General features: G+C 41.6%; 1 protein-coding gene and 1 long non-coding RNA gene across 2 annotated transcripts in view; one reads left to right on the plus strand and one right to left on the minus strand.

Moving 5' to 3' along the window:
* kirrel3a (kirre like nephrin family adhesion molecule 3a) overlaps positions 1 to 2,126 on the minus strand; it is a 275,985-nt gene extending 273,859 nt beyond the window's left edge. Inside the window, exon 1 of the mRNA XM_021617614.3 lies at positions 1,582 to 2,126. Within this exon, the coding sequence (XP_021473289.3) occupies positions 1,582 to 1,627 (46 nt within the window). The 5' untranslated portion in view covers positions 1,628 to 2,126. The remainder of the gene's footprint in view (positions 1 to 1,581) is intronic.
* Positions 2,127 to 27,389: 25,263 nt separating this feature from the next.
* Positions 27,390 to 28,669, plus strand: LOC118966710 (uncharacterized). The gene is made up of 3 exons (XR_016484042.1): positions 27,390 to 27,928; positions 28,033 to 28,134; positions 28,257 to 28,669. It is a non-coding gene; the product is annotated as an uncharacterized LOC118966710 (long non-coding RNA).
* The last annotated feature ends 43,420 nt before the right edge of the window (positions 28,670 to 72,089 follow it).

Here is a 72,089-nt window from a genome sequence, read left to right on the forward strand (position 1 = left end):
GGAAAAATCCTCTGTTAGCTTCCGACACTGGCACACATGCTCATATACTCATAAAACGAAGCAATAAAGCTGACACCCTCTTGAGGTTTGATGCACAATCCCTGAAAGAGTGCTGCTGACAGCAGTATTAAAAGCTTTATTACTAGTGTCAGATCAAATTAGTGGTGTGCCGCACACTCTGTATGTCCAAGGCGAAAAGCGGAGTATTTGTTCAATCATACATGACTGGTTCTGTACTCCCAACCTTAACATTAGGTCCAGCAATAACATTTGTGGAATTACCATTTAGACTAGCAGAGATGTATGGCTGAGCAAGTGGAATAGGTGTTCAACGGTGCAACAGAGGAATTGGGCGAATCTTGGCGAGTATATCAGGAATAGAGAAGAGGAAGATATTTCAGGGGAGGGGGAATGTATCGAAATGGAGGGACGTATTTTAAAATCAGCTGTTTCTAACACTCATTTACTGTCACAAGCCACAGCTTGGGAATTATTGTAAAACAAATAATGTGTATGTAAAAACACACACACACACACACACACACACACACAAATGTATTGCATGCACCTGTGTGACAGCATTGTAGAGTGAATAATGGATTTTCTAAATATTTGAGAAACAACAAAAATGACAATGTTAAAAATGTCTTACTGTCACACAACTATCCATGAAACATCAAGAGTTTTTGAGATAACTAATGTTACTTCATATTCAAAGTGCAGACATTCCCGTGTCTCTCAGAGTGCAACAGCCAACATCCAGTCTGGGTTCAAGGAGAAAAAAGGCTTTGTCTTTTTGCTTTCTGCAAAGTGTTTCTCTGACACATTGATGAGCGACGCGATGTTTAGATCAATGTAATGGCAGACAAGTACAAATTCAACTCCTCAAGCATGATTTCAACTCAAGCACAAGCACACCTGTTCATTCAAACTAAGAAGAAATCCCTTCTTGCAAGACGTGAGATGCAGCAATATATGAAGTCGGGACATTTCACAGTTTTAAAGGACAGAAAAGAATCAATATCGATACAAAACCACTGACATCACTATCAATCATTGAAGCGACTTATAGCTAGCTCTCTGACATTACACCACAGTCCCACAGTAGAGAATTTAAGTATCACTCAGCGCTACTGTGAAGGAGCTACAGTAAAGGCACATCAAACTGCAGCCAAACTCTGCTGACAGTAAAGCAGACCATCACAGACATAATATCAATTACACAGCTTTCCCCATCTATACAGATCAGTCAGAGCCACAGAACGTAGAGACAGAAGGGGAAAGAGTGAGAGATGAAGAGAGAAGAGAGAAAACACTTCTATACGGATCAGTCAGAGCCACAGAACGTAGAGACAGAGGGGGAAAGAGTGAGAGATGGAGAGAGAAGAGAGAAAACACTTCTATACGGATCAGTCAGAGCCACAGAACGTAGAGACAGAGGGGGAAAGAGTGAGAGATGAAGAGAGAAAACACTTCTATACAGATCAGTCAGAGCCACAGAAGGGAAAGAGAGAAAGACGGAAATAGAGCGAATGACAGAGAGAGATACAGAAAGAGAAAGAGATAGCACTTTTCACTTACCAGCTGCAGTCATCCAAGAGAGCAGGACCACCAAAGGGATCATCATCGTTGAAGAGACGTAACAGGGGGAGAAGTCTGCTCCTGTGTGCCTGCCGTCTGTCTGTGAGATGCTGCTGACACCGAGACAAAGTTAGCAGCAGAGGTTTACTTGATTCAGAGACTGTGGAGTTGCGTGAATGTCTGTGTGAGATGCTGGTGCTGTAGCTCCCTCCTTCAGCTGCTGCTCTCTCAGTCAGGGTGAAAGTGTGAGAGTGTGTGCGTCTTCTCTCCTCTCTTTTTCTATCTATCGTCTCCTGTTTGCCAGTGATCAAGTCTTCGTCTTCTCTGCTGCCTGTGGCACAGCTTCATTCCAGCTTTACGCACAGTTTCACTCCCTCTGTGTCTCTCTCTGTGTCTCTCTCTCTCTCTTTTTGCCTTTTACATTCTCGGTGAATCAGTGTCTTGCTCTACCATTCTGTTTCCCATGCTATCTCCCCTCTGTCATTCTCTCTCTCTCACACACTTGCGTTGTTGCTCGCTGGGTAGAGCAGACACACACAGTAAGTGGAGAGAGTGCTTAAGATATTTTGCTCCTCCCTCTCTCTGCCTGCTTCCCAGCCTTCCTCCCTGCCAGTCAGTCTAGCTCAGCCCCATTGCTGCTTTTCCTGAAGTGAAAAACTCTGGGGATGAGCAGGCTAGGAAGAAACAATATCATGAGGCAATGGTATAGTGGCTCTACTGTATAATATAAAAAGGGCATCAAAAAATCCCTCTATGAGATTGTCTTTGTTAAGCAATAACATTTACAATAATAGTATAATTGTTAAGACAAGTCAATATATTAAAGATACAGTCAGGGATCCTAAGCACAAAATAATAGTAACATATCTCGACTGTTCCCAAGTCTTCACAATGGCTAATATATATTTGTAGGATAGAACATAAAATAACATCTTCTTTGTTGATTGTATATGCCCTCGGAATACAGAAACACACTAGCTAGCTTCACAAAGCTCAAACCCCTGCAAGGTACAGTTGAACACAGTGTGTCTTCCTTAAGAGACTGATATGAATGCAGAGAGAGAGAGAGAGAGAGTCAGCAACATGCACTATGTGTGTTCACCTAAAAATAAGTGCCTTTTAGTTGTGCCTGCATTTTAACAAGCTAGCTTTGAAACATCAAAGGAGAGGAGCCCTAAGCTATTCCCTGATCACTTGGGCTGTTTGTTTTGACACAAGCAGCGAGAGAAAACATCTAAACAAGTAGAACGCTGACATGTATTAGCAGTTTTACTCTGCAAAAATAAATAATTGGGCATAGCATTGTAGCGGTATCATGTCATATTTTTAAGGCCATTTCTGACCCAACATAACTACCTGTAATGGCATAACCCTTCAAATGTAAATAGAAAAATGTTCAGCTGACTGAAGAACAATAGCATCACACGAACATCACAATATCAACGTACTGCAGTGGGCTAAATCAGGGTCACACAGAGTACTTCTTGCTAGTCTTATACAAATCTACTTTGAAACCAAATTATACACCTCACAAATGGTTATGGGCTTAACAAAAAGAAGATACCTGTACCATGTCAGATATAGAGTTGAAATGTATTCAATTTTAAGTTTGCATCCCAATATTACACATAAACATCAAGGAAGACTGAAATATAACAAAACTGTTTGACATAGAAACATTGAATTTTCACCATAAAAAAAATAAAAATAATTATACATTATGAAATTATGAGATATATTCCTAACATTCCACCCATGAGGCCAAAGGGGGTGCGTTTAGTCATTGACTGCAGGAAAGGGCTACAGGCCCAATGCAGCCATTTTATATTTGTATCAAATCATTTCTGGGTAACAATTAAGTACCTTACTGTAATGGTTTTCCATTAAAATGGTCAAAAGACAGAAACATTTATTTTTTAATTGACAAACAAAAAGATTCTCATGCAAGAATTTTGCTAGGACTGTCTGAGTGTGGTCTGAAACTGAAAACTAGCTGTTATTGAAAGAGAGGTTTGGAACTATTTGTCAAACTTAAGCCATGCAAAACCTGCCAAGTAGAAGGTATTGTGTAGATTTCATGTATTTTTTATTGTAAATAATTTTTCTACAGGACTTCACAAACAGCACACCACAAAAACAAAACACCCACTTATAGAAAACATTCTAATGTGATCACCATATGTTTTCCAAATTCTGTCAAATTATTTTGGTTTTTGTTTAATATTTACATTTCTTAATGTAATCATGGAGATGGATATAAATTCATAGACACAATGAAATGGTAGCACATACATTATCCCAAAATGGTGTCAGTTTATCACAGGACCACATCATACTGTATGCACTAGGGTTTCTTTGTGCTTATTGCATCTCCAACAGAGATGTGACATTTCTCGGTGCATTAGATGCATTCTGGCAGGAGTGTAGTAAGTCCTAAGAGTTATGTTGAAATGCAGTAGTTTATGTCTTAGGTAGAAGGAGCAGGTATGAACATTTTCACATCTCTGTGACCAATGGTTCTCTTCAATTTCTTCCTTTAGATCTGTTCCCCATGTTTTCCTTTTAGGTTCTGAACCACCAGGCAGAGTTTCAATCAACCCTTGATATAACTTGGTAATTAACTTCTTTGGCGTAGCAACTTCTTTCAGTATTTTTCATATGCTTGATCTTTAGGTTCATCCAGAGTTGTAGGAATTAAAACAAAATTGCCCTTGGATAATCTAAATCTTTATTGTAATTGATTGAATGACAGCAGAGATCCATCATTGTACACATGTTCAAAATTCATGATGCCACTTTGGAGCCAAGACTTAAAGGTGTTGCCATTAAACACTGGAGGTAGGGTTGGGTTATTCCAAATAGGGGTGCCTGAAGATATTGGTTCTTTCCACCTCATGAATTTATGTACATTTTCTTCAACACCTTAGACACGAAGACGTGAATATATTTTAGATAAGTTATTACATTTATGGCTTTGATACTCTTCCATGCACAAGGATTGTCTGCTGTCTATTGTTTAAGTGAATGCAGTTGTGCAGCCCAGTAATACATCTTCATCTGAGGTAGTCCAATATCTACAGATTTATAGGGTAAGTGTATATTGTACTGTATTTTCAACCAGCAACTATCATGAAATGACACAGATCAAAATGTCCCACTTTTATAGTGATAAGTTTCATCAGCTATTGTACAATATGATACAAAACACAGGGGGGAAAACACATTTTGACTGCACTGGGCCTTACAAGTTTTTCTCTAATGCAAATGAATGGAAGTTTTTTATAAATATTTATTGTTGTTGCATAGAGAAGACACCGTGTGAAAGACAGAAATAGAGTGTGTCAGATTCAAACTCACACTGTCACTGGCAAACATGTGTGCTGTAGGCTGCTGCACTGAACCCTAGACCACCCAGGCCACATGCATATAAATGCTATAGATTTACTCTAATACATGTTTATAATGCATTGGTATTCACCAAAATCACTGGACTATTTGTTTCTTTGCTCTTGTGCAAGTCTAAGCTGAGTTCAAAATAATCTCAAATGAATAAACCAATAAATGCAATATCTCTCATTCCATATACAGTGGGGCAAAAAAGTATTTAGTCAGCCACCAATTGTGCAAGTTCTCCCACTTAAAAAGATGAGAGAGGCCTGTCATTTTCATCATAGGTACACTTCAACTATGACAGACAAAATGAGAAAAAAAATCCAGAAAATCACATTGTAGGATTTTTAATGAATTTATGGTGGAAAATAAGTATTTGGTCAATAACAAAAGTTTATCTCAATACTTTGTTATATACCCTTTGTTGGAAATGACAGAGGTCAAACGTTTTCAAACGAATCTTCAAAGTAGCCGCCCTTTTCCTGTTTTGCACAGTATTGGCATTCTCTCAACCAGCTTCATGAATTAGTCACCTGGAATGCATTTTAATTAACAGGTGTGTCTTGTTAAAAGTTCATTTGTGGAATTTCTTTCCTTCTTAATGCATTTGAGCCAATCATTTGTTTTGTGACAAGGTAGGGGTGGTATACAGAAGATTTGGTAAAAAAACCAAGTCCATATTATGACAAGAATATCTCAAATAAACAAAGAGAAACAACAGACCAGCTTTACTTTAAGACATAAAGGTCAGTCAATTCAGAAAATGTTAAGAACTTTATTCAAGTGCAGTCGCAAAGACCATCAAGCGCTATGATAAAACTGGCTTTTATGAGGACCACCACAGGAAAGGAAGACCCAGAGTTACCTTTGCTGCAGAGGATAAGTTCATTAGAGTTATTAAATAAAATATATTTTATAATTGAGATTTTTCAAAGTAGCCACCCTTTGCCTTGAAGACCATCTCAATTGGGTTGAGGTTGGGTGATTGTGGAGACCAGGTCATCTGATGCAGCACTCCATCACTCTCCGTCGAATAGCCCTTACACAGCTTGGAGGTGTGTTGGGTCATTGTCCTGTTGAAAAACAAATGATAGTCCCACTAAGCACAAACCAGATGGGATGGCGTATTGCTGCAGAATGCTGTGGTAGCCATGCTGGTTAAACGTGCATTGAATTCTATATAAATAACTGACCGTGTCAACAGAAAAGCACCATCCCACCTCCTCCCCCATACTTCACGGTGGGAAGCACACATGTTGAGATCATCCGTTCACCTACTCTGCATCTCACAAAGACACGGCTATTGGAACTAAAAATCTCAAATTTGGACTCATCAGACCAAAGGCCAGACTTCCACAATTTTAATGTCCATTGCTCGTGTTTCTTTGCCCAAGCAAGTCTCTTCTTATGATTGGTGTCCTTTAGTAGTGGTTTCTTTGCTGCAATTCAACCAATCTGAGGTGCAGTTAATGCTTTGGTTACTATATGATTCCATATGTGTTGTTTCATAGTGTTGATGTCTTCACTATTATTCTACAATGAAGAAAATAGTAAGAATAAAGAAAAGGTGTGTAGGTGTGTCTTAACTTCTGACTGGTACTGTATATTCGGAAGGTGTTCAGACCCATTGATTTTTTCACATTTTGTTATGTTACAGGTGTATTCTAAAATTGATTCAATTATATTTTTTCCTCATCAAGCCACACACAATACCCTATAATGACGAAAAAAAATATGGAAATATCACATATGCATAGGTATTCAGACCCTTTACTCAGTACTTTGCTGAAGCATCTTTGGCAGTGATTACAGCCTAGAGTCTTTTTGGGTATGACACTACAAGCTTGGCACACCTGTATTTGGGGAATATCTTCAATTTTTCTCTGCACATCCTCTCAAGGATGGGGAGCGTCGCTGCACAGCTATTTTCAGGTCTCTCCAGAGATGTTAGATCGGGTTCAAGTCCAGGCTCTGGCTGGGGCACTCAAGAACATTCAGAGACTTGTCCCAAGGCCGCGACTGTGTTGTCTTGGCTGTGTACTTAGGGTTGTTGTCCTGTTGGAAGGTGATCCTTCGCCCCAGTCTGAGGTCCTGAGTGCTCTAGAGCAGGTTATCATCAAGGATCTCTCTGTACTTTGTTCAGTTCATCTTTTCCTCGATCCTGACAAGTCTCCCAGTCCCTGCCACTGAAAAACATCCTCACAGCATGATACTGCCACCACCATGATTCACCTTAGGGATGGTGCCAGGTTTCACAAATGGCAATTAGGCCAAGGAGTTTAATATTGTTTTCATCAGACAACAGAATCTTGTTTCTCATGGTCTGAGAGTCCTTTAGGTACCTGCAAACTTCTTATGTTTAAGAATGTTGGAGGCCACTGAGTTCTTGGTGACCTTCAATGCTACAGACATTTTTGTGTACCCTTCCCCAGATCTGTGCCTCAACACAATCTTGTCTCGGAGCTCTATGGACAACTCCTTCAACGTCATGACTTGGTTTTTGCTCTGACATGCACTGTCAAATGTGGGAACTTATATAGACAGGTGTGCGCCTTTTCAAATCATGTCCAATCAATTGCATTTATCACAGGTGGACTCCAATCAAGTTGTAGAAACATCTCAAGGATGATCAATGGAAACAGGATTGTTGCGTTGTTTCACAGCGCCTCTCGTTTTTCTAAAGATCTAATTTAACTTTACTGTATATAAATATGCATATGAAAAGTGAGAAATTTTGTTGTTGTCTCTTGGTGCCTTGACAATATTAGACTTTTTATTTTAATCTTAATGTAATAGTATCTTATATTGTTCTTGACTATAACTGTTCTGTACTTTGTCATGAATTTTATGTTTTATGTGGACCCCAGGAAGGGTAACTGCTGCATGTGCAACAGCTAATGGGGATCCTAATAAACTAAACTAAACCAAGCATATGACTGATTACATGCTGTGAAATATTTAAAAGATACTGTATATATACTATACCAGTCAAAAGTTAGTAAACACCTACTCATTAAAAGGGTTTTTAATGAGTAGGTGTTAGTGAATAGTGAAGACATCAACACTATGCATAACACAAATGGAATCATGTAGTAACCAAAAAAGTGTTTTTTGGCGCATAAACCGCTAGCGGGACAATCACGACAACATCCGGTGAAATTGCAGAGCACGAAATTCAAAATACAACAATCGTAATATTAAACACTTGAAAATACAAGTGTCATACATCATTTAAAAGCTTCACTTCTTGTTAATCCAACCGCGTTCTCAGATTTCAAAAAGGCTTTACCGCGAATGCATACCATGTGATTATCTGAGGACAGTGCCCCCCACACCAAAATACTTTTTCAACCAGCACAGGCATCACAAAATCACAAAAAGCGATTCAATGTATCACTTACTTTTGAAGATCTTCCTCTGCTTGCAATCCCACTGCACCAAGGCTAGGTAACACGGTCACCACTGATAAATCCATGATTATCGAAAAACTTCAACAAGCATTTCTTAACGGCTGGCCATACCTTCCTCCTGGCTACTCCAACCTCGGCCAACAGATCCCCCCCCCCCCCCCCCCCCGCAGCTACTCGCCCAAGCCTCTCCCCTCTCCCCTCCCCTCTGGACCCTATTTCTGAAACTATCCGCCGCCATTGTCGCAACCCCTATTACCAGCCTGTTCAACCTCTCTTTCATATCGTCTGAGATCCCCAAGGATTGGAAAGCTGCCGCAGTCATCCCCCTCTTCAAAGGGGGAGACACCCTGGACCCAAACTATTACAGACCTATATCCATCCTGCCCTGCCTAAGGTCTTCGAAAGCCAAGTCAACAAACAGGTCACTGACCATCTCGAATCCCACCGTACCTTCTCCGCTGTGAAATCTGGTTTCCGAGCCGGTCACGGGTGCACCTCAGCCACGCTCAAGGTACTAAACGATATCATAACCGCCATCGATAAAAGACAGTACTGTGCAGTCGTCTTCATCGACCTGGCCAAGGCTTTCGACTCTGTCAATCACCATATTCTTATCGGCAGACTCAGTAGCCTCAGTTTTTCTAATGACTGCCTTGCCTGGTTCACCAACTACTTTGCAGAGTTCAGTGTGTCAAATCGGAACGCATGATGTCCAGTCCTCTGGCAGTCTCTATGGGGGTGCCACAGGGTTCAATTATCGACTCTTTTCTCTGTATATATCAATGATGTTGCTCTTGCTGCGGGCGATTCCCTGATCCACCTCTACGCAGACGACACCATTCTGTATACTTCTGGCCCTTCCTTGGACACTGTGCTATCTAAACTCCAAACGAGCTTCAACGCCATTCTACACTCCTTCCGTGGCCTCCAACTGCTCTTAAACGCTAGTAAAACCAAATGCATGCTTTTCAACCATTCGCTGCCTGCACCCGCACGCCCAACTAGCATCACCACCCTGGATGGTTCCGACCTAGAATATGTGGACATCTATAAGTACCTAGGTGTCTGGCTAGACTGTAAACTCTCCTTCCAGACTCATATCAAACATCTCCAATCTAAAAATCAAATCTAGAGTCGGCTTTCTATTCCGCAACAAAGCCTCCTTCACTCACGCCGCCAAACTTACCCTAGTAAAACTGACTATCCTACCGATCCTCGACTTCGGCGATGTCATCTACAAAATAGCTTCCAATACTCTACTCAGCAAACTGGATGCAGTTTATCACAGTGCCATCCGTTTTGTTACTAAAGCACCTTATACCACCCACCACTGCGACCTGTATGCTCTAGTCGGCTGGCCCTCGCTACATATTAGTCACCAAACCCACTGGCTCCAGGTCATCTACAAGTCCATGCTAGGTAAAGCTCCGCCTTATCTCAGTTCACTGGTCACGATGGCAACACCCACCCTTAGCACGCGCTCCAGCAGGTGTATCTCACTGATCATCCCTAAAGCCAACACCTCATTTGGCCGCCTTTCGTTCCAGTTCTCTGCTGCCTGTGACTGGAACTAATTAATTCATCCTCAGGTACTCTAATATTTAAGACGGAGAATAGTATGTTCAATAGGGAAAATAAATAACAAAGAGCGCGCACCTCATTCACGCACCAAGAAGACCACTTTTCTAATGAGAGACACCTTGTAGTTCTTCCAACTACTTGTTCATTTTTCAAAAACAAGCCCAAACCCTTTCTGAAGACTTGACATCTAGTGGAAGCCAACGGAACTGCCATCTGGGTCCTATCTATCTGTATTTCCCATAGGCAAGCACTGAAATGGCCTGTGATCAACAAAAAAAAACAGTATGCTAATGAAGTTAACCTCTACGGGATCAGTGTCACCCCCACAGGACTGTTGAGCTAATGTGCGCTAATGTGATTAGCATGAGGTTGTAAGTAACAAGAGCATTTCCCAGGATATAGATATATCTGATATGGGCAGAAAGCTTACATTCTTGTTAATCTAACTGCACTGTCCATTTTAGAGTAGCTATTACAGTGAAATAATGCCATGCTATTGTTTGAGGAGAGTGCACAGTTATGAACTTGAAAAGGTATTAATAAACCAATTATGCACATTTTGAACAGAAATGCAATGTTTACTTTGTACATACACTGCTTCCATCTAGTGGCCAAAATCTAAAATGCACCTAAACTGGAATAATAAATTGTGTCCTTTTATCTTGCATTTAAAAAATGATGTGTTATATTCTCATACATTAATTTCACATTTCCACAAACTTCAAAGTGTTTCCTTTCATATGGTATCAATAATATGTGTGTTATTTTAGGTGTAAATTGAAAAAAACAGTCCAATCCTTAAGAGGTTTTAAATTTTAGATTTTTCAAAGTAGTCATCATTTGCCTTGATGACAGCTTTGCACAATCTTGGCTTTGGCTTTAATTGAAGTGTTACCCACATAGTTACCCACATGTCCCCCGAAACATGGCCGCCTTTGCCCCTGGAGAATGAATCATAAAGGTACAGTCAAACACTTTTAATGGAAATAAAAAAGGCAGCCTTGTGTTCTTCGGAAACCGGCTCAATAGACAGCTTCATAATTTCCAGCAGAAATGGTGGTGCCTTTCCTCTTGAGGATTTCAATTTAAGTAAATGTGAATGCCAGTGACCATTATTTAACCATGCAGAGTTAGTTTTGTATGGTGCCTTTGGCTACAGATGGCAGAGGGATGGATAAACACAATATGTGGGCAGACTTTTGTTATTCATCTCTAGCTTCTGTCTTTAAGGACCTATTTTCATGCAGGGAAAAACTGGACACAACGTTAATTTCTCCTGTGATGCCAGGAGAGACATGATCATATGCTTGCAGTTAACGCAATTCAATAACTCCCCAGACTATTTTCACAACCCTCATGGACATACCTGTGCTGCGATGGTTTTCGGAGATCTTTTTATGCTAGAACATTATGAATTTAATTTACGCAGGTTTATACAACAAAACAAACACAATAGCAACAGCGAGATTGTGTGAAATCACAAATTATGTTTTTCTCTATTCTATTTTAATTCATTTTGCTTTTCATGAATATGTATTGATGTTGTCCCAAGTTTATGCATGGAACACTATCAAACATCTCTTTCCACTGTATATCTTGTAACTCCAGAGTCATCCGCTGTGTTTTCTTTGAATCGGTGCAATCGATGAAGGAGTCAACTCTGAGGAGAGATCCGTTCGACAAGAAGTAAAGTTTTTCTTCGGGTCAAAGTGCTTGAGATGCCAAAGTCGTAACCGATTTCCATGTTAGTCATGTTTACAGATCAACTAAATTATGTAAACAGCTTGTAGGCTTTTACCTAACTGGAATAAATGACAACATAATTTATTGCATTTTTTTTCAGGGAGCTTTATCTCAAGCTGCTAAGAGTATATATAGATGTGTACAGAATCCAGGCAAAGTAGCCTAGACCCTTCTTTATGCAATCTCTGAAAGCAGAACAACGTACAGTACCAGCCAAAAGTTTGGCAACACCCACCCTTAGCACGCGCTCCAGCAGGTGTATCTCACTGATCATCCCTAAAGCCAACACCTCATTTGGCCGCCTTTCGTTCCAGTTCTCTGCTGCCTGTGACTGGAACGAATTGCAGAAATCGCTGAAGTTGGAGACTTTTATCTCCCTCACCAACTTCAAACATCTGCTATCTGAGCAGCTAACCGATCGCTGCAGCTGTACATAGTCCATCGGTAAATAGCTCACCCAATTTACCTACCTCATCCCCATATTTATTTACTTTTCTGCTCTTTTGCACACCAGTATCTCTACCTGTACATGACCATCTGATCATTTATCACTCCAGTGTTAATCTGCAAAAATTGTAATTAGTCGCCTACCTCCTCATGCCTTTTGCACACAATGTATATAGACTCTTTTTTTTATTTTTTTCTACTGTGTTATTGACTTGTTAATTGTTTACTCCATGTGTAACTCTGTGTTGTCTGTTCACACTGCTATGCTTTATCTTGGCCAGGTCGCAGTTGTAAATGAGAACTTGTTCTCAACTAGCCTACCTGGTTAAATAAAGGTGAAATAAAAAAAATAAAAAAATAAAAAGGTCCCAGCTACACAATGAATGGTCGTTTTGTTCGATAAAGTCCTGGCGCCAATGATCTCAGTAATCCACTCTTTCAAAATGCATACAATTGAATCCAAAAAGTTACCAGTAAAGTTCATCCAAACAAGTCAAACGATGTTTCTAATTCATCCTCAGGTACTCTAATATTTAAGACGGAGAATAGTATGTTCAATAGGGAAAATAAATAACAAAGAGCGCGCACCTCATTCACGCACCAAGAAGACCACTTTTCTAATGAGAGACACCTTGTAGTTCTTCCAACTACTTGTTCATTTTTCAAAAACAAGCCCAAACCCTTTCTGAAGACTTGACATCTAGTGGAAGCCAACGGAACTGCCATCTGGGTCCTATCTATCTGTATTTCCCATAGGCAAGCACTGAAATGGCCTGTGATCAACAAAAAAAAACAGTATGCTAATGAAGTTAACCTCTACGGGATCAGTGTCACCCCCACAGGACGGTTGAGCTAATGTGCGCTAATGTGATTAGCATGAGGTTGTAAGTAACAAGAGCATTTCCCAGGACATAGATATATCTGATATGGGCAGAAAGCTTACATTCTTGTTAATCTAACTGCACTGTCCATTTTAGAGTAGCTATTACAGTGAAATAATGCCATGCTATTGTTTGAGGAGAGTGCACAGTTATGAACTTGAAAAGGTATTAATAAACCAATTATGCACATTTTGAACAGAAATGCAATGTTTACTTTGTACATACACTGCTTCCATCTAGTGGCCAAAATCTAAAATGCACCTAAACTGGAATAATAAATTGTGTCCTTTTATCTTGCATTTAAAAAATGATGTGTTATATTCTCATACATTAATTTCACATTTCCACAAACTTCAAAGTGTTTCCTTTCATATGGTATCAATAATATGTGTGTTATTTTAGGCGTAAATTGAAAAAAACAGTCCAATCCTTAAGAGGTTTTAAATTTTAGATTTTAGATTCTTCAAAGTAGTCATCATTTGCCTTGATGACAGCTTTGCACAATCTTGGCTTTGGCTTTAATTGAAGTGTTACCCACATAGTTACCCACATGTCCCCCGAAACATGGCCGCCTTTGCCCCTGGAGAATGAATCATAAAGGTACAGTCAAACACTTTTAATGGAAATAAAAAAGGCAGCCTTGTGTTCTTCGGAAACCGGCTCAATAGACAGCTTCATAATTTCCAGCAGAAATGGTGGTGCCTTTCCTCTTGAGGATTTCAATTTAAGTAAATGTGAATGCCAGTGACCATTATTTAACCATGCAGAGTTAGTTTTGTATGGTGCCTTTGGCTACAGATGGCAGAGGGATGGATAAACACAATATGTGGGCAGACTTTTGTTATTCATCTCTAGCTTCTGTCTTTAAGGACCTATTTTCATGCAGGGAAAAACTGGACACAACGTTAATTTCTCCTGTGATGCCAGGAGAGACATGATCATATGCTTGCAGTTAACGCAATTCAATAACTCCCCAGACTATTTTCACAACCCTCATGGACATACCTGTGCTGCGATGGTTTTCGGAGATCTTTTTATGCTAGAACATTATGAATTTAATTTAAGCAGGTTTATACAACAAAACAAACACAATAGCAACAGCGAGATTGTGTGAAATCACAAATTATGTTTTTCTCTATTCTATTTTAATTAATTTTGCTTTTCATGAATATGTATTGATGTTGTCCCAAGTTTATGCATGGAACACTATCAAACATCTCTTTCCACTGTATATCTTGTAACTCCAGAGTCATCCGCTGTGTTTTCTTTGAATCGGTGCAATCGATGAAGGAGTCAACTCTGAAGAGAGATCCGTTCGACAAGAAGTAAAGTTTTTCTTCGGGTCAAAGTGCTTGAGATGCCAAAGTCGTAACCGATTTCCATGTTAGTCATGTTTACAGATCAACTAAATTATGTAAACAGCTTGTAGGCTTTTACCTAACTGGAATAAATGACAACATAATTTATTGCATTTTTTTTCAGGGAGCTTTATCTCAAGCTGCTAAGAGTATATATAGATGTGTACAGAATCCAGGCAAAGTAGCCTAGACCCTTCTTTATGCAATCTCTGAAAGCAGAACAACGTACAGTACCAGCCAAAAGTTTGGCAACACCCAGAAAACAGAAAAAGAAAATACAATATCACAAAGAGTTGATTCAACTATATTGAGAGACTGGCAGCACCCTTTTAAAACAGGCCCACAAGTGGAGCTGAGAAAACAAAGATAGAGAACTGGAGAGGTAGCTGTTGTTACACTTTACAGTATCCGTCTGGCATTCTTCTAATAACAAGTTTGGACATTCTAGAAAATAATCGGTCCAACCAGCATCCTCTAAACCAGGGGTCTCCAACAGGTCGATCGTAAGCAACCAGTACCACACAGCCCACCAATTAGTAGCTCGCCAAACAATTCTCACAAGCATCAGACACTGCAAGCTCCCGGCTACAATCACGCAACAATGACATTATCCCACCCCTGGTTAGCGACTATTGGGTTAAAAAGCCAAACCTAACACATTATCTGCCAATTAATTTCCAGCAATATTGCCCCTGTCTGTCTGTGTTGTGTGCACATTTGTCTATCACTCTGTGTGTAACCACTTGATGTGATAACCGTCTTGTGGGTTGACAGACATGCTTTTCCCAAAACCATCTCAATGAAATGTTAACTGCAAAGTAGGCTTGCCTGGCATAAGTATATCATGAGTAAGTATATCATTTGTATCTCTTATTTGTTATTTGCAAACACTGCCATGAAAGGAGCAGCAGCAGGACAGAACCATCGCTAAACCGGCACATTAGACGGCACATTCCTCAGTTGCTAGATGCATAATTAAAAGGTCCAGATGCGCAATTAAAGGGGAATTACACTCAATCTGTTTGTTTTCTTCCAGACCTAAAAAAATTGTCTTCTGAAGTGATTTAAGCATTGACATTGACTCAGAACATCAAATTTCATTGTTTCTCTATGAACAATTAGAATTTTGAAAATGAAAAACTCTAAAACCAGGAGAAATATAACTGATAAAACTGAATTTAGGGGAAGGAAGAAATCCCAGATTTTATAAGGCCCCCTAAGAGTGGCTTATTAACTATTATTTTACCAGGTGTATTGACAGAAAACATAGAGCACTACTTTCTGTTGTACGCTAAGGACCCGGGGAAGTGTTGCAGGGGAGAGGGCAAGAATGTGCCTATTTGAAATCTAGAAATAAATGTGTAGCTCGCGACATGTTACATTTTTTAATAGTAGCTCTCATACTAGTAAAGGTTAGAGACCCCTGCTCTAAACTAGGGCCACTTAAAGGGGCTAAAATGGGATCAATTCTAAAATGGCCGAACTCTCTAATACTATATATGGTGCTTATGTTCAGGTTGAGCATGAAAATCCACATAGCTAGTTTGGATTTGCCTAGTCTTCGGATTGGTTGAAGATTATATAAATCACTGACAGATTATTTTGGAATGATGCCCCTAATTACAGATGTAGCACAAACAGTTTCAAGTTGTGAAGTGAAATTTAACTGTTCATTTTGGATCCAGGCTAAAGGAGAGGCTCATATTTATTCATGCACTGTGGTGGGTAAACATTATTAGCAGATTGTTGGACTATGATTCAGCTCCCATGATGAGTAATGGTAGGCTGAATTATGATGCAACAAGCATTGTTTTGCACATGGATCATTCGAGCCATTGTATTGCTATGCATTTACAGTCAGGTCCAAAATTATTGGCACCATTGATAAAGATGCGCAAAAAAAGACTGTACAATGTAAATAATACAATACCGAGCTATAAAATATGCAAAAAAATTGTAAATTATATTATTTTATGCTAATACAATTGCTCAGAGAAAGAGATTTTGTTTAACAAGTAATACTAATACAAAAATGCCTCAAAAAGATAGAGGTCAAACTTATTTGCACCCCTGTTTTCAATGCCTTTCGATACCTCACCTTGCCAGAATAATGGCAATAAGCCTTTTTCTAAAATGTTTTATGAGATTGAGAGTGATCTTAGACCATTCCTTCATACAAAATCTTTCCAGATATTTGATATCCTTAGTGTTCGCTTATGGAATGCCCTCTTCAATTAAATCGCAGCTTTTCAATGGGTTTTAAGTCCGGCGACTGAGATGGCCATTGAAAAATATTGTATTTTTGTTCAACTAACCATTTCTTTGTGGATATTGATGTGTGCTTTGGGTTACTGTCTTGCTGGAAGATCCACTTGTAGCCAAATTTCAGCCTCCTGGCAGAGGCATCCAGGTTGTTGGCTAAAATATCTTGGTACTGGGTAAAGTTCAAAATACCGTTGGCGTGGCCAAAGATCTATATTTTCATGTCATCTGACCATAGAACAGGTTCAGATCCAAGTGCCCCTGGCATTTAGAGAACTCCAGGATTTTACATTTGTTAGACGACATGAAAATAGAGCTCTTTTGCCACACATCAGTGGTGGGTTTTGCGTCAAAATAAATATGCATATGCAGAAAATAACCCCATATCTATTGTGAAATATGGTCGTAGATATGATGTTATGGGGTATTTAGCTTACACTGGTCCTGGGGCCCTTGATAATGGTCCAATGCAGATGTTTTTATCTCAATATCAAATAATTCCTGGGTAACAATTAAGTACCTTACTGTGATTATTTTCAATTAAAATGGTCAAAAATAAACAAAAGTAGCTTCTTAGCACAGAGCAATTTCTCAAGCAAGAATTTTGCAAGGACTGTCTGCGAGTGGTCTGTGTGGGGAGGGGGAAACTGAAAACTAGCTGTTACTGCCAGAGAGGTTTGGAACTGTTTCTCATTGGACTATAAACTAATTTATCGCTTATGAGGTCACTAGGCAGGCCAAAACATACAATTATGAATATAATTGCTGTTCCCTGAAGGAGGGAATTAGGTACTGTACTATGGGGAGTCTATGGGGAGTCACAGACCAATCACATTCACCTGAAGAAAACAAAAAACATGCCCAACAGGCCAATGAATGAATGCAGAGCCCGACCTTGGAAGCCCCTCCATCCTGGCTATAACACTGAGGCTCCCATTAATTTCCTCAATTCAGTACCGCTCTTCAGCAAAGCCCAAACACCCTGATGGCGCGTGGCCAAATGTGTTATACCTTGTTCCCTCCTTCTGGGAACAATAGTTCCCTTTTAGGCGCTCACTCGGTTTAACATAGTCGTGGATAAACAGGTTATGGCAAGCCCTACATGTTTTTTTCAAAACTCTCATTGAATGTCGGCTTACATTGAGCACCACACATTGGCTGCTATTGTAAGCTAAATTAGAAAAGCTATTTCCATGTTAAAATGTTATGGGATGCACTTTTCTCCATTGTTTTTCATGGTAGGCCTACATTATGATCAAATAGCCACAGTAGCCTACTTGACCACTGTCTGGAACTGTAACATGTTTATTGTAACAGTGTTCACAGTAAACGCGAGCTGGAAGTTGCACAGAATTTTCACATATTCAAGCTTGCTCAGTAGATCTGCAATTTGCTTAGCGCTGAAAACCCCCTCAGATAAATGTGAAATCTGCTGTGTTGCCTAACACCCATACTGGACCCAGCAGTAAGAACACTACGAGTCATACTGGGAGCAGTTACTTCCAAGAGATAAAACTTCACAAAGGCATGTGGGGATTCCCAACTCATTGCAGCACAGATATCACCAATCATCATTCCCCTGAAGAATGCCCAATACGCAGCCACGCCCCTAGTCGAGTGAACATGCACTCCGCTAGACAACCCTTGTCCTTTGTCACATTCCAGGGAGATAGCCTCCACAATCCAATAAGAAAGACACTACTAAGAAAGCACCTTACCCCGAGCTGAATTAGTGAAACATACAAAAAGCTGGTCACAACATGGATGTCCTTGGTCCTCTCCATATAGAGTTGAAGTCGGAAGTTTACATTCACTTAGGTTGGATTCATTAAAACTCATTTTTCAACCACTCCACAAATTTCTTGTTCATATTTTTGGCAAGTCGGTTAGGAAATCTACTTCGTGCATAACACAAGTTATTTTTCCAACAATTGTTTACAGACAGATTATTTCACTTATAATTCACTGTATCACAATTCCAGTGGGTCAGAAGTTTACATACACTAAGTTGACTGTGCCTTTAAACAGCTTGGAAAATTACAGAAAATGTTGTCATGGCTTTAGAAGCTTCTGATCATTTGAGTCAATTGGAGGTGTACCTGTGGATGTATTTCTCTTTGCTTGACATCATGGGAAAATAAAAATAAATCAGCCAAGAACTCAGTCTGGTTCATCCTTGGGAGCAATTTCCAAATGCCTGAAGGTACCACATTCATCTGTACAAACAATAGTACGCAAGAATAAACACCATGGGACCACGCAGCCGTCATACCGCTCAGGAAGGAGACGCGTTCTCCTAGAGATGAACGTACTTTGGTGCGACAAGTGCAAATCAATCCCAGAGCAACAGCAAAGGACCTTGTGATGATGCTGGAGGAAACAGGTACAAAAGTATCTATTTCCACAGTAAAAACGAGTCCTATATCGACATAACCTGAAGGCCGCTCAGCAAGGAAGAAGCCACGGCTCCAAAACCGCCATAAAAAAGCCAGACTACGGTTTGCAACTGCACATGGGGACAAAGATCGTACTCTTTGGAGAAATGTCCTCTGGTCTGATGAAACAAAAATAGAACTGTTTGGCCATATTGACCATCGTTATGTTTGGAAGGAAAAAGGGGAGGCTTGCATGCCGAAGAACACCATCCCAACTATGAAGCACGGGGGTGGCAGCATCATGTTGTGGGGGTGCTCTGCTGCAGGAGGGACTGGTGCACTTCACAAAATAGATGGCATCATGAGGAGAGAAAATTATGTTGATATATTGAAGCAACATCTCACGACATCAGTCAGGAAGTTAAAGCTTGGTCACAAATTGGTCTTCCAAATGGACAATGACCCCAAGCATACTTCCGAAGTTTTGGCAAAATGGCTTAACTTTCCTCTCAAAGCACTCCATGATGGCAGAAGTGAGTGCCACTGGGTGATAATCATTTAGTTCAGTTACATTTGCTTTCTTGGGTACAGGAACAATAGTGGACATCTTGAAGCAAGTGGGGACAGTAAATAGGGAGAGATTGAATATGTACGTAAACACTCCAACCAGCTGGTCTGAGCATGGTCTGAGGACATCTGCTTATGAGCTAAAAGAATCAACAACAGACCCTACTGACGGAACCTCTCCAAGATGGCCTGAATCAGGTCCTTCGGATGAAAAGTATAAAGCCGAGCTCGAGGGCACTGATGCGCCGAAAGCATTTGTCCCAACAGCGTGTCCAGATCCCTCATTGAGAAGAACAGGCAACAATGCACGTTCTCGCGATGCATGAAGATCTATGTTGGCAGAACCAATCCCATATCTGGGCAACCACAGAGGGATGAAGTCTCTACTCCACTGAGAGAGAACCCCCCCCCCCCCCCCCCCCCTAGAAAATAAATCCACACCCACGTTGAGTGATCCGGAAAGTATTTTGCCCTGAGCGATAGCAAATGCTCACTGCTCTCTATGAGCAAATACCAGGCCAGGTTCAACAGCAAGAGACCGCGTTTCCCATAGCGGCATGCAAGCTAGATGAGCCCCCTCTAAAACAGTAACATATTCATGCAACTTCGCTGAATGTGAGTTATTCCAGGTAGAGAACTGCAAAAAAAGTAAAGCGACGTTTTATCGCAGTCGTCAGAGGAGGTGAAACTTTCCCCAATCTGGGCTACATCCATTGCAAAGGAGAGGAGATCCATAACGCCAGGCCACTGCTCTGCAGCATAGCACAATATCCGAGGCAGAGACATGAAGCTGCCGAAGCAAGCTCATCCCTCTTTTCTCTGAAAACCCCCAAGAACCAGTCAGAGACACCACACGTCCACATCCTTTCCAAAATGTGGTTCCCAAACACCTTCATGGAAGCAGATAACCCAGCCAGATAGCCCATTGCTTGACTGGGATGTTAAACCCTGTTCCCTCACAAATAGTACACAAAAACACCAGTCTCAACGTCAACAATGAAGAGGCGACTCCGAAATGCTGGCCTTCCAGGCATAGTTCCTCTGTCCAGTGTGTGTGTTCTTTTGCCCATCTTAATCTTTTATTTGTGTTAGCCAGTCTTGAGATGGCTTTTTCTTTGCAACTCTGCCTACAAGGCCAGCATCCCGGAGTCGCCTCTTCACTGGTGTTTTGCGGGTACTATTTAATGAAGCTGCCAGTTGAGGACTTGTGAGGCGTCTGTTTCTCAAACTAGACACTCTAATGTACTTGTCCTCTTGCTTAGTTGTGCACCAGGGCCTTCCACTCCTATTTCTATACTGGTTAGAGACAGTTTGGCTGTTCTGTGAAGGGAGTAGTACACAGTGTTGTACGAGATGTTCAGTTTCTTGGCCAGTTTGAGCATTCAATAGCCTTAATTTCTCAGAACAAGAATAGACTGTTAAGTTTCAGAAGAAAGGCCTTTGTTTCTGGCCATTTCGAACATGTAATCGAACCCACAAATGCTGATGCTCCATATACACAACTAGTCTAAAGAAGGCCAGTTGTATTACTTCTTTAATCAGGACAATAGTTTTCAGCTGTGCTAAAATAATTGCAAAAGGGTTTTCTAATGGTCAATTAGCCTTTTAAAATGATCAACTTGGATTAGCTAACACAACGTGCCATTGGAACATAGGAGTGATGGTTGCTGATAATGGGCCTCTGTACGCCTATGTAGATATTCCATAAAAAAATCAACCGTTTCCAGCTACAATAGTCATTTACAACATTAACAATGTCTACATTGCATTTCTGATCGATTTGACGTTATTATAATGGGCAAAAATGCTTTTCTTTCAAAAGCAAGGACATTCTATATAAACACAACACACACACACTACCGGTCAAAATGTTATAATTTTAAAATGTTATATACAGTGGGGAGAACAAGTATTTGATACACTGCCGATTTTGCAGGTTTTCCTACTTACAAAGCATGTAGAGGTCTGTAATTTTTATCATAGGTACACTTCAACTGTGAGAGACGGAATCTAAAACAAAAATCCCATTGTATGATTTAAGTAATTCATTTGCATTTTATTGCATGACATAAGTATTTGATCACCTACCAACCAGTAAGAATTATGGCTCTCACAGACCTGTTAGTTTTTCTTTAAGAAGCCCTCCTGTTCTCCACTCATTTTCTGTATTAACTGCACCTTTTTGAACTCGTTACATGTATAAAAGACACCTGTCCACACACTCAATCAAACATAATCCAACCTCTCTACAATGGCCAAGACCAGAGAGCTGTGTAAGGATATTAGGGATAAAATTGTAGACCTGCACAAGGCTGGGATGGGCTACAGGACAATAGGCAAGCAGTTTGGTGAGAAGGCAGCAACTGTTGGCGCAATTATTTGAAAATGGAAGAGGGGGCTCCATGCAAGATCTCACCTTGTGGGGCATCAATGATTATGAGGAAGGTAAGCGATCAGCCCAGAACTACACAGCAGGACCTGGTCAATGACCTGAAGAGAGCTGGGACCCCAGTCTCAAAGAAAACCATTATTAACACACCACGCCGTCATGGATTAAAATCCTGCAGCGCACGCAATGTCCCCCTGCTCAAGCCAGCGCATGTCCAGGCCCGTCTGAAGTTTGCCAATGACCATCTGTATGATCCAGAGGAGGAATGGGAGAAGGTCATGTGGTCTGATGAGACAGAAAGAGCTTTTTGGTCCAAACTGTACTCACCGTGTTTTGAGGAAGAAGAAGGATGAGTACAACCCCAAGAACACCATCCCAACCATGAAGCATGGAGGTGGAAACATCATGTATCGCGAGATCTTGGCCAACAATCTCCTTCCCTCAGTAAGAGCATTGAAGATGGGTTGTGGCTGGGTCTTCCAGCATGACAACGACCCGAAACACACAGCCAGGGCAACTAAGGAGTGGCTCCGTAAGAAGCATCTCAAGGTCCTGGAGTGGCCAAGCCAGTCTCCAGACCTGAACCCAATAGAACATCTTTGGAGGGAGCTGAAAGTCCGTATTGCCCAGCGACAGCCCCAAAAGCTGAAGGATCTGGAGAATGTCTGTATGGAGGAGTGGGCCAAAATCCCTGCTGCAGTGTGTGCAAACCTGGTCAAGAACTACAGGAAACATATGATCTCTGTACCACATATTAAGTTCTGCTTTTCTGATGTATCAAATACTTATGTCATGCAATAAAATGCAAATTAATTACTTAAAAATCATACAATGTGATTTTCTGGATTTTTGATTGATTTGATTTTAGATTCCGTCTCTCACAGTCGAAGTGTACCTATGATAACAATTACAGACCTCTACATGCTTTGTAAGTAGGAAAACCTGCAAAATCGTCAGTGTATCAAATACTTGTTCTCCCCACTGTATATATAAACACACATATGTACACACACTACCGGTCAAACGTTTTAGAACACCTACTCATTCAAGGGTTTTTCTTTATTTTTTTATATTTTCTACATTGTAGAATAATAGTGATGACATCAAAACTATGAAATAACACATATGGAATCATGTAGTAACCCCAAAAATGTTGAACAAATCCAAATATATTTTATATTTGAGATTCTTCAAATAGCCACCTATTGCCTTGATAACAGCTTTGCACACTCTTGGCATTCTCTCAACCAGCTTCACCTGGAATGCTTTTCAAAGGTCTTGAAGGAGTTCCAACATACTTGTTGGCTGCTTTTCCTTTGCTCTGCAGTCCGACTCATCCCAAACCATCTCAATTTAGTTGAGGTCTGGGGATTGTGGAGGCCAGGTCATCTGATGCAATACCCCATCACTCTCATTCTTGGTCAAACAGCTCTTACACAGCCTGGAGGTGTGTTGGGTCATTGTCCTGTTGAAAAACTAAATTTAGTCCCACTAAGCGCAAACCATATGGGATGGTGTATCGCGCAGAATGCTGTGGTAGCCATGCTGGTTAAGTGTGCCTTGAATTCTAAATAAATCACAGACAGTGATACGCCATGCCATCTAAAAAATAATATAATACAAAAACATTTAGCATACAATATTGCTCAGTATTTGTATTGATTATTTGATAGTCTTTACTGCTCATATTTATCAAGGGTGCCAATACATTTGGACGTGACTGTATATTTCAAAAGCCTTGCCTTCCTTAAGAATTTCAGTCCGGATTCCCGGGTGGCGCAGTGGTTAAGGGCGCTGTACTGCAGCGCCAGCTGTGCCATCAGAGACTCCAAAAACCTTATCAGTACAATCCTTATGTCTTTCCCATAAGCATAATTCAGCTTCCATTGTACATAATCAGTGGTCATCTCGCTCAGCGAGTGTTCCAAAGTACCAAGATTTCTTATTCAAACAGATGACTCTCTTCGACAAAAGAAAAAGAGCGAGAGAAAACAAAAATACAATTCTCCATTGAGTGACACTTCAATTAGCCTCCTGTCCTCCCCAGCGCTAATAGTCAGAAGGGCATGCGATGCGGGGACAGGGCAGGTCATTTAAACATCTTTAAAACTCGTAAGGTTTACTCAAGGCCAGGGATTACGGATCTGCCTCCCTGACAGGTGGCCAGAGCTTGTTCCCCATCCCCCCTAGAAATAAACATATTCTCTGTCTACTTGCAAAGCCCAAGTGATTGCACACAATGAAAAACATTCACTGTGGCCTCGCTGTAGCCCAAGCTCTCTATTCCATGAGTTGGATAACACATGGCTGGATTCCCTGGATGCATCCTAAATGGCACCCTATTCCCTGGTCAGGACCTTGGTCAAAAGTAGTACACTATTAAGGAAATAGAGTGCCATTGGAGACACAACCCCCCTCTCTTTCACACAGCTCAGCACAGGGTCTCTCTAGCAGATCACAGGGTCTCTCTAGCGCTTCTGTTGTGTGTCAAAGTCATACCCTGACAAGCCTCAACACTGTAGTTTAAAAAGGTCTAGACGTTTAAAGTGGCATTGTGGGCCCCCATCACTTCAGGTTCGCCCCCATTTGTTATTTTCTTTTCATGTGCTGACTTCTCTCTCCCCTTTCAAAGCGACAGGAAGGCTGTCAATGCCTGCCAATGCACGTCTACAGTGTTTTAGTTCCCTCCATACAGATGTACTGATCTTCTGACTGTACCAATACTTAGTTGTGCAGGAAAAACCAAATGGAACACTTGCGTTGAGAAGGAAAGGCTTCCTTGCTGCTTTGCTTAGACAACCCCTATCCACCATACAATCTGAATTTGAGAGGTTTTTCACATTTTCCTCTCACAAGTAGAGGAATACATTTCATAACTTTTCTGAAATGTTGACTGAAAATGTAATGACCAAATTGAGATGCTTCTGTAGGAAATAATACCACATAAGTAATATCAGGAACTGCCTAATGTTATTGTTCATTATTCTGTTTTGGAGACAAGGTTACAATATGCCATCACACCTTAGCTGATCTCATCACATCCAATGTGTGGTGACCTTATAATGATGAATTTCCATAGCAATGACCACTCCAGTACTCCTCTGAATTATTGATATATTTTCACACCATAGTTCTACATGGACTAGAAACCTAAATGGCACAGTCTCACCTTTCTTTATTCTGGCTGGCAGACATAACGGGGTTGACAGAGTGGTGTGCCGGAGCATTACAAGTTGTAAAAGCCACAGTGAGACAAATGAGATTATACATTTAGTGAACAATGCGTTGGACTTCAGGAAACAGCAGAGGGAGCACCCCCCCATCCACATCGACGGGACAGTAGTGGAAAAGGTGGAAAGTTGTATGTTCCTCGGCGTACACATCACAGACAAACTGAAATGGTCCACCCACACAGACAGACAGTGCATTGTTGCAACTAGAAGCACAAGCAAGCTACACTCGCATTAACATCTGCTAACCATGTGTATGTGACCAATAACATTTGTTTGGATTTGGTAATGACCAGGGTTAGGGTAAATTGCATTTCAAAGTTTACTGAAATTCTCATTTCAATTCCAGATGTTTTCAGTGCTTGTAAGAGAGATTAAAGTAGACGGCACGCGTCAAAATGATTGATTGATGACCTTACGTCATTTTGACCTTTGCGTGTCCGAATATGTGCCCCCTCCCCGTCCCCCCTGTTCCCGTGGTCCCGTGTTATTTTGTGTTATTTCAGATCTCTATGTCATCCTTTGAAGTATTCCAGTTGATGGATGTCTAGGGGGCTGGTTGAACTGTGGTTGTTGTGTTTGAACTTTTGGACCTGGTATGACCCCCCAGATGTATCGCCCATATGTGTATCTGATGAATCCGGAATGTCCTGGGCATATGCCTTATAAATGTCCAGAACAAGCAATTTTTAAAATAAAGACTTGAATATTAAACATCTAAAATATGTCTACAAGGGCAATTATCGGTGTGCTTTGCAGCTCATGTCAAGAATCCAACGACAAAAGCCTGGAGGATGTTTTGCGTGAGGCTCCCGAATGTTTTAAGGGCTTTTTGTGTACAAGCGACGGGCATATGTCTTACATCTTTAGCCCGGAGGAATCTACGGTTAAGATATTCACAGACAGCGTGTCCCAACCCTTTTATCGGGCAGAACCCGAGAGTTTTTCTCCAGCGCTAAGGATGAGAGAATGGCTTAAAATAAGACTAGCGCTGTGTCAAATGGAGCGTGCCCTAAGTGTTTCAAGGCTGCCCGGATATGCGTTGGAAGAACAGGTCTGTGGCCGAAGTGATATAATGGCCATAAGAATCGCGTCAATGGCGTATACCCCGGACTCCAGAGTGACAATTTTAGCATGTGAACAATTTGATAGTGCAAATGCTTCGAAAACGGTCAGATCATATGTATCTTCCAAAGCATGCAAGGATGTAAATTTTTTCCAAATAATGTTCAGTTTTAAATGGCGCGATTACCATATTTTCAGAACACTGATGAATAAGCTGGACAGTCTTTTCGAAAATCGGGAACAATTACGGCGATGGCCTCGGTTATCGTTGAGACATTCCCAAGACCCACAAGGCAGAAGGCGGATCTATCCCTGGAGTGAAAACGGCCAGAGCTTCGATGGAGCGGGCAAAAGACTTTGCGACGGGGAGTTGGAAACGGATAATGGTCAGGGCTAACCGGACCCTATATTTGTAAGAAATAGTAAAACATGTTGAATTATAAAGTGTGTTAAAATGTATGTGTTAAATATTTAGGAATTCAATAAAAGGAGTTTTAAAAAACTGTATCTCACCCGTAACTATGTGAAACGGTATTTCACATCTTCAGCCAACACGGTCGCGAAGAAAAAGACATTGAAAATCAGGGTGCGTGCATGAGTGTGCGTGTGAAGGAGCAGCAGGAGTGTGTGTGTGCGTTTCAAAAAACAAAGGGTTTGTTTGTGTGGGTTCAACATGGGGTCCCATCTGTAGAGAATCGTTTGAAATCCCAAAGTTTGAACTATCCAGCATATGGCCTGTCAAGGTATCGGCCGACCGCCCGGGGTTAAACCAGGATATCTAATCAACGCCCCCCCAGGACCCCCCAAACAAAACGCATGACAGAACGGTTCTTTGAATTCACAGCCTTTTGGTCTAAAGCAAACATACAGTTGGTTGCATACAGGCTATCTCTCGAAACTCATTCCGTACTTTAACAAGTTAGGGACAGAACGTCTATTTTTAACAAGTTTAGCACGGCTTTAGCGCAAACCCAAAGGCCCGAATATTTAACTGCCAGGACAGATAGCATAGTCTGTAAAGCCCTCCTAATGGATATTTCTGGAGGTGAGTAAATGAGAAATATAGTTTAAGATTTGTTTGAATATTATTGTAATAACAAACCCCGAGTTATTTGGGTATTTCAGACCAAAGGCCAATATGTGTTAAAAAGTGTATATATATCGTATAACGGTTAATATTGTCTAACGGTGGCTAGAGTCCCAAACCTTTACGCAGCTTTTACACGGTTTACCTGATCTGGAACAACATGAGGGGGATACACACTCTCAAAAATCAGGCAGTCAGTCGCCATCAGACTTTTTTCGTTGTAAGTCCTTACAATTAAACACATACCCAAGAATATTTATATATAAAAAATAGTGTGTACTATTTTAAAAACGATTTTATGTATTTACAGTCGACATACCGCCAAGAATGATAAAGGATTCGTTATGGACAGCGGACACGAGTGACATGGATGCAATTCTACCGTTCTGTACGCGCGTTTTTTCAAACTCACCGGGAACGTCCACCCCCTCACGACATATTCCAGACCCCAACAGGCAACGCACAACTGTGGCCCAAGTACATTGCTCAGATTCAACCCCACCCGAAAAGTACGGCTGGGCCGGGAACTTGAGGCTTCGCGAGCAGGCGCTCCAAGGACATGGTATGAGACCATTATACGTTTATGTTATGTGTTATACGTCTTTTTATTAGTTATACCTCTTTTGATAGAATATGTTAAAACAAGGACAAATAATGTTTTTTCAGACTGCCCGGAGACAGACCCTGCAGAATCGGGAACGCTAGCTGAAAAAAGCCCAGAGCCCTCGGTATCAGCAATTCGTCAGAACAAGCGCCAAAAAAGCCTAGGTATTTTAACGATGTATTGTTAATATATATATATTATTAGACCTGAAATGTATTTGACATTTTATGTATCTAACATATTTTATATTTAATAACGTAATTTTGTATGTATTATTTTCATTCAGACTCAGCCCCGGCGAAAAACGGCACAGACGGACACATACACCTAGAGCTGGGGGATTCCGGCGCCCCGAACATTCCCGATGAAACAACCGATAGACCTGTTTTTAATGACATTTCAGATGTTGACGACCAGCTTTTCTGTGATGCGGCCAACCTTATCGACCCCGTCAATTCTACGGCATCAGTACCTGCAGTAGAACAAGAAAGGTTTTTCACATTATTTTCCAGGGCTTTGAAATCAAGGAATGTTTTGCTATACAAACGAGTGGGTGATTTAATTGAGAGACAGTACAGAGACGATATGTTATTCTGGCATAGAACAATTCCCCGCATGTTAAACAGCAAACCCATTAAAAAACGCAAATACAGACGCTAAAATCATACATGTAACCACCAATCATTCCCGAAATACCCAAAAACGCACATCCTTAATTATCCAAATGGCCGAACTACAGAAACAAGGTGAGACAGTTGAAAGCCTCTTAGCGCAGATCCCGCCAGAACTCTTAGAAGTTATTACACGTATGAACGAGTCTGGGGTGTGCGATGAAAGCATATTATCCCAGATTCCAGCCGAACTCCTAGAAATGATTAATCGCATGAACGAGTCAGGGGGGCCCGATGAAAACCTGTTATCACAGATTCCCGAAGCCCTCATAACCTTAATTAATCGTCTGAACGAGAGTCAGACATTTTCGGCCCCGGCAACCCCAACAGAGATAGACCAACCAATATCGCCCAGGTCCGTAGAGTCTGAAACGCCACAAGATGTTTTTGGGGAATTGGAAAATTGTCTAATACATCTGGCGGGAGATGGTCTTGATAGACGTGTCCGGGTTGTGTACCGGAATAAATTCAACAATACAGAGATTCGACAGTTTTTCAATTTCCTATGGGTGAATCAGAATCTTGACTATGCGTTGTTTTACATGATGATAACGGACACTCTGAACGATCTGTTAGAGACGGCTAGAGATTATGGCGAACCACGGGATGTTCTACAGTTGGAACTTTGTGGAGATAGCCTGCATAACACAGTATCTCTTATTTTACCCAATGGCGAAGCAGATCTTGAACAATTTACCGCGCTGCTAGAACGACTTGTTCAGTCAAATTTAGCCATCATAGCCGATCGAACCCTCGAGCTTGTAGTTCAAATAATACGTCAACCCCAGGGGGGTGGTGGGCAGAGAAGGAAGCTTGATAGCCTAATGCAATCGGAAATCCTAAGCAATAAAAGGGCCTACCTCATAAACGTTCACAATCCCGATAATAAGCTATGTTTTGCAATAGGCCTAGCGCATTTACTTAACCCAGGATGTACTGATCTGACGGCATTGCAAAAGGCTAGAGAGATCCAAACGGGGGTGGGTCTCGGTATACATGAGGGGGTTGCTTTCTCCGACATAGTCAAATTTGAAAACCTTCTGAATATCAAGATTGTGGTTTTGTACCACAGTAGAGCTAATGCATCTCTCTTGAAGTTCCAAAACACCCCCCAACCGCACCCGCAGATTCTGTATTTTTATGTGCAAAACGAACATTACTACGCCATTACCAACATCACGGCGTTCCTCGGGACCCCCTATGTGTGTCCATCATGCCATACCAGCTACACCCGAAAGGGGGGGCACTCGTGCCGTTATAACTGTTCGGTATGTCAAGATGCAGAGTGCCCAATGCAACCCTTAAACTTGACACCCTGTGCTGATTGCCACCGCACATGTCGTTCGACCTACTGTTACGCTAAACACAAAATTGAAACATGGCACCCTAAGGCCTGTAAATCTGTAAGCATTTGTGCCATTAACAAGAAATGCCCAAAATGTCATTGCAATTACAACCTTAAAATAGATAGCCCTAAACCACATGTGTGTGGAATCATTCATTGTCCAATCTGTAAAGAGCCTTTGAAAAGCAGAGACGCTGAAGTGGTTCAAGAAGTGCCACACGAGTGTTATATTCAACCCTTGGCTGAAGATGAACATTCAGAGAAATATGTGTTCTATGATTTTGAGACAAATCAGCAATCGGGGGATCATTTGCCTATTTTTGTATCTACCATGACATTCAAGGGGGAAAAGTGGTCTGCAGAAGGATCCAATTGTGCACTACTCTTTCTAAAACATTTTAGAAAGCCACAGTACAGAAACTTCACGTTTATAGCCCACAATGCTAGAGCCTACGATTCTTACCTGCTTCTGAATCCCTTGATACAGCAAGGCGTGGCACCCTGGGTCGTAGCTCAAGGTAGTAAAATCTTGTGTTTTGTAGACCCAGCCTTCAACCAGAGATACATTGACAGTCTAAGCTTCTTACCCATGCGATTGGCTCAAATGCCAGAGGCCTTGGGTTTTGAAAACTCTGTGAAAGGTTGGTTCCCCCACTTCTTCACATCTGATGAGAATCTACATTATGTCGGAGCATATCCCAGCCCTGAAATGTACGGGTGTGATCAAATGTCTCCCAAAGAGCGTGAGAGATTCATGACGTGGTACGAGACAGTAAGACATGGCACCTTTGATTTCCATAAAGAGATGGAATCATACTGTGACAATGATGTGGTTATACTTCGTGAAGGATGCCTCAGATTCAGAGAAGAGGTAATCAAAGATGCAGGTATTGACCCCTGGAGTTGTACAACTATTGCATCGGCATGCATGAAAACCTATCGTACACACTATTTGCCGCCCGCTTCAATAGCCATTCCCTCGCCTGACAACTACCGACGCCAATTCAAGTCATACTCTAGTGGGTCCATTCAATGGTTAGAGTATATGGCCCAGGATAAAGACATTTTTATTCAACATGCTTTGAATCTAGGGGAGAAGGCATTTGGCTCTTACCATGTAGATGGCTACACACAGATTGACGGGGTTGAGACCGCGTATGAGTACAACGGTTGTTTCTTCCATGGTTGCAAATCTTGCTTTGTGCCCCAGACCCTGTGTGTCCTAACCCAAAAGACTTTTGGGGAAATGTACCAAGAGTTTCAAGACAAAGTTGATTCTTTACAGGCTACTTACGGTCTAAAAGTGGTTGTTTTGTGGGAGCACGAATGGACAGCCCTCAAAAAGTCTGATCCTAATGTTCAAGCCTTCCTTTCCAGCTTTGAAACCCCCGAGCCCCTGGAACCGCGCCAGGCCTTGTATGGCGGCCGTACCAATGCTTTGACATTGCGGTATGTAGCGCAACCCGACGAGACAATAGGCTATGTAGATTTTACATCCCTTTATCCTCATGTAATGAGTTCCTCATGCTATCCTATAGGGCATCCAGAAATTATTCATCGGGATTTTGACTTACCCCAAAACTATTTTGGTCTGATCAAAGCAACAGTCTACCCTCCTAGGGGTTTGTTTATACCTGTGTTGCCTTACAGGGGCCCTCAAGGAAAACTTTTCTTTCCCCTTTGTCGCACATGCAGTGAAAACATACAGCAAACCCCATGTGATCACTCAGATCAAGAAAGAGCCCTGACAGGGGTGTGGGTCACAGTTGAATTCTCTAAGGCTTTAGAGATGGGGTATCGTGTGGCCAAAATCTTTGAAGTATGGAACTTTACCAAGAAATCAGACACTCTTTTTAAAGAGTACATCAAAACCTTCTTGAGATGTAAGCAAATGGCTTCAGGCTATCCTGCATCGGTCACAGATCAAGAGAGTAAAGACAGGTACATTCAAGACTATCACGACAGAGAAGGCATCCTTCTTGACCCTGACAGAATAGAGGTCAACAAAACCAAACGAAATGTGTCGAAATTGTACTTAAACTCGCTTTGGGGCAAATTAGCGCAGAGGTGTAATATGCTAACAACGTCGATTATTAAAGACCCGGAAGAATTTTTGGAATTTGTTTTTTCGGACCAATACGAAATTTCACATTTTTCATTCTTGAGTCAAGACATTGCCTTGGTGCAATGGCGACGTAACAAGAAGTGGGTTCTACCTCCGGGTAATGTAAATGTGTTTCTTGCAGCATTTACCACGGCCTATGGCCGACTTGAACTGTACAAGCTCATGGAGCAGCTTCAGAGGCGGGTTCTTTACCACGACACAGACTCTGTGGTCTATGTAAGCAAACCGGGGGCTTGGATCCCCCCACTCAGCAACTATCTGGGTGGCTTAACGAGTGAACTCGCAGAGGGTGACCATATCACCGAATGGTCCTCCTGTGGTCCTAAAAGCTATGCTTTTAGAACTAAGGACAATCACGTGGTTTTGAAAGCCAAAGGCGTGACTCAAAACTATGAAAATGCCCCGCGTGTAAACTTGGAAACAATCACACGCTTGGTCGAGGGGTTCCTAAATGACAGGAATAGTGACTTGGAGATTTTGAGCTCCTACAAAAAGATTGTTAGAGATAAAAAGGGCTTCCATCTGAGGAATGCACCACTCACTAAAAGATTCAGGGTTGTCTATGACAAGAGACGGCTTTTGCCTGACGGGACCACATTGCCCTATGGCTACTGACTTATGCTACATGCAGCAGTGTGTCAGGCGTGACTCAAAACTATGAAAATGCCCCGCGTGTAAAACTTTGAATCAGTCACACGCTTGGTCGAGGGGTGCCTAAATGACAGGAATAGTGACTTGGAGATTTTGAGCTCCTACAAAAAGATTGTTAGGTCTAAAAAAGGGCTTCCATCTGAGGAAGGCCCCCACTTACTAAAAGCTTCAGGGTTGTCTATGACGAGAGACTGCTTTTTTGCCTGACTGGACCACATTGTCCCTTTGGCTACAGACTTATGCTACAAGCTACAGGGTGTCTTAAAGCTTAAGATATAATGACTGCTGTAGAAGGTTTTGACCCCCGGTTGCAACTACCATTTTCGGCCTTAATCGCAGGGCCTTCGAATAGTGGTAAAACTTGTTTTGTAAAAAGTATTTTAGAGAATTCTGAACATGTGTTATCTCAAAAGCCTGATAATGTTGTGTGGTGTTATTCTTGTTATCAACCTCTGTATGATGAATTGTTGAAGACAATAAAAATCAAGTTTGTTGAAGGAATACCTGATTCCCTGTCTGATGATGAACTTTTACCTCCTCATAAAAACAATCTGCTGGTTTTGGACGATATGCTATTTGCAGGTAGCGAACATCCTGAAATTGCCCGAGCATTTACCCAATATACTCATCATAGAAACCTGTCTGTGCTTTACTTGGTGCAGAATGTGTTTCACCAAGGTAAAAATAGCCGCACCATCAGTTTGAACGCCAATTACATGGTTTTGTTCAAAAATCCTAGAGACAAACTACAAATTAACACTCTAGCTCAGCAGATGTACCCGGGAAGGAAATCCTACTTTATGGAGAGCTACGAGGACGCTACCAAAGCGCCATTTTCTTATTTAATCGTGGATTTAAAAGCAAATACTCCAGAACACCTTAGGCTACGAACAGGTCTGTTTCCGTGGGAGTGGCCGGCTGCGTACACACCTAAAAAGTAACCGCTATGTCTCTGCGTTTAAAAAGAAACTTGCCCCTCTTGAGAAGCCTAGTTGGGGCTACATCTAATGAACGGAAGGCCATCTTGGGTCACTGTTCTTCAGATCTAATATTATCCCTATGTGAGATTGTTTTGAATCTTCTCAAAGGACGCATTCCACTCACCCTGACACAATTGAAAAAATTAAAGAGACAAAAGACCGCGATCAAGCTCTTTGCCAATAAAAGGGTCAGTCTTCAAAAGAAACGACATAGCATACAACAGTCTGGGGGTTTTCTTCTACCTTTACTAAGTATAGCCGTGCCCTTCATCACCAGCCTTATTGCAGCCCGACGTGGGGGTTGAACACATAGGGTGATGGCCAATAAAATGTATCTGGTGCCACAACAAGAGTTGGATAGACTTAAAAAACAAGTGCAGGGTCCCGAAAATATCAGACAAACAGCGGAAAATGATTTGGATACGGCCATGAAGGATATTTTGAATCAAAAAGGCTTGAACCCCTATGATAAGGTCCAAAAATACACAAATCTCTTGCAAAGGTATTTGTCCTTGGTGAAACAAGGGGAGAGAGAGACAGGCCATTTAACTATTTCCCTACAGGACCCTTTAAAAGATGACGAGCCTAGCGAGAGCCACGCCCCTGTAATGCCGGTACCTGTGAGCTTACCGTCTGAAGCTCAAACGCCTGTTGAAGATAAAGTTATGCATGACATGTTAGCCCATGTTCCGGCACGTAACAGGAAAAATGTTAGCTACATTATGAACAAGCTAAAAGACTCAAAGGGGGCCGCTACTTGGAACGACAAAGGAGAGTTTATCCTTCAGGGCTCGCTTGTCAAAGGTTCCCATATGCTGGACTTGCTTAAAAGTACCACATCTGCCCACAAGGTTGCTGATGACAGAAGACCTCCAGGATGGCTTCAGTTTCTTAAGGCCCTGGCCATCCTCAACATACCCCTCTCGGGTGTACCCAACTATAAGACTCGTCAACAGATTCACTCTTTAAAACACACACCTTCAACGAAATACAGCACCCCTAAAGACGCCCCAAAACCCTCGCATCCTTATGAAATGAATGACGATAACCCATTTACCCCCCAGAACGCCTCCGGACCTTTCCCTAATCCCGATCTCTCTGGGTGGTTAGACTTTTGAATGACTTTTGAATGACTATGATTAAATTCAATAAATTTTATTTGAAAAAATAAGCAATTTAACATTTGTGGCATTCTTGAAACATTTGGCGTGAGCATACGCCTTGATTACACGTTCTTAAATGATACACATTTGAACACTTTTGATATTTTCTAACAAAACAAGCTACAACTTTATCATTACTTCTTAAATCATCCTTATAAAGAGACATAACATCTTCAAAATAAACTCCCCGGGCTCTTTGGCATAGATAGAATACACAGTGGTGACCGCATGTTGTGGAAAGGTTATCTTGCACCTGTTTGGTGTTGTAGTATATCTTTGAGCCGTTTTTGGTCAAAAATTCTTTAATAGATTTAGGGAAATGTGAAAAACCCGGGGGAAAGCCATAGGAATCAAAAAAAGTTGAGATTTTTCTTCCTCCTTCCGCTTCTAATGTCACAGCTAGCCAATGTTCACCCGGCATGTGTTTAGGATGGGTATTGACAATAAACATGGCAGGCCGCACCATCCATTTCTCCATAGGTAATTCATCACAAGCCAACACGCCGCAAAATTGTTTTCCAATCAGTCGGCTCATGAGCCCTTCCAACTCTTGGGTATTCATGTCTTTGCTCAACGATCCTTAATAATAATCTACTAAAACCTGTCTTCGGCTATTCACCTCCAAGATTGAATCAGAGCAGGCATAAACAATCATGCTAACGGTACAGGCTAAAGGTGTACGGAAACGCATCTCCAGCCTGAGGTTACCTTGGGACACCACCGAAAGATTTCCCGAGGAGTCATCATCAGGGGATAAATTGAAAGCATACATTGTGTAACCCTCTGCAAAATCATTTCTGTCAATAGGTAAAGAGAGATCTTTTAGATGCCTCCCGGTAGCCAGGAATAGATTGTAAAATTCTCGCACAGATATGTTGTTATTAAATTGCGGTTGGAAAGCCTTAGCAGGGACCTGACGTCCGTCCTGACACAGAGCTACATACTCTGCATTGAAGTGTTGAAAATTAAATGGGTTTTTATTTAAGCTGCCCGTATTGGAGGCGTGATCAACCAAACCTATAACCACATATCGCGGTAAAGGCCCTAGAAATAGGTTTTCTTGACTGCAGATTCTGCTGCCCACGGGTATGCTAAAGGTTTTCATGGTAATTCTTTGGAGAGGGTAAAGGGCATTTCCTTTCATCAAAGCCTGTGAGTGACCCAGACGAACGGCCGGAGATACAGACACTTTTTTAATAAAAAGCGTGGCCCCCAACACTTTTAAGCTAAAGTCCCCGTCCGTTGCAGACATTAGGCAAACTCATCCTTGGCCCTGGTTAATTTTAGTCTTAAATCAACCGCATTTAAGAGTAAACGTTCTTGAAAGAAAATGTCAGAGTGTATAGGGCCTAGCAGATGAAACTCTCGAGATTCTGCACAGTAGCGAGCCCGTGCCTCCAGTCCTTTATTTGCACCGGTGGATGGGTCTGACGATTCCATAGAGGCTCCTGCAGTATCCTTGCTAAACAGCCCTGCGCTGAATTGGGTCTTGAGCGTGTCTTCCGAGTAGTTGAGTAAACATTCCATGATGGCCCGGTATGGGTATGTGGCACTGCTTTGACTGATTAGACGTTCCCCCAAAGTCACATCCACTTGGGAGAAGATGGTGGCCACGGGGTAATTAATGAGACTCACTTTGGCATCGTTTGCAATATCAGTACCGTCTCTTTTGGTCACTTTTAGACGCAAATGCACCAAGGTGTTGTTGAGGTCCAGATAGTTGTCACCGTGGCCTGGTATAAAAAACTCTATGGGCCCGTTGTCTGTAATGGTAGAGAGTGGGGCTATCTCCACATAACTGGACCTCTCTACTGAATGTTGGGTTAAGGGGGCCGTGAAAAGATCGAGCTCTGTCTTTATAGCTTCAGAGGACATGCGGTGTAAAAGAGCCATGTTGCTTGTTCTTTTAGAAAATACTTCCGAGTATTCTTTTTACCGTTTTTGGTCCAGACCTCCTCACTTTACCCCGTCTTTGACTAACTGAGTTTCTTTCAACCGTTAACCTCCGTTTTTTAGGCGCAGGCCTGCGCCTTATACCCGGAGGCCTCTTTTTCGTTCTTCGAGACAACATCATCAACCCTGAGCCTTCTTGACTCTCGACATCTGGTGACGCCCTTCGGGTCATAGCATTGGCTACAACCTCACTTACTATATTTTTTGCTGCTGATTTTAAATGCGGTTTGGCTATGCTGAGGCCTCTCTTCATAAACGGTAAAACCATCCTAAAGAGGTTACGAAATATACCTCCTATCCCCGAACCATACATGGTGGGGGAACCATAATAGCCGGGTAACCCATTACCCACCTGATCAACATAGTATGAGACATACCGGTTAGGGTCGAGATGTCGGTGTTCCATAATTTTAATTTAAATGTCTTATATAAAATATATAATACTTATATATGTAGAGAGGTTTTGGTGGGTCTAAAGTGGATTTTTACAATCGTTTTACCATAAGTAAATTCAATGTTTTCGTTCTGATCCGTTTTAAGCTCAACAAGAATGTTTTCAATATATTTCTTGCTTACAGGTACGTAGTGTGGCTTGTCGTAGGTGACAGTGACTATGTCCCCATCCTTTCCGTCTATATGAACCGTTCTCAGGAGTGGCACACAGCTGTCTCCGACCCTTTGATAGGATATGATGTCGGTATACACAAATATGTTGTAAAATCCTGCATGTATATCCGCAGGGAATGGGAATAATTTATCGGTCACATACGTCCATTTATCGGGACCCATCCCCAAAATGTATGCTAAATTACCGCCGGTCTTTATCCCCCCGGAAGCATCTCCTGAGATTTGTACACGTTTATGTATAGGGTTGTACAACAGGAATATTTCCATCCTGTTCTGCGATAGGCGTTCATTCAACTCGGAGACGAGCCTGTCTACGGTTCTATAGAACCCTTTTTTAACCTTAATATGTTTTGCAGGTTCCGATAACTTTTTGAAATAAAAATCCCGGTCCTTATCCTTGATATTATACCAACTATGGGGGTATGTAATCTCGCTGAGACCTACTTCCCAGGCCTCGGATAACTCTATAGGCTTTGGAAAATTGGTTGTATAATTCGAACTCTGATTATTACGATATATATGTGCGGACGCATTACTGGGTAGAGTCAGGTAGAAGCCGCTGTGTTCCATTATGCACTCCGGTGTACACACGAATGAGGCTGTATTTTATCATGCCTGGGGGTTTAAATTAACCCCGAGGCCTCCACCACATCCTGCTCTAATACCCAGCTGTTGAATTTTTGGGGCCAGTTTTTCCAGCGGACCAACACCCATTTTTGACCCTTTTCTCTCTTTTGAGCTAGAATCTCCTCCACGTGGAACACTTTGTCTTTACCCACCTGTACCTTCTGTAATTCCTTCTTATAAAAAGATCCCTCTATAATTTCCCCGTCATAATCTTTTAATGTGTAGACCGGGGGTATGCGCGGCAGACATTCTGTAATCGTGAAAAGCTCGGCACTGTATCCTTGCATGTATCTTTTATCGAAAACACCCCTCAACTTGGATATGCGAACCAAGTCCCCCACAGCGAATTTAAAAATAATTTTTCTCTTACGGCAAAGGGGGAGCAAACCATACAGATTTTTAAAGACTTGAAAAGAGTTTTCCGAAGAGACCTCTGAGGGTTTCATCCTTATACTCTTATGATAACTATTGTTATACCCCATTACTAAATCTTGAACTATATCGATATATCTATGCGTGTTGTGCGCTGTAAAATAGCGCCACATGCGCTCCTTCAGAGTTCTGTTAAAGCGTTCAACAACGGAAGCTTTCAAATCTGAGCCAGTAGCAAAATGTACTATATTGTGCTTTTTCATGAGTTTCTGAAAAGTCTTATTAAAAAATTCTTTTCCGCCATCAGTCTGCACTTTCTTCGGGGCGCCTCCTTCCTTCAAGATAGATTCAAAGGCCCTGGTCACTTCTGCACCACCCTTATTTTTTAAGACCCTGACAAAAGCTATTTTAGAGAAAATATCTATAACCGTTAGCATGTAGCGATTTCCCTCATTTTTATCTGCAAGGGCCTGCATGTCACATAGATCAGCCTGAAATTGCGACATTGGTTGGGTAGAAAAAACTCTATTTCTGGGAAAATGTTTTCTTACGGGTTTATGCAGAGTGTGTGCATCCTGCTCTGATAGCCACTCGTTTACTTTAGCATCGCTTAACCGGCTACCTGTTTCTTCGGCTATAGCTCTCTGTAAACGTTCCTTACCCCCATAAGCCCCCGGGTTAGCGGGATTATAGTAAATGTTTTTCAACATCTGCTCTGCCATCCTTCTTGCCTCTCTGAGGTACAATAACGTTAATGAGCCACTTTCAAATAACGACAACAGTTCAATTTCATTTTGGGGGTTTTTATTTTCATGAAAACATGTCTTACGCATACAGACAATTCAGAATTCGTTGCAGGATACATGTCCCCGCTTTCTCAATGACCGCATCATGCAAAACCCGGTATATTTGGTTGAGATTAACAGGTTTGTTTCGCTGAATTTTTACAACACACACATCCGCTATAAAAGTATATAAACAACAAATATGATACATGTTACAATTAAATGGTTTTTCAAACAGATAAAGTAAAATCTTAGACACGGTTGTTTCTAGTTCTTCAGAATCACCACCAAGCCGGGTTACCATTTGTGTCCATTGTAGATACTCGCCCGCATGTCGTACCTGATTCATGATTTGTTCCATTTTCAACACCCTCTCTACATTAGTCCCGGAATTGTGGGTTGTGTAGAACGATACATTGTTCACTTTATTTTCAATAATTTGATGCATAACAATTGTAAGTTCTCTCAAAAGAAAACATGTGTTTAATCTATCTAACCTCGTATACACATAGTTACCCATTGCTCTACATCTAAATAACAAAAATGTCACTCGGTCTCTTGGGGTTTATTGAGCCAGAAAGTCATCACGTCAGCCACCACAGCCTCCCGGTATTTGTTATCGTCCACCAGGGTGTGTCGGATTTCTTTGAGTTTCTCGTGGATGTGAATCGCCTCCTTCAGTTCGTGTAGGAATGCCTCGGTTACCCCGTAAACTCTGGGGATAGACGGCACAAGGCCCATAGCCTCCAGGGCTCTGACCAGCGATGGTATTAACCGGCAGGACCAAAGTCTTTTCACCAGCGCCTCAAAATTGTTGAAGAAGTAGTATCTTGGGGGGTCGTATAGGCAGGGATGCCGGCGCTGGCTGGGGTGATTAATCTCACAACCGATGCATTTTTCTCGTATATATTCTCCAATCACCACGTCTAAAAGCGTGGCTACAGAGGCCTTGATGGTGTCCACAAAAATAGTACTGACCACCCCATCAAACACGTCCTCAGGCTGTGTACATGTAGGGGGTGTCGAGGGTCTTGCCAGGGGGGAGTAGAATGTAGGGCTGCGCGGTATACAGTCCTTAGTGTCGACCTCCCATGACGTTTCGGAGTTCTGGTATGCGTTAGGAATATCCATGGTTAATGCGTAGGTTAAGAACTGTAGGTTTTAAAGGACCCTCCTTTTATTGTTGAACCAGCCCCTGGGGGTATCTGGGCGTGGTTAACTACGCAGTTTACCTAGTTTTCTTCGGGGACTGCCCATTCTGACGATGTACCTTCTTGGGGCTGCTTTGCGTCGTAATCCTCCGGATTCGTATAGATTATGCACTTCTTTAGCCGAACAATGCTCTGCCGCTGTTGGCTCTGTACAAACAGAGCGTCCAACACATCCAACATTTTCAATTCCAATAAAGGCCAACTTTTAAAGGGAATAAGCATTCGAAGCCTAAAATCACCGACCAAACCGCCATCCCTGATGTTTTGTTTGCGGATTTCCTCGGTGCTGATATAGAACTCCACGCAGCCACAGGGAAGGCCATTCTTTCTCTGTATTTTCACCCGGTGAAATACTCTTCCAGAGGGGTCCGGGGTACCTTCCCAACGGGTCTCGTAGCCTGTGAACACGCTGTAACCCTTGGTGAGACGGCTCAGTTCGGGACACAAAACCTGGCGAAAAACAGTCCAGTCTTCAACCCCATAGGCCACTCCTAATGTCTGGGCGGTATATTCTTCTCCTTCGGCTACCGTATAGAGCTTCACGCTACAGGCCAAGTAATCAAACAGATACCCCCATTGCTGGCCGTTAGACATCGGCACTTCATCTTTCAGCGCAGTTGCGGGCGGTATCTGGGTTCTATACACATTTAGAAACCGCTTTTTTGGAGCATCGTATATTGCAGCTGTATACTTTGCCCTTTCTCTATGTTTCAGACGCGGTCCTGCTTCAGTTGCTACAGTCATCACAGCTTTGCCACTGATCACAAAATCCATGTTTAAAAAAAAATGCGTTTACGGTTCGGGGTTCACAAACCTTGTTCTGGACATTTATAAGGCATATGCCCAGGACATTCCGGATTCATCAGATACACATATGGGCGATACATCTGGGGGGTCATACCAGGTCCAAAAGTTCAAACACAACAACCACAGTTCAACCAGCCCCCTAGACATCCATCAACTGGACTACTTCAAAGGATGACATAGAGATCTGAAATAACACAAAATAACACGTGACCACGGGAACAGGGGGGACGGGGAGGGGGCACATATTCGGACACGCAAAGGTCAAAATGACGTAAGGTCATCAATCAATCATTTTGACGCGTGCCGTCTACTTTAATCTCTCTCTTGTACATGAAGAGAATTGGAATGGAATGTGAATTTCCGATTGTTCCTGAAATGACTAAATTGAAATGGAATTTAACCCTGGTAGCAATTCCATATATCATGTCGTTACTGTTAATACTGGGGGGTGTCAATGCCGAACTCTGATTGAAATTGTAAACTGGGTGGTTTGATCCCTGAATGCTGACTGACTGACAGCTGTGGTATATCAGACCGTATACCATTGATATGACAAAACATGTATTTTTACTGCTCTAATTACATTGATAACCAGTTTATAATAGCAATAAGTCACCTATGGGTTTGTGGTATATTGCCAATATACCACGGCTAAGGGCTGTGTCCAGGCACTCCGCGTTGCGTCGAGCTTAAGACCAGTCCTTAGCCATGGTATATTTGCCATATTCCACACGGGCCTCATTGCTTAACCGAACTCTGATTGACATCAATGCATGATTCCCACAGTTCAAGTTACTTGTCTGTAGTTAGCGATCAGTCTTAAAGGGGCAGTTCAGTATTTTACAATTTAATGTTAGAAGGTTCCTAAATCTGAAAGTAGTCTATGGGCCAGCAGGAACCACTTAATATTAAGTTGTAAAATTCTGAACTTTCCCATCAAGTAAGTGGTAGAGGGATGCAGAGGACACCAGTGACGACATATATACAGTAAGTGTAGCCTACTGAGTTCAAAGAAATTTCAATGGTCCAAACTCCCAAGTTCTATTCATATCTGAGTGTGATTTTCTAATTTTCCACTCTCTAAATAATATTACCCCTGTGGCTCAGTTGCTTGAATATGGCGCTTAAAAAGGCAGGGTTGTGGGTTTGAGTCCCATGGGGGACCAGTATGGAACAAATTGAAAATATATGCACTCACTACTGTAAGAAACTCTGGATAAGAGCATCTGCTAAATTACTTAAATGTTAAATGAGGCACCACAAATACCTAAGGATTTTATTTATTATTTTATTTTTTTACTTGGTACTTCGAATGATTCAAGTTGTCTCGGCAAATTCTATTGTGTGTAAGCGCTGCTTTTCAAGGCTCCACAATTTGAGCAAACACCTGATAAACAAAGGGAGGCATATGGTTCCATTATGGGGATAGAAATGACATAATATAACATAAATTGAATTTGCTATTGTGTCCTTTAAACATTACTTTATTGAGCTGTCATCCCATGATGCAAAAATTGTCATTGGAAAATGAAAGTGGACTGACAGCTTTAGGACAGGGGGCAATGTGGGATTCAAACAACAACAAAGCAGTCACCCTAACACTTTTGTTTTGTAAACAGCTGAGGGATGAGGCTGGAGAAATGTAACCACTCAAGTGTTTGTTTCAATTGATTGACAATGTAGGAGAACTACTCTGCAGATTAGCGCTACAGGAAAATAACTAGCCGGCTGGTCATATTTGCACCTGTAAGCAGGAACTGTAACCTGTTAGCTTGCAAGAAAGCACCCTCCCGTTTAGCATGCCATTGGTCGATAACTACTGTGGGACCTATTCTCCTAAAAGGGTTTATTATGATTCCGCTGATGTGAAAGCTACTGTACAGCCTCTCTCGCTGAATCATTCCTAACAACTTTAAGGGAAAAAGAGAAGGATCAAAGTAAAATGGCTGTCCTATTTAAAAAATTCTGGTTCAACAGTTTTTTAAATGAACCGAAATGCTTATGCAGTTCAATAAGAAGAATGTTTCCCCATTGAGACACATTCCTGAACTTTCAGAATGCACTCATTAACTTAAATAAATCAATTGGAAATTTTTAACAGGGAGAAATGGAAAAATAAGCACATTAATATCTGAACTCGACACTGAATGCTCACATTTTTGCATATGTACGTTTGATAAATGAGGCTCTCTGCGTCTAGCTATGACAGTTACTTCCAGCCCTGTCTTGGAGCCTGAAGCATCAATACAAACATAGACACAAAACGGAAGCGGAAAAAGAAGGGTGTGTGTGTGTGTGAGCCAAGAAAGCTTGAGGACAGCAGTAAATAAAACAGTCATCCCCTGACAGCTTTGATGGTTGGAGACTCACACACACACACAAGTTTCAGCTTATGCCTTTTGTAAGTAAAGCCACACACAAGCACAAATTACAGATTGTTGCTTTGAAACAATTGATGACAGACAGCTTCAAATGCTCTTCTAACTTTTGCCCATAAAAATATTAATTTGATTGTGGGAGATTGTGTAATAATCAAGGTAGAGGGGAACAGAATCACACTGTGCATCTAATCTTAGCCAATCAAGCACAGTAGTGAAATCCCAAAATGCCAATCTCCCGCTCTTTAAAAAGTTATTCATGAAATCCCCAGCACCTCACTCAGTGCTATTGTTATTAGGACTTATATTAACATACAGAAGGCCCATCAAACATATGGAACTAGATCCATTTCCCATTTGATGGTAACAGTGCACATTTTTGGAGAGTTTCATTCTAGCACATTCTATACTGCTTTCATCAAGAACCCCTAGACCAGACTCACTGTCTCATTAAGCCCAATTCCTACCCTACACAAAACATAACTCAATTACTACAAATAGCTACACAAAATGACCATCCTGCGTTGCAAACATCTGCAGCCCCGCAATTTCTTACTAGACTTCTTGTGTTGTGTACTTAATTAAGGTATAACTTTGGCTTTAAAGTGAACTGCAGCCTAGTTATCCTGTGGCTGTCTATGTAGGTCATGTTTTTGTTTACTGTCGTCTACAAGATGGAGTTGGACTCTAAAAGCTTCCTAGTTGTGTGTTCTCTAGGCCCGAAATTTAATTTGTAACACTTTACATTAAGGTACCCTTCAGAAAGGTATTACATTTAACGCAACAATGTGAATATTTTTGTGGTTTCATTGACAAAGATGACGCATGCATTTGTATGACCAATTGGATTTACTTTCAAGTAAGACAATAAATGTGAACATATTGTACGTAATGGTAATAGAGGAGAGCAGGTGTATATATCTCCACATGGAGACTCCACAGTATACAGTAGTTTAAAACTGCAATATGTAACTTTTTGGGTGACCCAACCAAATTCACATAGAAATGTGAGTTACATATCTGTCATTCTCGTTGAAAGCAAGTCCAAGAAGTAGTATATATGTTCTAGGTGCGCTATTTCTATGCTTTTCCGGTCTTAAGTTTAGTTTTTGTGCCTTTTACTTCCATTGTTTTACACCAGCATCAAACGGCAGAAAATATATTTTTCATAGCGTTTTAGATGGTACAATGATTCTCTACACTATACTTGATTGTCTTGTCAAGTAAACTGAAATTAGGTAAACTATCAGAATTTTAGCAACCAGGAAATTGTGGAGCGATTTCTCCATACTACATCTTTAACTATCTCTTGACGATGACGTCAGGTAAGGGCAAAGGTCATGCCTGTTCACTATGACAGTGTATAGTGTAAAACGGTTGAATTACGACAAGTATTATTCATGTACCTTTGCTGTAATTATATCTCGTTACATACCACTTACATAGTACTCAAACCCTATTCATTAATTTCAATATATAAGAAGTTGAAGATATTTTTGTGTATGGAGATTGATCAAAGTCCTGCATTACAACATAGGCACCACAACAACTCTGATAGTATATTCAAGCAACCATCCCCAATGAGAGAGTATTACGGTGTACATTTTAGGACAACAACTGCATGCTAACAAGCTCAGAGTCACCAACTGTTTCCCTTTCTCTTGGTGTCAGTCCCTCGATGGCGCTCTGCACTATGCCAAGAAGGCCATGCCTCTAATCAAGTCGCACTGTGATTATGAGACTAGAGGCCATTCAAGCCAATGCTGTACAACTGAATATAGCCCACCTCCCTTAAAAGGGCAATCTACGATTGCTACATAAGTCTTTGGACTTTTGCCACGATATACAGTACACGGAGTGTACAAAACATTAGGAACACATTCCTAATATTGAGTTGATCACTCTTCTGCCCTCAGAACAGCCTCAGTTCAATTGGGCATGGACTCTACAAGATGTCGAAAGCGTTCCACAGGGATGCTGGCATATGTTGACAATAATGTTTCCAACAGTTTTTCAAGTTTGTTGGATGTCCTTTGCATGGTGGACCATTCTTAAAACACACGAGAAACTGTTGAGCGTGAAAATCCCAGCAGCGCTGCAGTTGACACACTGATTGGTTGATCCATTGGTTCTTGAAGAATAAAACTTAGAAATATCTCATGAGCTGAGTTCAACTGCTTCAGAACCCAAAATATAAGCTTGTTTTATTCCTTTGTTTGTAAACAATGTAATTGTAAACAAATACTGTATAGCAGGGGTCGGAAACAGGCGGCCGTGGGACAAAATTGGCCTGTGAGTGACTTTTTAACCCCCTTTTTTCGTTGTAAAAAATACAAAAATCAAGGAATTCTGCAAAATGTTGATTTAATTTAGGAAGTCTGTTCCCTAGTATTCCCATGAATAAAAAAAAAGACGTGATCGTGTCTCAATGTAATCAAGGAATACAATTAGTTTGTAGTGTACAAACTACTATAATTATGTTCCAGCCCCCTGACCATCACCTCAAACAAAAAAAATCGGCCCACGGTTGAATCTAGTTGCCTATCCCCTGCTGTATAGCCTCAAAACATGGTTAAACTGATCATTTTGATATCATACATAGTCAGTCCTTGCATCCAAAGCTCTGTCTATGAATTTGAGAGTGGTTACATTTCTCCAGCCCCACCCCTTAGCTGTTTACCAAAACAGTGGCGCGGTGTACACTTTGTTATTGTTTGAATTGCAGATGATCCTTTTAAAGACATGTCTCATATCTCAAAAGAACTCTTTCTGATTAAAGCTGACAGTACAGTATGTGTCTGTGTGATTGGTGGGTGCACATGAGAATAGATATAGATGGCGTGGGATATTGTGGAGCAATACATCAATTATGAAGAATGTAAACAGGAATGGATACAAATCCATAGGGCCTCAAAGTCACAAAACAATGCAAGACCAATAATGTGAGTCTAAAACAGTTGAATTCAGACATTGTTGCCATGATTTTTCAGTGTTTTTTATTTTCTTCAGATTATCAATGTGTTTTCTTAAAAAAACAATTTTGTAAATGGCAGTGTCACTGAACTGTAATGTTCCCTTGTTTAATAGTGTAATCAATAATAGGATGTGTTTTTAGGCTTGTAACGGCTTTCTTCTTCCTCTTCTGAGGAGGAGTAGTAGGAAGGATTGGAGGACCAAAATGCAGCATGGTATGTATCCATAATGTAATTTAATGAGAATGAATACAGAATACAGAAAGAACAAGAGAAACAAAATGAAAACCGAAACAGTCCTGAATGGTGCAAACACTGAAACGGAAAATAATCACCCACTAAACACAGGTGTGAAAAGCCTACCTAAGCATGATTCTCAATCAGAGACAACTAACTCTGATTGAGAACCATACCAGGCCAAACACAAAAACACCACATAGAAAAGGAACATAGACAACCCACCCAACTCACACCCTGACCAACAAAGACAAAGACATAACAAAATAACTAAGGTCAGAACGTGACAGTACCCCCCCCCCCCCCCCCCCAAAGGTGCGGACTCCGGCCTCAAAACCTGAACCTATATGGGAGGGTCTGGGTGGGTGTCTGTCCGCGGTGGCGGCTCTGGCGCAGGACGTGTACCCCACTCCACCGTAGTCTTTATCCGCCTCTTAACCCGCCTCCGTGGCACCTTTCGAGCGGCGACCCTCGCCGCCAACCTCGGACTGGGGACCCTAGCAGTGGGTCCCGAATGGACGGGAGATTCCTGCAGCACCGGACAGGCGGGAGACTCCGGCTCTGGCAGCTCCCGACTGACAGGCGGCTCTGGCAGCTCCCGACTGACCGGCGGCTCTGGCAGCTCAGGACAGACGGGAGACTCTGGCAGCTCAGGACAGACGGGAGACTCTGGCAGCTCCCGACTGGCGGGAGACTCTGGCAGCTCAGGACAAACGGGAGACTCTGGCAGCTCAGGACAGATTGGAGACTCTGGCAGCTCAGGACAGATTGGAGACTCTGGCAGCTCAGGACAGACAGGAGACTCTGGCAGCACTGAACAGACGGGAGCACCTGTAGGGAGGAGACGAAGAGACAGCCTGGTGTGGGGGGCTGCCACCGGAGGCCTGGTGCGTGGAGGAGGCACCGGATAGACCGGACCGTGGAGGCGCACTGGAGGCCTCGAGCACAGAGCCTGCACAACCCTACCTGGCTGGATACTCCCCGTAGCCAGGCCAGTGCGGCGAGGTGGAATAGACCGCACTGAGCTGTGCTGGCGAACCGGGGACCGTGCATAGGGCTGGTGCCATGTACCCCGGCCCAAGGAGACGCACTGGAGACCAGATGCGCTGAGCCGGCTTCATGGCACCTGGCTCGATGCCCACTCTAGCCCGGCCGATACGAGGTGCTGCGATGTACCACACCGGGCTATGCCTGCTCACCAGGCTACGCCTGCGCACCGGGGACACCGTGTGCCTCACGGCATAACATGGTGCCTGCCCGGTCCACCTCTCTTCACAGTAAGCACGGGGAGTTGGCGCAGGTGTCCTACCTGACTTCGCCCCACTCCACGTGTGCCTCTCGTCCCAGGGGGGCTGCCTCTCGTCCCAGCTGCGCTGCCGTGCTGCCTCCTCATACCACCACCGCTCAGCTTTCGCTGCCTCCAGCTCTACCTTGGGGCGGCGATATTCCCCAGCCTGTGCCCAGGGTCCTTCTCCATTCAAAATGTCCTCCCATGTCCAGGAGTCTTGAGATTTCTGCCGCTGCCCGTTACCACGCTGCTTGGTCCTTTGGCAGTGGGTAATTCTGTAACGGCTGTCTTCTTCCTCTTCTGAGGAGTAGTAGTAGGAAGGATCGGAGGACCAAAATGCAGTGTGGTATGTATCCATAATGTAAAGAGAATGAATACAGAATACAAAAAGAACAAGAGAAACAAAATGAAAACCGAAACTGTCCCGAATGGTGCAAACACTGAAACAGAAAATAATCACCCACGAAACACAGGTGGGAAAAGGCTACCTAAGTATGATTCTCAATCAGAGACATCTAGCAACACCTGCCTCTGATTGAGAACCATACCAGGCCAAACACAAAAACACCACATTGAAAAAGGAACATAGACAACCCACCCAACTCATGCCCTGACCATACTAAAACAAAGACATAACAAAAGAGCTAAGGTCAGAACGTGACAAGGCTACCCTGTTCATTCTTTCACAACCTTCTTCATTGTTAAGATGCATTATTTTAATTAAGAGCAGATTCATTGATTTGTAGATTGACTGAAATATGGAATGTAAAAATAACATTATTTTGTGTCCCTGGCTTTCCTTATTTTCTATTGATTTGGTCGGTTGATACTCTTCCGTTTGAGCTTCTCAAGGTTGTGTACGTTGTGGGCGCCTGCTATCCTTGCTTTTCGGTGGGCTTTTTCATATTTTCTGGCGCAAACACCTGTTTCCTTGGCGTGCATTACTTATCATGGACTGTTGACATCTTCCACAAAATCCATTGCAAAAAAAACAATTTGTGTGATTGCATTGGGGTCTTCTCCCCCCCCGCCCCCTCTCTCTCCATGTGTTACGCAGCAGACTGCCAGATTGCACCCCGCCAACTTTCCAGCTTCAGGGATACGGTGAGCCGGTCTTTATCTCTGGGAAACAGACGCAAACGATTGCATCCTGAGGGGCTTTATGGATAGATATGTGGGTGTTTGTTTGAAGGAGGGCTTTTATTTCCAGGTTTTTATTTACAAATGATTTAAATACACCCCCCTCTGTCCACTGTTGACTTCTATCGACTACATGTACCATTACCAAAATCCTTCTGATTTTCTTCTTTGGATGGTAAATAACATTTTGATCTCCACGCAAATAAGTGTGTTACACGATTTCAGCAGAAAATGCTTCTATATCACATCATGTGCACCTGAGAGCTGTTCTAACATGGACACCGTATGTACAGTGCCTTCAGAAAGTATTCACACCCCTTTTTCCACATGTTTTTGTGTTCCAGACGGAATTAAAAATGTATTACATTTAGATTTTTTTTGTCACTGACCTACTACACTCTATACCCTATAATGTCAAAGTTGAATTATGTTTTTAGAAATGTTTACAAATCTAATAAAAAACAAAAATCTGAAATGTCTTGAGTCAATAGGTATTCAAATGTTCAGGAGTGAACAATTTGCTTAACTCACATAAGTTGCATGGATTCACTCTGTGCAATAATAGTGTTTAACACGATTGATTTAATGACTACCTCATCTCTGTACCCCACAAATACAATTATCTGTAAGGACCCTCAGTCGAGCAGTGAATTTCAAACACACATTGAACCACAAAGACCACGGAGGTTTCCCGATGCCTGGCATAGAAAGACACCTATTGGTAGATCGGTAAAAAAAAGAAAAAAGAAGACGACTTTGAATATCCCTTTGAGCATGGTGAAGTTATTAATTACACTTTGGATGTTGTATCAATACACCCAGTCACTACAAAGATACATGCATCCTTCCTAACTGAGTTGCCGGAAAGGAAGGAAACAATGCAGGGATTTCAACAATGGTACCTTTAAAACAGTTTCATAGTTTAATGGCTGTGATAGGAGAAAACTGAGGATGGATCAACAACATTATAGTTACTCCACAATACTAACTTATTTAGCAGGGTGAAAGAATAAACATACAGAATAAACATACAGTTGAAGTCAGAAGTTTACATACACTTAGATTGGAGTCATTAAAACTCGTTTTTTAATCACTCCACAAATTTCTTGTGAACAAACTATAAATTTGGCAAGTCGGTTAGGGCATCTACTTTGTACAAGACACAAGTAATTTTTCCAACAATTGTTTAGACACAGATTATTTCACTTATAATTCACTGTTTCACAATTCCAGTGGGTCATAAGTTAAAAATACACTAAGTAGACTGTGCCTTTAAACAGCCTGGAAAATTCCAGAAAATGATGTCATGGCTTTAGAAGCTTCTGAAAGGCAAATTTACATAATTTGAGTCAATTGGAGGTGGAAATGTGGATGTATTTCAAGGCCTACCTTCAAACTCAGTGCCTCTTTGCTTGACATCATGAGAAAATCAAAAGAAATCAGCCAAGACCTCAGAAAAAAATTGTAGACCTCCACAAGTCTGGTTCATCCTTGGGAGCAATTTCCAAATGCCTGAAGGTACCATGGAACCACGCAGCCGTTCATCTGTACAAACAATAGTACACAAGTATAAAAATCATGGGACCATAATGCAGTCATACCGCTCAGGAAGGAGACGCGTTCTGTCTCCTAGAGATTAATGTACTTTGGTGCGAAAAGTGCAAATCAATCCCAGAACAACAGCAAAGGACCTTGTGAAGTTGCAAAGGTACAAAGGTACAAAAGTATCTATATCCACAGTAAAACGAGTCCTATATCAACATAACCTGAAAGGCTGCTCAGCAAGGAAGAAGCCACTGCTCCAAAACCGCCATAAAAAAACACTACGGTTTGCATCTGCACATGGGGACAAAGATCGTACTTTTTGGAGAAATGTCCTCTGGTCTGATGAAACAAAAATAGAACTGATTGGCCATAATGGCCGTCGTCATGTTTGGAGGAAAAAGGGGGTGGCTTGCAAGTCCAAAGAACACCATCCCAACCGTGAAGCACGGGGGTGGAAGCATCATGTTGTGGGGGTGCTTTGCTGCAGGAGGGACTGGTGTACTTCACAAGATAGATAGCATCATGAGGAGAGAAAATTATGTGGATATATTGAAGCAACATCTCAAGACAACAGTCAGGAAGTTAAAGCTTGGTAGCAAATGGGTCTTCCAAATGGACAATGACCCTAAGCATACTTCCGAAGTTGTGTCCTTAAGCCATTTTGCCAACAAAGTCAAGGTATTGGAGTGGCCATCACAAAGCCCTGACCTCATTCCTATAGAAGATTTGTGGGCAGAACTGAAAAAGTGTGTGCGAGCAAGGAGGCCTACAAACCTGTCTCGGTTGCACCAGCTCTGTCAGGAGGAATGGGCTAAAATTCACCCAAAATATTGTGGGAAGCTTACGGAAGGCTACCAGAAATGTTGATTCAAGTTACACTCAATTAGTATTGAAATTGTTTATGTAAACTTCTGACCCAGTAGGAATGTAATGGAAGAAATTAAATCTGAAATAAATCCTTCTCTCTACTATTATTCTGACACTTCACATTCTTCAAATAAAGTGTTGATCCTAACTGACTGAAGACAGGACATTTTTACTAGGATTAAATGTCAGGAATTGTGAAAAACTGAATTTAAATGTATTTGGCTAAGGTGTATGTAAACTTCTAACTTCAACTGTATTCAAAAACATGCATCCTGTTTGCAAAAAAAAGCAATTCACTTTTTTTCCTGAATACAAAGTGTTATGTTTGGGTTTGAATCCGATACAACACATTACTGAGTACCAATCATACTGTTGGCTACATCATGTTATGGGCATGCTTGTAATTGTTAAGGCCTGGGTATTTTTTGGGATAAATAAACGGTATGGACGGTATGGAGCTAAGCACAGACAGCACCTAGAGGAAAACCTGGTTCAGATTAATTCACCTTTCAGCAGGACAATAACCAGAAGCACAAGGCCAAGTCTAGACTGGAGTTGCTTACCAGTGAATGTTTCTTAGTGGCCAAGTTAGTTTTGACTTAAATCTACCTGAAATCCTATGGCAAGACCTGAAAATGGTTGTCTAGCAATGATCAACAACCAATTTGACAGTGCTTTATTTTGTCATTATGGGGTATTGTGTGTATGTGAGTGAGGATTTATTATTTGTTTATTCCATTTTTAATTCAGGCTGTAACAACAAAATACTATCTGAAGGGACTTTTTCTCTTTTTGAATACAGTTTTGGAGTGGTGTCCTTGGGATCTTGGGAGTACAATTCATTATTGGAGTCTTTGCAGATGAGCTCTCCGAAACACTCAATAGAGCTGTACTAGAGCAGTGGGTCCACTGAGATTATTGTGGAATATTGTAAGCTATTTTCCAGGTGTCAATGTTGTGGCAGTTAAAACTGAAGTGTACCCAGATACAATTTATTTTCAAAGCAGGATGATTTTGATCACAGACCAAATATCATGTCCAAATATGTGTCAAGACAAATGGGGAGATAATTTATCTGGTTTAGGGTTGCAAAGCTACTGGTAGTTTATAAAAGTTAGTGGAATCTTCAATAATATTGGTAATTAAGAGAAAATCTATCGTAATCTTTGGAACTTATACTTGAATAACTTTTTTTATTTTTTTTATTCATACTGTATATAGTACTCCTTTTTTGTGTTTGTCCACATTGTCCACTAGTTTCTAGTAGATAGACCATATTGTTCAAAAGAAAATAGTCTAATTAATGAAAAAAGTATCTAATCAACAATGCCATTATTTTTTATTAACTCTACAACTCTTCCAAGTACATACTTTTTTACAACTGCCACCAGTTTGACGCCAAAACATTGACAACAAATACATACTGACATAATAAAATAGTGTGAAAAAATATATATAAATGATATTTCATGCTAAAACCCTCATATTAAACACCAATGGTATTCACTAAGATGGTTTATATTTAGGATTATGTTTTACAGCTTTGTCATTACATTTTTGTGTTTGAAAATCATCTTATTTATTTCACTCGCGCTATATATACAAAAGTATGTGGACATCCCTTCAAGTTAGTGGATTCAGCTATTTCAGTCACACCCGTTACTGACAGGTATATAAAATCGAGCACACAGCCATGCAATCTCCATCAACAAACATTGACAGTAGAATGACCTTACTGAAGAGCTCAGTGACTTTCAATGTGGCACCATCATAGGATGACACCTTTCCAACAAGTCAGTTCGTCATATTTCTGCCTTGCTAGAGCTGCCTCGGGTCAACTGTAAGCACTGTTATTGTGAAGTGCAAATGTCTAGGCCCAACAGTGGCTCAGTCGTGAAGTGGTAGGCCACAAAAGTTCACAGAATGGGGATGCCGAATACTGAAGTGCATAGCATGTAAATATTGTCTGTCCTCGATTGCAAAACTCACTATCAAGTTCCAATCGGCATCTGGATGCAATGTCAGCACAATAACTGTTCACCGGGAGCATCATGAAATGGGTTTCCATGACCGAGCAGCCGCACACAATCTTAAAATCACCATGGTCAATGCCAAGCATCGGCTGGAGTGGAGAACGCCACCTGTCCCAATGCATAGTGCGAAATGTAAAGTTTGGCAGCGGAGGAACAATGGTCTGGGGCTGTTTTTCCTTAGTTCCAGTGAAGGGAAATGTTAACGCTACAGCATAAAGTTACATTCTTGAACATTCTGTGCTTCCATCTTCATGGCAACAGTTTAGGGAAGGCCCTTTCCTGTTTCAGCATGACAATACCACCATGCACAAAGTGAGGTCCATACAGAAATAGTTCGTTGAGATCGGTGTGGAGGAACTTGACTGGCTTGCAGAGCCCTGACCTCAACCCCATCGAACACCTTTGGGATGAATTGGAACGCCAACTGTGAGCAAGGCCTAACCACCCAACATCAGTGCCCGGTCTCACTAATGCTCTTGTGTCTGAATGCCTGCAGCAACATCTAGTGGAAAGCCTTCCCAGAAGATTGGAGGCTGTTATAGCAGCAAAGAAGGGACAAACTCCATATTAATGCCCATGATTTTGGAATAAGATGTTCAACGAGCAGTTGTCCGAATACTTTTGGTCATGTGGTGTATTTCATATACTTTGAAAGCTACCAAAATTCTAGTAGTTTAATGGTAAACTTAGCTTCCAGTAATATGCCCTCTCTCTTTGCAACCCTACTCTGGTTACAATAATAGTATTGTTGTTACATTGAGCTGTCCTCTAGCTCTTTTCAACCTCTGGAGAATTTACTGGGCCAATGATTGTGATGCAAATGTTGCAGTGTGAAGTTGTTCCCCGAGATTATGCACCAAGTTAGCCAGCGAGCTCTGTAAAACTTGTTAACATAAATATTTATATTGTACATATTGTAAGAAAACTTATGGTTGCATAACAGCACATTGTATAACATTACCACGGTTTTGTATTGAAAAATAGCGGAGCCAAAGACAACATAACCTTTCTAGCTGAAGGTCAGGCAAGAGGCAGCAGGTAGCCTCGTGGTTAGAGTGTTGGACTAGTAACCGAAAGGTTGCAAGATTGAATCCTCGGGCTGAGAAGGTAAAAATCTATTGTTCTTCCCCTGAAGAAGGTAGTTAACCCACTGTTCCTAAGCTGTCATTGAAAATAAGAATTTGTTCTTAATTAAATAAAGGTTAAAAAAAGAGAGAACAATAGGAGGGTACAGTAACACAGATACCCCACAATGGACCAAAATATACCAAACTTTACAGTCAAGTGGATTTACAATACAGATATGAAAAAGTGTTTGCACACAAAAAATAACATTAGCTATGCAGTTGTAATTAAATAAAAAAATACACTAAAATATTATTATTATCAAATGATTAACATCCGCTATTGACTTGGCCTATTTGAACTGGTCCTTCTGGCTAGGGTACCTATTGTAAGTTGTGGGTACTTGGGACAGTGTTTGAGTGAGTTTCCATGTGCTCACGCAGGTGCCTGAGAGCTGTGACTGTGCCAAGGGCTAACATATTGTGCGTTGTCTCTTTGTGTGCAGTTTATGTTGTATATCATTTTACTTGTATTGTATTGTGTGCTGTTGTGCACGCAGCACCTGTTATTTTTTGGGGGGCGCTCTCTTGCCTGACCTTCAGCTAGCGAGGTGTCTGAGACCTCTGACTGCGCCAAGGGCTAATATATTGTGCATTGTCTCTTCGTAGGCAAATAAAGGGCAAATAAAAAGGGCAAATAAAAATCCAACAAGCAGACCTCCAGTTGTGGCAGTGTCCTCATTAAATTACAGAACGCAGATCGAACCACGCTACACAAATAGAGTTATGAATCATTAATGCCAAGGAATTACATTTTAGAACAGATAAACATGCAACAATTACTGACATTCATTCAAAAGGAACCAGGGTTAAAACGATAAATCACGTCAGAGCCCTGATACTTTCCTCCACTTGTTCAAAAGGTCCAAGGCTTGTTCTAATGCAGTATACACACTGTACAATACTTTTTCCAATGAGTCAGACCAGAGTCAGACAAATGACCAAGAAGAAACATCGCAACATCCACATTCCAATGGGAAGGGTTAGGAAGTTGAGTTGAGCAACAATTGAGGAGGAAATTGCATATTCACATTTCACACTAAAACAAAAATGAGTTTGGAATATTTACATACTTAAGGGATCAAAAAATCTGCAGTGTCAACAGGGAGCTTCTTTTTTCCTCCTCATTTGGAGAGAACCCCATGTGCATTAGTGAGGCTCCTGCATAAGCCTTGAGCATGGAACAGGCTTATTCATACCCACTTCTTCATGGCTTAGTTACTGCATATAGATTTAATTGAATTTCATATTTGTCAGAGATACACAATTCCAAACGGTGCAATCCTTTCTCTCCCCCTCTTCTAAATAACCAGGCGTTGAATATCTGCTTCAGCTCCACAGCGATGTTCGAAGGCCTCCACCGACCGAGGAGCTTAGAGAGAGAGCGAGTTCTCTTTCATTTGCTTGTAGTGGCGAGCTGAGTGGTTGTGGAGTCAGATTGCCAGTCTGTGCAGAGGAAAAAGAGTGGTATGTATTTTTCCCCTGCATGAGCAGAGCAGAGCGCCGAGGGAAAAACATGAAATGGGGAAGTATTCCTTCAGGGGCCACGTTTGGAGTGAGTTGTGTGGAAATAGTAATTGCAGACTTCTGACTCAGTGAATTGACACTCATTGACCCCACTTCAATCTGTCTCACCCCTCAAAGGTGACCTTTCAACCCTGGCCACCTCCCAAAAATACTCATTTCCAGATGTGCTGGCCCAGAAGATGACTTTTTTCACATGGCTAATCACAGTGGGAAATCAGCTGCCAGGCCATTTGGAAGGGGGATAGTTCAAGGAAATGTGACTAAATATCACTCAGTGATTGAGATGGTCAAGGATTGGATGTGCTACTGTGTCAGTCTGACAGGCCTCACATCGGCAAGCCGTCTACAAGTCCTGCAGAGACCGAGGCTAATTTGGACACCGTAACGGTCTATTATTAGTTCTTCGTCAAATCCTTTTCAGATTTACACTATCTACAAATTGGCTCCGAAGAGAGAGATAAATAATGTACTGAAGAAACACACAAAGAAGAATTTGATTGTATGCATCAGTACCATGTGGATCCGTAAACAGGTTAAAAAAGTTTCCAGAGGATGATACTAATTATCTGTTTGACGGAGCAGATTGCCTGGTTAGTGCTATTGACTTCTTTGCTCTGTTGTATCCTGTGTTGATTGTCTGTGGCGAAGATGTGCACATTCACAGAGTTAGGCGAGCATTTCCATTCAACTAACACACACTGAGTCATATTATGTTTTAGTTCCAAAAATAAATGCAACATGCAACAAAATTTTAACGAGTTACAGTTCATATACTGTAAGGAAATAAGTACATTTAAATAAATTCATTATGCCCAAATCTATGGATTACACATGACTGGGAATAAAGATATGCATCTGTTGGTCACAGATATCTTTAAAAAAATGGGCTTTTGTCACGGTATCTCTGTGCATTCAAATTGCCATCGATAAAATGCAATTGTATTTTTATGTCTGCCCGTACCATAAACACCCTGACATCATGTGGAACTCTGTTCACAACGTTGACATCAGTAAACCGCTCGCCCACGCAACGCATATACGTGGTCTGCAGTTGTGAGACCGGTTGGACGTACTTTCAAATTCCTTAAAATGACACTGGAGGCTGCTTAGGGTAGAGCATTTAACATTTAATTATCTGGAAACAGCTCTAGTGGACATTCCTGTAGTCAGCATGCCATATTCACGCTCCCTCAAAACTTGAGATATCTGTGGCATTGTGTTGTGTGATAAAACGGCACATTTTAAAGTGGCCTTTTATTGTCCCCATCACAAGGTGCACCTGTGTAATGATCATGCTATTTAATCAGCTTCTTGATGTGCCAAACCTGTCAATTGGATGGATTATCTTGGCAAATAAGAAATGCTCACTAACAGAGATGTAAACACATGTGCACTACATTTTAGAGAAATAAGATTTGTGTGTATGGAACATTTCTGGGACATTTTATTTCAGACCTTGAAACATGGGACCAATACCATATGTTGTGTTTATTTTTGTTCATTGTAGGATGAATATCTACAAGACATTGCATAAAAAAATTACAAATGCAAGTCAATATTGTATGTTGGCCTACGATGATGGTTCCTCATCATAATCTAGTGAGTGTTTAGTCTGCTCATGGGTCATACAGCTGATGTCAAATGTCAAAATTCAAATAACAAATAAGAGGGAACACTACCTTGCTTTCCAACCAAGTTTCAAGAATTGAAGAGCAAATTGAAGTGAAGAGGAAATTCAGCAGCTGTTGGTGGACAGTGCAAGTTGATAAGGTGTTTCTTTCTTGATAAATGTAGCCTCCATCAGTTAAGATTCAAATTACACCCATGACGAAATAGCCAAATTACATACACCTCAGCCAAATACATTTAAACTCAGTTTTCAAAATTCCTGACATTTAATCCTATTAAAAATGCACTGTCTTAGGTCAGTTAGGTTCACCACTTTATTTTAAGAATGTGAAAAGTCAGAATAATAGTAAAGGGAATTATTTCAGCTTTTATTTCTTTCATCACATTCCCAGTGGGTCAGAAGTTTACATACACTCAATTAGTATTTGATAGCATTTTGGGTAGCCTTCCACAAGCTTCCCACAATAAGTTGGGTGAATTTTTGCCCATTCCTCCTGACAGAGCTGGTGCAACTGAGTCAGGTTTGTAGGCCTCCTTACTCGCACACACTTTTTCAGTTCTGCCCACAAATTTTCTATAGGAATGAGGTCAGGGCTTTGTGATGGCCACTCCAATACCTTGACTTTGTTGTCCTTAAGCCATTTTGCCACTACTTCAGAACTATGCTTGGGGTCATTGTCCATTTGGAAGACCCATTTGCTACCAAGCTTTAACTTCCTGACTGTTGTCTTATACTCACAGGTTTTATACCCTTGGGTCAGAAGTGGGCATAACCGCCTTTAGGGCAATTCTCTGGGCGTACCAAGTTAACCTGTTAGATCTCTAGGGGCGCTATTTCATTTTTGGATAAAAAACGTTCCCGTTTTAAGCACGATATTTTGTCACGAAAAGATGCTCGACTATGCATATTCTTGACAGTTTTGGAAAGAAAACACTCTGAAGTTTCAGAATCTGCAAAGATTTTGTCTGTAAGTGCCCCAGAACTCATTCTACAGGCGAAACCAAGATGATGCATCACCCAGGAATTAGCAGAATTTCTGAAGCTCTGTTTTCCATTCTCTCCTTATATGGCTGTGATTGCGCAACGAATGAGCCTACACTTTCTGTCGTTCGCCCAAGGTCTTAGCAGCATTGTGACGTATTTGTAGGCATATCATTGGAAGATTGACCATAAGAGACTACATTTTCCAAGTGTCCGCCTGGTGTCCTGCGTCGAATTCGGTGCGCAATTGCCAGCTGCTTTTACTTTACCATTTGATTCAGGGGAGAAAGCATGTGTCCAAGAACGATGTATCAATGAAGAGATATGTGAAAAACACCTTGATGATTGATTCTAAACAACGTTTGCCATGTTTTCAGTCGATATTATGGAGTTAATTTGGAAAAAAGTTTGCGTTTTGAGGACTGAATTTATGGATTTTTTTTGGTAGCCAAATGTGATGTATAAAACGGAGCTATTTCTAATACACAAGGAATCTTTTTGGAAAAACTGAGCATCTGCTATCTAACTGAGAGTATCCTCATTGAAAACATCAGAAGTTCTTCAAAGGTAAATGATTTTATTTGAAGGCTTTTATGTTTTTGTTAATGTTGCGTGCTGGATGCTAACGCTAATGCTAACGCTAAATGCTAACGCGAAATGCTAACTCTAGCTAGCTACTTTTACACAAATTATTGTTTTCCTATGGTTGAGAAGCATATTTTGAAAATCTGAGATGACAGTGTTGTTTACAAAAGGCTAAGCTTGAGAGATGGCATATTTATTTCATTTCATTTGCGATTTTCATAAATAGTTAACGTTGTGTTATGCTAATGAGCTTGCTGATAGATTTACACAATCCTGGATACAGGGGTTTTTTCATAGCTAAACGTGACGCAGAAAACGGAGCGATTTGTCCTAAACAAATAATCTTTCAGGAAAAACTGAACATTTGCTATCTGAGAGTCTCCTCATTGAAAACATCTGAAGTTCTTCAAAGGTAAATGATTTTATTTGAATGCTTTTCTGTTTTTTTGTGTAAATGTTGCCAGCTGAATGCTAATGCTAAATGCTACGTTAGCCATCAATACTGTTACACAAATGCTTGTTTTGCAATGGTTGAAAATCTGAGATGACAGTGTTGTTAACAAAAGGCTAAGCTTGAGAGCTAGCATATTTATTTCATTTCATTTGCGATTTTCATGAATAGTTAACGTTGCGTTATGGTAATGAGCTTGAGTCTGTATTCACGAACCCGGATCCGGGATGGGGAGATCAGAAAGGTTAACAAGAAATTTGTGGAGTGGTTGAAAAACTAGTTTTAATGACTCCAACCTAAATGTATATAAACTTCCGACGTCAACTGTAACTGTAAAGAGTCGTAATACTGCACCTAAAGAGCTTAACTGTGTCGCTCTCAAAGTCCTGGCAACCGGTTATAAATAAATAAATATATATCTGGCTAAATCCTGGGCCTTCTCAGACCAAGTGAACATGGCGGGGATTAGCGAGTTACATGTGAAAAATCCCAGAGTTACATGTTCTGTACTTTGCAGAACGGGAAGGCTGGTACTCAGAGAGCAAAATCCACGTCCTCCTAAGCTCTGAGGGCATGGAACTCCTGCTGATCTCCTCACTGGAGAAGCCTCACACCGTACTCCCAACACAATCCAGAAAGCACTCTGTGTGATATTAGGTGAGAGGTTTACACAAGGGCATAGGGTTTCATCGTTGTGGTTTACACAATGGCAGTATAGATAGATGATAATACCCTTTTCTCACTACTAGAGCCTGCCTGAGAGGAATCAAGCTATACTGCGCGGGCATGGTTACCTATCCACCATTGTTGTGAAGGACAATGTGAAAAGAATAGCCAGCCAGTATGGTTCGGGTTGGCATGATAGTGTGAAAATGGTACCAGAGAATTAGTTATTTTATTGACAGTATTAGTCATTCTGGGGCAAAAGGTTATTCTATTGAAAGTTATCAAGAGGAGCTTCTTCAAGACATTCAAATTATTATTATTATTTGTATGTTAAATTGGTGATATTTGATTCAAGACGTATTATCAAGACAAAATGTCCTCTCGTTTTCATCCTCATCTCACATTCAAAGTAATTTGGTCTCGCACAATTCTATATTTTGACTCATGTTCGAGTGCCGTTTGTCTCTCCAAAACCTTATTTTGACGTCACATAAAAGTCTGACAGAAGTTCTGCATAAGAGCACATCCCAACGCTGGTGTGTCTGGAATGCTCCAACTTTGATATGCCACCTTTCTCTTCAATAAACCCCATAACAACGCTGACATTTGGCATGTCCAGAGAGCCAGAGAGAAGGTGTGAAGTAGGTAAGCAGAAAGAACAGAGAAACAAAATCATCCGGGTGGCATAACATCCCAAAAAACAAATCTATGTCCTGCAAAGCCAGACTCACTGCTCTCAACTGTGACCCCAAGGAATTGGTTGGGAGGTACATAGGGATAAAGTGATAAAAACCATGTGCAGCAGGCTGGCAAGTGCCAATGATGTGTTGTGAGTTTGGGTCTCATTGGGCACGCTCAGGAATATGCTGTGGGGCTGAAGTAGGCACAAAATGTTCATGGAAAATATGCTTATCATCCAAATATCCAAAGAAAAGTAAGAAAAATTACTCTACAGTTCAAATACCCAATGTTTTGCATTCCAAAAGGTGGCACCTTATTCCCTATTTAGCATACTACTTTTGACCAGGACCCATAGCACTATATAGTGAAAAGGGGTACCATTTGCGATGCAATACATACCAGTCAGACCACTGAGCACCTGCAGTGGGTGATAGATAGATCATTGCTTTGGGACTAAACTGATGAAGTTCTCATGGTATGAAGTGGCTAGGTCTAGTACAATTCTGTTTAGGCATTACCTCTAGTCTAAACCTCAGTGATAGGCTAGAAATGACATGCCCATTACATCATATCCATGAGCTAATGTCCATAAAAATTCCTGGTATGCGGAGTATGCCAACCTCCTGTGTCACCAAGCCGATGTCTCTTCATTGTGACGGATGTGCCTTTTTCTCTGAAGGAATGAGAAGGGGCAGGAGGTGAATGTTGTTTTCTTCCTTTGAAGAGCTGCTATTGCCTTTCAATTAAACTCCAATGTTATCAGCCCATTGCAGCACATGTTTATTCCTAATACGCTGCAACCGCTTTGGATTTAGAGCAAATCTTGGAATTCCATAGGTGGGGAACCAATTAAGATTAGTTTTGCTATAATACTAGCTTTGGTTATTTGGGGGCCTGAGGAAAAACGTTGCAACTGTACCCTCCATGGTGGCTCTATGGAAGGTCTGAGGTTGGTGCGGGTTAATTTTGTTGATTTGAAGTGGCGTCTGTTTGGCACTTTCATCACTCGCCAGCTATTAATGACACTGTTAGAGCTTTGTCAAAGGTCACAGGCTATCAAGGCAAAATGTGTCCCAAAGCTGATTTCAAAGTGTGTCAACGTCATCACTGGAAGCTACTTGAGAAGGAACTGTCTCCCAATACTCAAGGAAAAGACAATGTTGTGTTAGCAATAAAGGGAGCCCAACTGTCATCTCTGTAGGATGTCAAACTGCTGCATGCTTCCTCTCTGACTGTTCTTATCTCTTTGTATGATTAATGCCAGCCATGCTCTGTGTGCAGTCATTGCTCATTGCCTCTCAGACAGGCGGAATTGGATGCCCACAAAGGAGATATGAAAAGGTGCAAACATAATACGCTGTTGCTTTCTCCCTCCAGACGGAAAGATAGCACTCTGAAAGCCTTTGGCGGCTAATAGTTCTGTCTGTATGATTTCTGTCCACTCCCCTCGCAATATAGACATGTTAGAAGACACTCCAGGCAAACACTGCGTCTCGGGCTGGGGTTGTGTGTGTGCGCCGTCAACGCCTAGTGAAAGAGTGTAAAAACTACAAGAAAAGGAAACAAACAGGCAATTAGAAGGACATTGGTCTACAAGAAAAAACTAAGAGGGAAGGGGGTTGAGTTGTTATCCCCTCCCTTCATTACTACTGCCCCTTTGTGACAGACTCAGATCGAGGGGCGAGTAATGTATTTAGGACCTCATTAAGGGATGGACCAGGGCATGGCCGGGGCAGGAAGTGAGGAGTCGCCTGTCTCATTACTGAAGCATTCCTCAGCTTCGGATTATGTGTGGCTGTTGCCTGCCTGCTTGCATCAGTGTGACGCAAGCATTGATCTGAAAACAGTAAAAGCTAGTGTAGTAGATTCAGCAGCATATGTGTAGGGTGTGTGGATCATGCCCATTGGAGCATGTTATGAAAAAGTACTACTGAATTACTACTCAAAAAACTAAAAAAGCTGATACCAACTTAATAGGATTAAATGAATAACAAGCAAGCCCCTATCAACATTGACGGGAACGCAAGGGAGAAAGCTTCTTCTTCGGTGTACACATCACTGGCAATCTGAAATGGTCCACCCACACAGACAGTGTGGTGAGGAAGGCACAACAGCGCCTCTTCAACCTCAGGAGGCTGAAGAAATTTGGCTTGGCCCCTAAAACCCTCACAATTTTTTACAGATGCACAATTGAGAGCATCCTGTCAGGCTGTATCACCGTCTGGTACGGCAACTGCACAACCCACAACCGCAGGGCTCTGAGGGTGGTGCGGTCTGCCCAACGCATCAACCACCCGAGCCATGGCCTGTTCAACCCGTTATCATTCAGAAGGCGAGGTCAGTACAGGTGCATCAAAGCTGGGACCAAGAGACTAAAAAAACAGCTTCTATCTCAAGGCCATCAGACTGTTAAATAGCCAACACTAGCCAGCTTCCAACCGGTTACGCAACCCTGCACCTTAGAGGGTACTGCCCTATATACATAGACTTGGAATCACTTACACCTTTAATAATGGAACACTAGTCGCTTTAATAATGTTTAAATAATGTTTACATACTGTTTTACTCATTTCATATGTGTATACTGTATTATTTTCTACTGTATGTAGTCAATACCACTCTGACGTTCCTCGATCTAAAATGTATATATTTCTTAATTCCATTATTTTACTTTTAGATATGTGTATTATTGTGAATTGTTTTTGATACTGCTGCATTGTTGGAGCTAGGAACACAAGCATTTTGCTACACCCGCAATAACATCTGCTAAATATGTGTATGTGACCAATAACATTTGATTTGATTTAAATACACTGCTCAAAAAAATAAAAAGAACACTAAAATAACACATCATAGATCTGAATGAATGAAATATTCTTATTAAATACTTTTTTCTTTACATAGTTGAATGTGCTGACAACAAAAGCACACAAAAATTATCAATGGAAATCAAATTTATCAACCCACGAAGGTCTGGATTTGGAGTGACACTCAAAGTTAAAGTGGAAAACCACACTACAGGCTGATCCAACTTTGATGTAATGACCTTAAAACAAGTCAAAATGAGGCTCAGTAGTGTGTGTGGCCTCCACGTGCCTGTATGACCTCCCTACAACGCCTGGGCATGCTCCTGATGAGGTGGCGGATGGTCTCCTGAGTTCTGGGGAAAGGGCGGGCCATTCCATAGCATTAATGCCTTCCTCTTGCAGGAACTGCTGACACACTCCAGTCACATGAGGTCTAGCATTGTCTTGCATTTAGGAGGAACCCAAGGCCAACCGCACCAGCATATGGTCTCACAAGGGGTCTGAGGATCTCATCTCGGTACCTAATGGCAGTCAGGCTACCTCTGGCGAGCACATGGAGGGCTGTGCGGCCCCCCAAAGAAATGCCACCCCACACCATGACTGACCCACCGCCAAACTGATCATGCTGGAGGATTTTGCAGGCAGCAGAACGTTCTCCACGGCATCTCCAGACTCTGTCACATCTGTCACGTGCTCAGTGTGAACCTGCTTTCATCTGTGAAGAACACAGGGCGCCAATGGCGAATTTGCCAATCTTGGTGTTCTCTGGCAAATGCCAAACGTCCTGCACGGTGTTGGGCTGTAAGCACAACCCCCACCTGTGGACGTCAGGCCCTCATACCACCCTCATGGAGTCTGTTTCTGACCGTTTGAGCAGACACATGCACATTTGTGGCCTGCTGGAGGTCATTTTGCAGGGCTCTGGCAGTGCTCCTCCTGCTCCTCCTTGCACAAAGGCGGAGGTAGCGGTCCTGCTGCTGGGTTGTTGCCCTCCTACGGCCTACTCCACGTCTCCTGATGTACTGGCCTGTCTCCTGGTAGCACCTCCATGATCTGGACACTACGCTGACAGACACAGCAAACCTTCTTGCCACAGCTCGCATTGATGTGCCATCCTGGATGAGCTGCACTACCTGAGCCACTTGTGTGGGTTGCAGACTCCGTCTCATGCTACCACTAGAATGAAAGCACCGCCAGCATTCAAAAGTGACCAAAAACATCAGCCAGGAAGCATAGGAACTGAGAAGTGGTCTGTGGTTGCCACCTGCAGAACCACTCCTTTATTGGGGGTGTCTTGCTAATTGCCTATAATTTCCACCTGTTGTCTATTCCATTTGCACAACAGCATGTGAAATGTATTGTCAATCAGTGTTGCTTCCTAAGTGGACAGTTTGATTTCACAGAAGTGTGATTGACTTGGAGTTACATTGTGTTGTTTAAGTGTTCTCTTTATTTTTTTGAGTAAAAATTTAATTAATTACAACACTTTTAATCAATGTAATGCCTTGTCTTCATTCAGCTTTAACAGCTTTACAAAACTAGTATGCCCACTCTATGGAAAGGACTCAAGAACACTATTGTTTTCCATTTTGCTCTATTAACCACACAAGTGTCTCGGGACTCATCAGAAGGTAATCCATACAAACAAATGTAGTTTGTGGTATAAAAAAAGGGCATAAATATATGTACAAATCAATGTACAGTACCAGTCAAAAGTTTGGACACACCTACTCATTCAAGGGTTTTTCTTTATTTTTGCTATTTTCTACATTGTAGAATAATAGAGAAGACATCAAAACTATGAAATAACACATATGGAATCATGTAGTAATAAAAAAAGTGTTAAACAAATCAAATATCAGTTATATTTGAGGTTCTTCAAAGTAGCCACCCGTTGCCTTGATGACAGCTTTGCACACTCTCAATCAGCTTCATGAGGAAATCACCTGGAATCCATTTCAATTAACAGCTGTGGAATGTGTGGAATTTCTTTCCTTCTTAATGCGTTTGAGCCAATCAGTTGTGTTGTGACAAGGTAGGGGTGGTATACAGAAGATAGCCCTTTTTGCCAAAAGACCAAGTCCATATTATGGCAAGAGCAGCTCAAACAAGAAAAGAGAAACGACAGTCCATCATTCATGTAAGACATGAAGGTCAGTCAATCCGGAAAATGTAAAGTACTTTGAACGTTTCTTCAAGTTCAGTCAGAAAAACCATCAAGCGCTATGATGACACTGGCTGTCACGATGACCGCCACAGGAAAGGAAGATCCAGAGTTACCTCTGATGCAGAGGATAAGTTCATTATAGTTACCAGCCTCAGAAATTTCAGCCCAAATAAATGCTTCACGCAGTTCAAGTAACAGACACATCTCAACATCAACTGTTCGGAAAGACTGCATGAATCAGGCCTTTATGGTCGAATTGCTGCAAAGAAACCACTACTAAATAAGTCAGTTAAGAACAAATTCTTATTTACAATGACGGCAGACTCATCAGCCTTGGTTTCTCAAATGACTGCCTCGCCTGGTTCACCAACTACTTCTCAGATAGAGTTCAGTGTGTCGAATCAGAGGGCCTGTTGTCCTGACCTCTGGCAGTCTCTATGGGGGTGCCACAGGATTAATTTCTCGGGCAAACTCTTTTCTCTGTATACATCAACGATGTTGCTCTTGCTGCTGGTGCGTCCTGCTAGCGGGACAACTTCTAGTGAAACTGGAGGGAGTGCAATTAAAAAAATAATCATAAAGATTATGGATATTAAACATTTAGGTATATACAAGTGTCTTACCTTCCTGTTTGGCCCTGTCCGGGGGTGTCCTCGGAGTGGGCCACAGTGTCTCCTGACCCCTCCTGTCTCAGCCTCCAGTATTTATGCTGCAGTAGTTTATGTGTCAGGGGGCTAGGGTCAGTTTGTTATATCTGGAGTACTTCTCCTGTCCTATTTGGTGTCCTGTGTGAATCTAAGTGTGCGTTCTCTAATTCTCTCCTTCTCTCTTTCTCTCTCTCGGAGGACCTGAGCCCTAGGACCATGCCCCAGGACTACCTGACATGATGACTCCTTGCTGTCCCCAGTCCACCTGGCTGTGCTGCTGCTCCAGTTTCAACTGTTCTGCCTTATTATTTTTCGACCATGCTGGTCATTTATGAACATTTGAACATCTTGGCCATGTTCTGTTATAATCTCCACCCGGCACAGCCAGAAGAGGACTAGCCATCCCACATATGCTCTCTCTAATTCTCTCTTTCTTTCTCTCTCTCGGAGGACCTGAGCCCTAGGACTATGCCCCAGGAATACCTGACATGATGACTCCTTGCTGTCCCCAGTCCACCTGACTGTGCTGCTGCTCCAGTTTCAACTATTCTGCCTTATTATTATTCGACCATGCTGGTCATTTATGAACATTTGAACATCTTGACCATGTTTTGTTATAATCTCCACCCGGCACAGCCAGAAGAGGACTGGCCACCCCACATAGCCTGGTTCCTCTCTAGGTTTCTTCCTAGGTTTTGGCCTTTCTAGGGAGTTTTTCCTAGCCACCGTGCTTCTACACCTGCATTGCTTGCTGTTTGGGGTTTTAGGCTGGGTTTCTGTACAGCACTTTGAGATATCAGCTGATGTACGAAGGGCTATATAAATAAATTTGATTTGATTTGATTCTTACATCGGTTGAAAGCTGAAATACTTGTTAACCAGTTGGATTTAGGGGGCGCTCTTTTCATTTTGGATGAAAAACGTTCCCGTTTTAAAAAATATATTTTGTCACGAAAAGATGCTCGACTATGCATATAATTGACAGCTTTGGAAAGAAAACACTCTGACGTTTCCAAAAGTGCAAAGATATTGTCTGTGAGTCCCACAGAACTGATGTTACAGGCGAAACTCATATAAAAATCCAACCAGGAAGTGCCGCATTTTTTTTAGGCATTTCCATTGAAGAATGGCCGTAAGGGACCATATATAGCATGGTGTCTCCCGCAGAAAATCTTGCGTAAAATACTGAGGTTGCCATTTTTCCAATCGCTTCTTATGAGAAACCAATTGCCTCGACGGATATACTATCGAATGTATATATGTTAAAAACACCTTGAGGATGGATCCTAAACAACGTTTGCCGTGTTTCTGTCGATATTATGGAGTTTGGCGTTATAGTTGTAGGATTTTCCGGTCGATTTCTCAGCCAAGCATGATGAAGAAACGGGAGCTATTTCGCCTACAAAAATAATATTTTTGGAAAAAAGGAACATTTGCTATCTAACTGGGAGTCTCCTGAGTGAAAGCATCCGAAGTTCTTCAAAAGGTAAATTATTTAATTTGGTTGCTTTTCTTATTTTCGTGAAAATGTTGCCTGCTGCCAGCAGAGTTCGCAAAGGATTATGCCATGATAAACTTACACAAATGCTTGTCTAGCGTTGGCTGTAACGCATATTTTGAAAATCTGAGATGACAGTGTTGTTAACAAAAGGCTAAGCTTGTGTTTGAATATATTTATTTCATTTCATTTGCGATTTTCATGAATAGGAAAAGTTGCGTTATGGTAATGCACTTGAGGCTATGATTACACTCCCGGATACGGGATTGCTCATCGCAGAGGTTTATCCAACTGCACTGTCCGATTTACAGTAGCTATTACAGCGAAAGCATGTCATGCGATTGTTTGAGGATGGTCCCCACATCAAAATATTTTTCCACCGGCACAGTTTTCATAAATTCACAAATAGCAATTAAATATTCACTTACTTTTTGAAGATCCAAACGGTCCCAGCTATAACGTGTAGTGTCGTTTTGTTAGATAAATCTTTCTTTATATCCCAAAAAGTCTGTTTAGTTGGTGCCATCGATTTGAGTAATCCACTCGTTCAACCTGCAGAGAAAGGAATCCAAAAATCTACTCCTAAACTTTATTTCAACAAGTCAAAATATGTTTCTATTTATTCCTCAGAAACCCTAAAATGCAATCAAACTTTAATATTTCTTATAGAAAGAAGTATGTTCAATAGGAAACTAATTTTAGCAGGTGCGTCTTGTCTTCATGGTGCGCGAAAACACGAATTTCCAAGACTGTCATTCTACTAAACCTCATATTTCTTATTCGTTTTGGAAGTTACAAGCCTGAAACCTTGAACATGGACTGCTGACACCCAGTGGAAGCCATAGGAATTGCATCCTGGGACATAGAATTGGGTATACCCTTATACTTGTAATTAGAAGAGCATGGTCTCTCTCTCTCTCAAAAAAAAAATCAGGTTGGTTTTCCTTTGGATTTTCTCCTACCATATTTATTGTGTTATACTCTCCAAAATTATTTTAACAGTTCTACAAACTTCAAAGTGTTTTCTTTCCAATGGTAATTATATGCATATCCTGGCTTCAGGGCTTGAGTAACAGGCAGTTTACATTGGGCACAACATTCAGGCTGAAATTTAGAAAAAGGGGCCTAGCCCTAAGAAGATTTAAGAACAAATTCTTATTTAAAATGACGGCAGACCCAACAGCCTTGATTTCTCAAATGACTGCCTCGCCTGGTTCACCAACTACTTCTCAGATAGAGTTCAGTGTTTCAAATCGGAGGGCCTGTTGTACCGACCTCTGGCAGTCTCTATGGGGGTGCCTCAGGATTAATTTCTCGGGCCGACTCCTTTCTCTGTATACATCAATGGTGTCGCTCTTGCTGCTGGTGATTCTCTGATCCACCTCTATATAGATGACACCATTACTGTATACTTCTGGCCCTTCTTTGGACACTGTGTTAACAAACCTCCAGACGAGCTTCAATGCCATACAACACTCCTTCAGTGGCCTCCAACTGCTTTTAATCAGGGCAAGGCGACTGGAAACATGACCGAAAACAAACAGTGTAGCTATTCCCTCCGCAAGGCAATCAAACAAGCTAAGCGTCAGTATAGAGACAAAGCAGAATCGCAATTCAACGGCTCAGACATGGGAGGTATGCGGCAGGGTCTACAGTCAATCACAGACTACAAAAAGCAAACCAGCCCCGTCGCAGACCCCAATGTTTTGCTCCCAGACAAACTAAACCACTTTTTTGCTCGCTTTGAGGACAATACAGTGCCACTGACATGACCCGCTATCAAAACCTGTGGGCTCTCCTTCACCGCAGCCAACGTGAGTAAAACATTTGAACGTGTTAACCCTCGCAAGGCTGCTGGCCCAGACGGCATCCCTAGCCGCGTCCTCAGAGCATAAGCAGACCAGCTTGCTGGTGTGTTTACGGACATATTCAATCGATCCCATCTGCTGTTCCCACATGCTTCAAGAGGGCCACCATTGTTCCTGTTCCCAAGAAAGCTAAGGTGACTGAGCTAAACGACTCAATTCCGTCATTGTGAAGTGCTTTGAGAGACTAGTCAAGGATCATATCACCTCCACCCTACCTGACACTCTAGACCCACTCCAATTTGCTTACCGCCCCGACGCAATCGCAATCACACTGCACACTGCCACAACCCATCTGGACAAGAGGAATGCCTATGTAAGAATGCTTAACCTGTTAGATCTCTAGGGGCGCTATTTCATTTTTGGATAAAAAACGTTCCCGTTTTAAGCGCGATATTTTGTCACGAAAAGATGCTCGACTATGCATATTCTATTATGACAGTTTTGGAAAGAAAACACTCTGAAGTTTCAGAATCTGCAAAGATTTTGTCTGTAAGTGCCCCAGAACTCATTCTACAGGCGAAACCAAGATGATGCATCAACCAGGAATTAGCAGAATTTCTGAAGCTCTGTTTTCCATTGTCTCCTTATATGGCTGTGATTGCGCAAGGAATGAGCCTACACTTTCTGTCGTTCGCCCAAGGTCTTAGCAGCATTGTGACGTATTTGTAGGCATATCATTGGAAGATTGACCATAAGAGACTACATTTTCCAAGTGTCCGCCTGGTGTCCTGCGTCGAATTCGGTGCGCAATTGCCAGCTGCTTCTACTTTACCATTTGATTCAGGGGAGAAAGCATGTGTCCAAGAACGATGTATCAATGAAGAGATATGTGAAAAACACCTTGATGATTGATTCTAAACAACGTTTGCCATGTTTTCAGTCGATATTATGGAGTTAATTTGGAAAAAAGTTTGCGTTTTGAGGACTGAATTTTCGGATTTTTTTTGGTAGCCAAATGTGATGTATAAAACGGAGCTATTTCTAATACACAAGGAATCTTTTTGGAAAAACTGAGCATCTGCTATCTAACTGAGAGTATCCTCATTGAAAACATCAGAAGTTCTTCAAAGGTAAATGATTTTATTTGAAGGCTTTTATGTTTTTGTTAATGTTGCGTGCTGGATGCTAACGCTAATGCTAACGCAAAATGCTAACGCTAAATGCTAACGCTAAATGCTAACGCTAGCTAGCTACTTTTACACAAATGATTGTTTTCCTATGGTTGAGAAGCATATTTTGAAAATCTGAGATGACAGTGTTTACAAAAGGCTAAGCTTGAGAGATGGCATATTTATTTCATTTCATTTGCGATTTTCATAAATAGTTAACGTTGTGTTATGCTAATGAGCTTGCTGATAGATTTACACAATCCTGGATACAGGGGTTTTTTCATAGCTAAACGTGACGCAGAAAACGGAGCGATTTGTCCTAAACAAATAATCTTTCAGGAAAAACTGAACATTTGCTATCTGAGAGTCTCCTCATTGAAAACATCTGAAGTTCTTCAAAGGTAAATGATTTTATTTGAATGCTTTTCTGTTTTTTTGTGTAAATGTTGCCAGCTGAATGCTAATGCTAAATGCTACGTTAGCCATCAATACTGTTACACAAATGCTTGTTTTGCAATGGTTGAGAAGCATATTTTGAAAATCTGAGATGACAGTGTTGTTAACAAAAGGCTAAGCTTGAGAACTAGCATATTTATTTCAT

This window comes from Oncorhynchus mykiss, chromosome 10, assembly GCF_057628025.1.
Source record: "Oncorhynchus mykiss isolate SJ-2025 chromosome 10, ASM5762802v1, whole genome shotgun sequence".
Taxonomy (NCBI): domain Eukaryota; kingdom Metazoa; phylum Chordata; class Actinopteri; order Salmoniformes; family Salmonidae; genus Oncorhynchus; species Oncorhynchus mykiss.